This window comes from Mobula hypostoma, chromosome 10 (genome assembly GCF_963921235.1).
Source record: "Mobula hypostoma chromosome 10, sMobHyp1.1, whole genome shotgun sequence".
NCBI lineage: Eukaryota > Metazoa > Chordata > Chondrichthyes > Myliobatiformes > Myliobatidae > Mobula > Mobula hypostoma.
The window spans coordinates 42,841,409-42,906,218 of record NC_086106.1 but is presented as its reverse complement, the minus strand read 5'-3'; the positions used below and the strand labels follow the sequence as shown (position 1 = coordinate 42,906,218).

At 53.2% G+C, this 64,810-nt stretch overlaps 1 protein-coding gene across 4 annotated transcripts; it reads left to right on the top strand.

The window, feature by feature from the left end:
* The first annotated feature begins 9,530 nt into the window (after positions 1–9,530).
* LOC134352870 (von Willebrand factor A domain-containing protein 5A-like) lies at positions 9,531–52,216 on the top strand. Of its 4 annotated transcripts, XM_063060411.1 has the most exons (21): positions 9,533–9,707; positions 13,337–13,386; positions 14,880–15,082; positions 15,735–15,957; positions 17,409–17,575; positions 18,205–18,319; positions 28,531–28,697; positions 28,863–28,951; positions 29,588–29,732; positions 30,744–30,823; positions 31,972–32,086; positions 35,032–35,190; positions 35,788–35,891; positions 37,138–37,349; positions 37,543–37,659; positions 39,409–39,516; positions 43,683–43,739; positions 46,618–46,674; positions 47,427–47,605; positions 49,655–49,781; positions 51,903–52,216. In XM_063060411.1, the coding sequence occupies exons 2-21, from the start codon at positions 13,344–13,346 to the stop codon at positions 51,980–51,982; spliced, it is 2,547 nt and encodes an 848-aa protein (XP_062916481.1). In that variant the 5' UTR covers positions 9,533–9,707; positions 13,337–13,343; the 3' UTR covers positions 51,983–52,216. The 4 variants fall into 4 exon arrangements, with proteins under 4 accessions (XP_062916483.1, XP_062916482.1, XP_062916484.1 ...); XM_063060413.1 differs by lacking the exon at positions 39,409–39,516 and having other exon boundaries at positions 9,531–9,707; XM_063060412.1 differs by lacking the exon at positions 43,683–43,739 and having other exon boundaries at positions 9,532–9,707.
* Positions 52,217–64,810: the final 12,594 nt, after the last annotated feature.

The window sequence follows — 64,810 nt, the reverse complement described above, 5'->3', positions numbered from 1 at the left end:
CAGACACTCACACACACACTCACACACACACACACAGACACTCACACACACACACTCACACACACAGGCACACACACACTCACACACACACTCACACAGACACACACACACAGACACTCACACACACACACTCACACACACAGACACACACACACAGACACACACACCCACACACACACAGACACACTCACACACACACACACACAGAGTCCATGGTTGTTCTGTTGTTGACATTAGTGTTTTACACACACAAACACACACACACACACACGCACACACACAGACACACACACACACACACACACACACACACACTCACACACACACACTCACACACACACACAGGCGGTCGGTCCATGGTTCGCTGTGGGTAACGCTGGTGGTTGGCAGATTCCCGAGCGCTGTTTTCTATTTTAATCCACACCACCATCTGGTGGACACTTCCCGCATTAACTCCCCACTGCCTTCGAATTACCGTCAGTCAGCAACAATTTCCTCTTTCTCGCCAATTGGACCGGAACGTTGATCTTATCACAGCGGATTAACTCTCTCAGTGCCTCTCCCCAGCCACAGCCGGACACTGGGCAGCCTGTCCCTGTGTGAGAGGGGTTAACCTTCTCCCTGCCGCTGTTCCCCTTTACAGCCGGACTCTGAGCACTGACTCTGCTCGATATTCTCATTTCCTAAGACTGAGCTGCCGCAGACACAGGGCAGAGGGGGTTTACTGAGTTATTCCCTGGCAGCGAGGTGTCGTTTTACTGGAAAGAGTTGGCAGATTGGGCTCGTAATCAGTGGGGATTAGGGGAAGAATAGGTGCTGTCATTGAAAAGGTATGGGATCCCGGGGTGGAGGGGAGAGGACATGCTGACACAGGGTGTTGAAAGTTTCCCGACTGGTTGCATCTTGGTGTAATATGGCAATTTGAATGCGCAGGAATGTAAGAAGCTTCGGAGAGTCGTGGTCATAGCCCAGCACCTCCAGGCACGGTCCTCCGCACCATCGGTAGTACCTACAGGAGGCGCCGCCTCAACGAGCCAACACCCATCATCAAAGGTCCCCACCGCCCGGGCCACACCATCATCAGGCAGCAGGTACTGAAGTCAGCAGTCCCAGGCCACCAGGCTCGGGGGCAGCAGCTTCCCTTCAACCGGCACGGTCCCAATCACTCCCACAACAGGCTGACCGCTTTGCAGTGCAGCGCACCTCGCCGCCTTCTCAGAGTTTGCAAAATCGTGTGTAAATTACGGTTAATATGTTTTTCCCGTGAGTGCCGTGTTTCTGTTGCCATCCCGCCTGCGATGCTGCTGTAAGTATGTTTTACATTGAGCTGATGACAATCAACTCCCCACCGGCGGGGTGGGGGTAGAGAGTTCAAAACCAGGGGAGGGCATGGTTATGGGATTGTCCCACACAGGGGCCCTTCGGCCCACAGTCCATGCTGATCCTCTTTCCCCTCATTTAGACCATGTCACCCCTATTGAAGTCCCTGCCTCAGTTATATCGGATCCTATCTCCTCCTCTGACAGCACGTCCCAGATATTAAAACACTTATAGCCCTCAGCTCCCCCTTCAAACTCCTTCCATGACCCTTAAACTTACCCCTCTTGCTTTTGATACACCTCCCTCGGGGAAGGAGACTCTGTCTAGCTGCGCTCTCTCTCTGCCTCTTAGACACTCCTGTCAGGACAACGCTCAGCTTTTGTCACACTGGGGAGAACAGTCCACCCTCTCCAGTCCTCCCCGTAAATAAAGGTCTCCAATTCAAGGAAATTCCTTCATGGTTATGATTTCAGAAAAAAAAAGATAATATAGCCCAAGTGCAAACACGAGGAAATCTGAAGATGCTGAAATTTCAAGCAACACACATCAAAGTTGATAGTGAACGCAGCAGGTCAGGCAGCGTCTCTAGGAAGAGGTACAGTCGCTCGGGGATCGTGTAACTATTTAGCATGTGGGAGTCTCGTTGTCGGAATTAACCAGACAAATCGCTCCACCAACTAAGACTCCCACATGCTAAATAGTTACACGACTCCCGAGCGACTGCACCTCTTCCTAGAGTTGCTGCCTGGCCTGCTGCGTTCACCAGCAACTTTTATGTAAATAGCCTAAGTGACTGCAGCGGCGTGACTGTAGATTGTCCTGGTCAAGCTTGTTCTTACACCGAGCGAACACCAGAGGGCAGCACCGAGCAAACGCCGGGGAGCAGCACCGAGCGAACACAGGGGAGCAGCACCGAGCGAACACCAGAGGGCAGCACCGAGCGAACGCCGGGGAGCAGCACCGAGCGAACACCAGAGGGCAGCACCGAGCGAACGCCGGGGAGCAGCACCGAGCGAACACCAGAGGGCAGCACCGAGCGAACACGGGGAGCAGCACCGAGTGAACACCAGAGGGCAGCACCGAGTGAACACAGGGGAGCAGCACCGAGCGAACACCAGAGGGCAGCACCGAGTGAACACAGGGGAGCAGCACCGAGCGAACACCAGAGGGCAGCACCGAGTGAACACAGGGGAGCAGCACCGAGCGAACACCAGAGGGCAGCACCGAGCGAACGCCGGGGAGCAGCACCGACAGGCGAGGCCAGCCTCCAACCCAGTATGATTCTAAAACACCCAGCAAAGGCCCCCGCTCTCGCCCCTGGGCAGTAACAGAAGGCTGCTGCGTCCAAAGTCCATCTCCCACCCCGCATCCTCACCACAGTCTACAGAGGTCGTATTGAGAGCATCCTGAGCAGCTGTATCACGGCCTGGTTCGGGAATTGTACCATCTCGGATCACAAGACCCTGCAGCAGATAGTGAGGTCAGCTGAGAAGATCATCGGGGTCTCCCTTCCCACCATCACAGACATTTACACCACACGCTGCACCCGTAAAGCAAACAGCATTATGAAGGACCCGATACACCCCTCATACAAACTCTCCTCCCTCCTGCCATCTGGCAAAAGGTAGCGAAGCATTCGGGCTGTCACGACCAGACTGTGCAACAGTTTCTTCCCCCCAAGCCGTCAGACTCCTTAATACCCAGAGTCTAGACTAACATCTACATCATTTACTATTACATTGTAATTCAGACACCCCATCTCTCCCGGAAGTTCCGGGAGTCTCCCACATATTAACAGTGGCTCCCTGATGCCCACAAATTATATACAATATCACAGAAATCAATTTTTTTGAGATTCAGCCCGCAAGTGAGAATGAGAGAGTTGCAAAAAAAGTCAGAGTGGCAGAGTGTTTCAAAAAAAATATATAAAACGTACATCACCCCAGACTACACTGAAGTGTACCCCTGCCTAATAGGGGTCAAAATAATGACAGTGTTGCTCACTGCACTGCTTGCAACAGTGACTTTTCTCTTGCCCATGGTGGGTTAAGACTGTAAAAGACATGTTGAGGTGAGTTTAACAGGTGTCAGTGGTTCATTAGCATAACTAACGTTATTTAAACTAGCTGGCCAGCTGCTAAGGAGCTACTCTACTGCAGACATCCCACCTCTCCTGGAAGTTCCAGGAGTCTCCTGCAAATTGATAGTGCTACCTCCCTGAAATGAGTTTCTGCCAGGTGGGATGTCTGTTGTAATTTGTCCTCTACTGTGCCTATTGTCTTGTTTATTAATAATTGTACTGCCCTACACTGTTTTGTGTAGCTTCCTGTGTAGGCCTGTAGTCTAGTGTAGTTTTTATGTTGGTTTTACATAGTCTAGTGTAGCCTTGTGCTGTCTCACATAGACTAGTGTAGTTTTGTGTTGTTTCATGTAGCACCAGGGTCCTGGAGGAATGTTGTTTCATTTTTACTGTGTACTGTACCAGCAGCTTATGGTCAAAATGACAATAAACTTGACTGGAAGGTGACCCCACGGCCGAGGCCTAGGCCTCACACAACCCAGGCAATGCGGATCCCCCACTGTGAACCAGACATGCAGTATTCTACATTACCAATGTCCAACTGGCTCTTGTAATCCCAGTAAAATCATCCAAGACAATCACTCGCTCCGTTTGTTGGATCACAACACATCAATGGCACACAATACAATCAGCTCCATCGCTATCAAGCAACTCGTGATAACCAGACACTGGGACTGTGATCCGTGTCACTGGACAGGCACTGAAACTAGCAAAAATAGACTTTATTCATGACTAAAATACAAAATGAAGAAACAGCACAAAAATCTTTACATAGGATCTGTTAACACAAAGGAATATAAAGCTGATGACTGTCTGACCCTCTGTTCCCCTAATGAGGACTGGATCAGGGACTTCACCTCTTTCCTCCTGTTGTCAATCTGCTGTTTGATTGTTGACAAGATCTTAGATCACGCTGAGAAGGTGCACCAGAATCGGAGAGATCGGTGACTGAGTGATGCCACCACATCAGAGTCACACTCAACACCAGCAAGGCCAAGGAACTGACCGAGGACTCTGGAAGGAGAAGTCAGCAGAACACACGGCAAGCATCCTCGTGGTGGCCAACTTCGTGTTTCCACGGATCGGCATCTCGGTAGATCTGTGCTGGGCCCAGCTTATGATGGGAACATGAAGGCTGCTTCGTTGGGAGTTTGAGGAGACTTGGTACATCACCAAAGACTTTTACCGTGGAGGGCATCGTCTGATTTGGCTGCTCCAAGGCACAGGACCAAAAGAGGCTGCCTCTGTAGCCAAAAAATAAAAGCTGAAAGCTTCTCCCCCTTCTCTTGACGCGTGTTCTGAAACCCCACCATGAGCTCCATTGGGCTTCCAGTCGGGCCAAAAGCATTGCCCAGTGCTTGCAGATAATCGACAGCTATGGCTATGGGACACTTTCACCTGACAGCTCTCACAACTTCGGCGGCCCGCCCATTCAAACTTTCTACCAATCTCTGTTGCTCTACATCATCAGAGCACGGCCACTCATCCGGCAACTGAGAGGGCCTCTCCGCCCAAGTCTCATACTCCTCCTCCTCTTTAGGGGTGGGTGTTATTCCAGAGAATAAGCAGAGCCTGCCCCACTGGTTCATTGTTCAGGATAATCACACAGCATCCAACAGAATCAATCCTGAACGTAGCCCCCACAAGTGTAACTCATTAAGAGTAATTGTTAAGACCGCGTGGTATTACAGGAATGTTACTAGCGTGGTTAGAGCATTGGCTGTTTGGTAGGAGGCAGTGAGTGGGAATAAAAGGATCCTTTTCTGGTTCTCTGCCAGTGAGTAGTGACATTCTGCGGGGGTTGGCATCCATTTAAAACAGAGATGTGGAAACATTTCTTTGGCCAGAGGGGTAGTGTGGCGGCCAGGTCATTGGGTGTATTTAAGGCAGAGATTGATAGGTCCTCGATTGGCCACAGCATCGAAGGTTACAGGGAGAAGGCCAAGGAGTGGGACTGAGGAGGGGTAACAAACAGATCAGCCACGATTGAATGGTGAAGCAGATTCGATGGACTGAATGGCCTAATTCTGCTCCTACGTCTTACTGTCTTGTGGTCTTAAATGTAGCTTCTGGTCAGAATTACATATTCTGGCAACGAGAGCTGTATCCTGTTTTTGTTGATGAAAATACACACTTGGAGACTGTTGTGTAAATTTTTGACGCCTGTTATTCCTCTTCCTCCTTCTGTCCTAGGTAGCATTAATCTAAGTGTGTTCGAGTGTGCATAGTGTGTTCTAAAACTTGTCATTTCAGTTCTTATTTTTCTTCATAATATTTCCCAATCGGTTTCAGATTAAAGTACGATGCCAAAAGAATACATTAATATGGGCTATAATGAAAGCGTTTGTTGCCTTTGTTTGGAAGATTTTGTTAAGCCTTGAAGGGACTCAGCAGGCCAGGCATCTCCGTTGGAAAAGAGGAGACAGCTGGTGCTTCAGGCCGAGACTCTTCTTCAGACGCTGGTTGTTCGCCCTGTCGGTGTGGTGCTTTATTGATTCCATTATGGTTATTGGATTTATTGAGTATGACCGTAAGAAAATGAATCTCAGGGTTAGAGTCCAGGAGAGTACAGCACAGATACAGGCCCTTTGGCCCATCTAGTCCATGCTGAAACCACTCAAGCTGCCGACTCCCATTGACGTGTACCATAGTCCTCCATACCTCTACCATCCATGTACCTCTCCAAACTTCGCTTAAGTGTTAAAATTGAGCTCGCGTGCACCACTTGTGCTGGCAGCTCTTTCCACACTCTCACAACCCTCTGAGTGAAGGAGTTTCCGCTCAGGTTCACCCTAAACTTTTCACCTTTCACCCTTAACCCATGACCCTCTAGTTGTAGTCTCACCCAACCTCAGTGATAAAAGCCTGCTTGCATTTACCCTATCTATACCCTTCATAATATAGTATACCTCTATCAAATCTCCCCTCAATCTTCTACTTTCCAAGGAATAAAGTCCAAACCTATTCAATCTTTCCTTATAACTCAGGTCCTCCAGACCCGGCAACATCCTTGTAAATTTTCTGTGTACTCTTTCAACCTTGTTTACATCTTTTCTGTAGGTAGGTGACCAAAACTGTACACAATGCTCCAAATTAGGCCTAACCAATGACTTACACGACTTCCACATAACATCCCAACTCCAGTACACAGTACTTTGATTTATGAAAGCCAATGTGCTAAAAGCTTCCTTTACAACCCATTCTACCAGACACCACTTCCAACAAATCATGGACCTGTATTCCCAGATCTCTTTGTTCTACCACAGTCCCGAGTGCCCTTCTGCTTCACTGTGTAAGGCCTACCCTAGTTGGTCCTATCGAAGTGCAACACCTTGCAGTTTTCTGCATTAAATCCCATCTGCCATTTTTCCAGCTGATGCAGATTACTGATTGTGAATGATCAGCCATGATCACAGTGAATGACAGTGCTGGCTCGAAGGGCCGAATGGTCTACTCCTGCACCTATTGTCTATTGTCTATTATCTCTCTGCAAGCTATGATAGCCTTCCTTGCTGTCCACTACACCCCCAATCTTGGTGTCATCCACAAATTTACTGATCCAGTTAACTACATTATCATCCAGAACACCGATAGAGATGACAAACAACAATGGGCCCAGCACTGGTCCCTGCAGCACACCACTGGTCACAGGCCTCCAGTCAGAGGGGCAAACCTCTACTACCACTCTCTGGCTTCTCCCACAAAGCCAATGTCTAATCCAATTTACAACCTATGCTGAATGCCGAGCGACTGAACCCTCTTGACCAACCTCACATACGGTACCTTGTCAAATACCTTGCTAAAGTCCATGTAGACAACATCCACTGCTTTGCCTTCATCCGCTGTCCTGGTAACTTGCTCAAAAAACTCTGCAGGACTGGTTAGACATGACTTACCATGTACAACGCCACACCAATGATTCTTAATCAATCCATGTCTACCCAGATACCTACTGTCTAAATCCAGACCCTTAGAATACCTTCCAATGACTTTTCCACAACTGGTGTTAGACTCACCGGGCTGTAATTTTCTGATTAATCCTTAGTGCAGTTCTTAGGGTCTGGGTGAACACCATAACAGGCCCTGAGGATTTATCCACCCTGATTTGCCTCAGAACAGCAAACACTTTCTCCTCTGTAATCTGTACAGGGTCTATAAAGTTGATGGCACTTCTCCTCACTTCTATAGACTCTGTGCCTGTCTCCTGAGTAAATACAGATACAAAAAAATTAGTTAAGATCTCCCCCATCTCTTTTGTCTCCACGCATGGATCATCATTCAGATCTTCCTGGTTTCCTTCTTGTATTTCTTAAACTCCATAAGCCCCTCATTTGTTCCTACCTGCCTATACCTGCTATGAGCTTCCTTTTTTCTTAACCAGGGCCTCAATATCTAACATACAAACTTTGTCCTCTCAAAATTTCACCTCTTGAGGGCCTCCCACTTGCCCAATACTCCTTTGCCAGAAAACAGCCCATCTCAATCCACACTTCCCAGATCAATTCTCGTAACATTAAAATTGGCCCTTTGCCAATTTAGAATTTCAACCATTGAACCAGACCTATCTTTTTTGCATTTTCACTTTGAAACGAATGGCATTGAGATCACAACATACAAAGTGTTCCCCTACACAAACTTCTGTCACCTGCCCTGTCTCATTCCCTAATAGGAGATCTAGTATCACACACTCTCTCATTGGGACTTCTACGTGCTGATGAAGGAAACTTTCCTGAACACTATCCCATCTAGTCCTTTTACAGTGTGGGAGTCCCAGTCAGTATCTGGGGAGTTAAAATCACCTTCTATAACAACCTTATGCTTCCAGCTACAGTCTGCGATCTCGCTGCAAATTTGTTCCTCTAAAATCCGTCGGACTGTTGGGTGGTCTATAGTATAGCCCCATTAACACGGTGACACTTTTCTTATTTCTCATATAAACTCACTAGACAAGTTCTCCCGTCTATCCTGACTGAGCACTGCTGTGATATTTTCCCAGACTAGTAACGCCACCCCTCCCCCTTTAACCCCTCCCGCTCTGTCACCTCTGAAACAATGGAATTCCGGAATACTGAGCTGCCAGTCCTGCCCCTCCTGTAACCAAGTCTCACCAATGGCTACAATATCACAATTCCACGTGTGGGTCTATACCCTGAGCTCAGCTGCCTTTCCCTACGATACTTCTGGCATGAAATATCCACAGCTCAGGACACTAGTCGCACCATGATCCACCTTTTGGTTCCAGACTTTGTCTTTGGTCCTGCCAACATCTGTCTGCAGGAACTGCTCTGGTACTCTGGTTCCTGTGTGCCCCTGCCTTTCAGCAAAGCTGAGTGAAATACCTTTCTCAGGCTTCTCATCTCTCCAGTCTGCCGCTGCTCAAAGCTCCAAAGCTGCCGAGAGTCCCTGTCCTTTCTGCTCAATTGGCAAATCTGAGTGAATTGGTTGTAAACACGGGGGAATCTGCAGATGCCGGAATTTCAAGCAACACACACAAAATGCTGGTGAACGTAGCAGGCCAGACAGCATCTCCAGGAAGAGGTACAGTTGATGTTTCAGGCCGAGACCCTTCGTCAGCACTAACGGAAAAAAGAGCTAGTAAGAGATTTGAAAGTGGGAGGGGGAGGGGGAGATCCAAAATGACAGGAGAAGACGGGAGGGGGAGGGATGGAGCCAAGAGCTGGACAGGTGATTGGCAAAAGGGATACAAGACTGGAGAAGGGGAAGGATCTTGGGACGGGAGGCCTAGGGAGAAAGAAAGGGGGAGGGGAGCCCAGAGGATGGAGAGCGGTCAAGGAGTTATTGTGAGAGGGACAGAGAGAAGAAGAAAAATAAATAAATGAAATGAAATAACCAAATAAGGGATGCGGTAAGAAGGGGGGCATTAACGGAAGTTAGAGAAGTCAATGTTCATGGAGGCTACTTTGATGTGTGTTGCTTGAATTTCCAGCATCTGCATAATTCCTGTTGTTTGCGTTTTTAAATTGCACATTATCTAAGTTTGTGATAATAAACTGGATTCTGAATGTGGGCGGCCATGCGCCGGTTGGGCCGAAGGGCCGACTTCGCTGCTCTGACGCACCCGACAGCAGCCTCCTGCGCACCTGACCCGGGCACACCCGCCGCTGGAAGCAGGAAGTGTCGCGGATTTTTCTGTCCCGGAACTGAGAGACGCCCAGGAATTGAGAGACGCTCCCTGCCGTGACAGCGGGCGTGCGAGTCCACCCAGCGAGAAGGGGCGGACATTTCTAGCGTGAACTGTGCGGACAAACTGCAGAGCCGAGAACAGGAATCGCGCAGCAAAGCACAAGTAAGCATCCGTTAACACACCGAACTCTCTCGCTGTCTGAGACTTCCCAGATCAGTCTCAGATTCCCGGAACAGCGTCATTGCCAGAGTCAGGGGAGATTCCCAGGGTTACGGGGAGAGGGAAACAGTTGGAGGGGAGAGGGGGAAAGTGGGATGGGGGAGGGAGAGGGAGAAAGAGGAGGGGAGGGGAGGAGGGAGGACGAACGGGAGGAAGAGGGGGATTGGGATGGAGAGAGAAGGACAGACGGGAGAGAGAGGCAGAGTGAAGAAGGGGGATGGAGTGAGGGGGAGACAGGGAAAAGGGGGAGAGAGAGGAAAGAAACGTAGAAAATCTACGGCACAATACAGGCCCTTTGGCCCCCAAAGTTGTGCCGAACATGTGCCTACCTTAGAAATTACTCGGCTTACCTATAGCCCTCTACTTTTCTAAGCTCCATGTACCTGTCCAAAAGTCTCTTAAAAGACCCTATCGTATCCGCCTCCTCTACCACTGCCCGCAGCCCATTCCAGGCACTCACCACTCTCTGAGTAAAAAACTTACCCTTGACATCTCCTCTGTACCTACTCCCCAGCACCTTAAAACTACGCCATCTCGTGGCAACCATTTCAGCCCTGGGAAAAAGCCTCTGACTATCCAAACGATCAATGGCTCTCATCATCTTATACACCTCTATCAGGTCACCTCTCATCCTCTGTCGCTCCAAGGAGAAAAGGCCGAGTTCACTCAACCTATTCTCACAAGGCATCCTCCCCAATGCAGGCAACATCCTTGTAAATCTCCTCTGCACCCTTTCTATGGTTTCCACATCCTTCCTGTAGTGAGGCGATCAGAACTGAGCACAGTACTCCAAATGGGGTCTGACCAGGGTCCTATATAGCTGCAACATTACCTCTCGGCTCCTAAATTCAATTCCATGATTGATGAAGGCCAATACACCGTACGCCTTCTTAACCACAGTTGTACAGTTGTTCTACATGGATCTCCCTCAGTGAACAGTGTAATCATCTGATCTGTACTGAAAGTTTGCAGGACAAACTTTTCACAGAGTCTTGGTACATGTGACAATAATAAGCTGGACGTCACCACTTTCAGGGAGCTGAGGACTCAGATCCCGGGGTCCCTCTGTCCAGTACTCCTGTGGTGGAGCCACGGAGACAGGCCGCTCGGCCCAACTGCTCCATGCTGACCGTCAAATCCTCCCTGCTACTCCCTGTCGCCTGTGCTTGGCCCATAACCCTCCTAGTCCTTCCCCGACAAAATTTCTCTTAACGTTTACCACCTCAAACGCTGCCTCCAGTACAAATCCCCGGGAATGAACCTTCCCCCGGAATGTGATCACCTCTCTGCATCCTACCTGAATTGGACTTCCTCCGTGTATCCCACTGGTATCTGCCTGCGAGCCTGTACTGCTGTGGAGAGGTGTGCAGTGCTGAATCTGTGGAATGTGTTGCCACAATGGGCAGTGGAGGCTGTCACTGGGTTTATGAAAGGCAGAGAGTGCTAGGCCCTTGATTAGTTAAGGTCATGAAAGGTCATGGGGAGCCTGGGTATGAGAGTCAAAACAAACCTCTCATGTTCAAATGATGGGGTAGACTAGACTCGATGGGCAGAATGGCCCAAATCTGCTCCTATGCAGAACAGTTGCGGAGAAAGTGCAGTGCAAGATCATAATGAGGTAGCACGTGAGGCCAAGAGTCAAAAGTCTATCTTACCGTACTAGTGGGGTTGAAGCTGTGTTTGAACCTGGTGGTATGTACCCGGCTTTTTATCATCAGCCAGATGGAGAGAATGTCTGGGCTGAGTCCAGTTTGACACCATCTGGGAAGCCTCCAACCTGATGGCATGAATTTCACATTTTCACACCTACGGTGATGAAATGCTTTGAGAGGTTAGCCATGGCTAGAATGACCTACTACCTCAGCAAGGACCTGGACCCACTGCAATTTGCCGAATGCCATAGAAGGTCTACGGCAGACACAATCTCAATGATCACCTGACAATGCAAACACCTTGACTATAGATCTGCGTTTTACACTATCATTCCCACAGTCCTGATCGATAAGCTACAGAACCCGGGCCTCTGTGCCTTCCTCTGCAATTGGATCCTCGACTTCCAAACTGGAAGACCACAATATCTCCTTCTCGCTGACAATCGACACTGGTGCCCCTCAGGGGTGTGTGCTTAGCCCACTGCCCTACTCCCTCTGTACCCATGACTGTGTGGCTGGGCATAGCTCAAGTGCCACCTCTACGTTTGCTGATGATACAACATTGTTGGTAGAATCTCAGGTGGGGACAGGAGGGCGTACAGGAGTGAGATATGCCAACTACTGGAGTGGTGTCGCAGCAACAACCTGGTACTCAACGTCAGTAGGATGAAAGAGCTGATTGTGGATTTCAGGAAAGGTAAGATGAGGGAACACGAACCAATCCTCAGAGGGGGGTCAGAAGTGGAGAGAGCGAGCAGTTTCAAATTCCTGGTGTCAAGCTCTCTGAGGATCTAACCTGGTCCCAACATACTGACGCAGCTATAAAGAAGGCAAATCAGTGGATATATTCCATTAGGAGTTTGAAGAGATTTGGTTTGTCGCCTAAAACACCCGAAAACTTCTATAGGTGTCCCATGGACAGCATTCTGACAGGCTGCATCACTGTCTGGTATGGGGGGGGGATGGCTGGCTACTGTACAGAGCGGACAGAAGCTGCAGGAAGTTGTAAAATTAGTCAGCTCCATCTGGGGTTCAAGCCTCCATATCAAAGATACCTGCAAGGAGCGGTGTCTCAGAAAGGCGGCGTCTATTATTAAGGACCCCCATCACCCAGGTCATGCCCTCTTCTCACTGTTACCATCAGGGAGGAGGTACAGGAGTCTGAAGGCACACACTCAGCGATTCAGGAACAGCTTCCTCCCCTCTGCCATCCGATTCCTAAATGGACATTGACCTCCTGAACACTACTTCATATATGTGTATATATATAATTTCTGTTTTGCACTATTTTAAGTCTATTTAATAATTTAATATACATATATACTTAGTATAATTGATTTATTTATTTGTTCTATATTATTGAACTGCTGCTGCTAAGTTACAAATTTCACGACACATGCCGGTGATAATAAACCTGATTCTGATTCATGAAAACTTGTGTGGATGTCCGTGTGCCTACACAAACTTACTGTACGTACCCAAATCAAAAGCTGTGGATGAACCAGAAGGTTCATCTGCTGAGGGCTGGATCTGGCATTCAAGTCTGGTGACCCAGGTCTGTACAAGGAAAGCAGGAATGACTTTTGTGGGATATTTGACTTGTATAAGCTATAAATGACAATAGTATACGTAGAAAAGATTTCCACCCATAGTAGTAGATGCAGAAAAGATTTACACCCACATATATTGTGGTCCCTCTTGCCCTGATGCTCCCCATAAATGGAGATTCCTCACATTCTCCACGCATCAGCAGGGGTGGTGCATGGTTTGAGATTCATGCTGGGGCAGGCTCAGATCGAAATGGCATTGTCTGCTGGGGGGGGGTGGGGTGCTGTGGCCGGTGGGTTGGGATTGATGTAGGGGGGGGGTCTGTGAAATCATGGGCCACACACAACACTCATACCTTTCTTTGCATTTCAGCCGCACAATGGTAAGACACTGCGGACTCGTAACAGCTAAGAACACCCCAGGTGAGCAGTCAGCCACGTTTAACACAGTTCCCTTTGACTAGGAGGGCATTGGCCATTGAGTCCATGTTGGGTTCACACAATCCCATTCCCTGACTGGATTCAGGAATGGGAATGGGAGAGGTCCATTTGGATTGTGCACAGTGGAGTGAATAGGAATGGGAGAGGTCCATTTGGATTGTGTACAGTGGAGTGAATGGGAATGGTTGGGGTCTATTGGAATTGTGTACAGAGGAGTGAATGGGAATGGTTGGGGTCTATTGGGATTGTGTATGGTGAGAGTAAATGGGAAGGGGTGGGGTCTGTTGGGATTGTGTATGGTGGGAGTGAATGGGAAGGGGTGGGGTCTGTTGGGAGTGAACGGGGAGGGTGATCCATTGGGACTGTATATGGTGGGAGTGAATGGGAAGGGATGGGGTCCATTGGGATTGTGTTTAGTGGGAGTGAATGGGAAGGGGTACAGTACATTGGGATTGTGTTTAGTGGGAGTGAATGGGAAGGGGTGGGTCTGTTGGGAGTGAATGGGAAGGGATGATCCATTGGGATTGTATATAGGCATCCATTAGTCTCATGAGACCATGGATTTGCGTCTTGGAAGGTTTCCAGGGTGCAGGACTGGGCAAGGTTGTATGGAAGACCGGCAGTTGCCCATGCTGCAAGTTTCCCCTCTCCACAACACTGATGTTGTCCAAGGGAAGGACACTAGGACCCATACAGCTTGGCACCGGTGTCATCACAGAGCAATGTGTGGTTAAGTGCCTTGCTCAAGGACACAACACGCTGCCTCAGCCAAGGCTCGAACTAGCGACCTTCAGATCACTACACCAGTGCCTAAACCACTTGGCCATGTGCCAACAACAGGGATAGTGTATGGTGGGAGTGAATGGGAAGGGATGGGGTCCATTGGGATTGTGTATGGTGGGAGTGAATGGGAAGGGGTGATCCATTGGGATTGTGTATGGTGGGAGTGAATGGAAAGGGGTGATCCATTGGGATTGTGTATGGTGGGAGTGAATAGGAAGGGATGGGGTCCATTGGGATTGTGTATACTAGGAGTGAACGGGAAGGGGTGATCCATTGGGATTGTGTATGGTGGGAGTGAATGGGAAGGGATGGGGTCCATTGGGATTTTGTATAGTGGGAGTGAATGGGAAGGGGTGATATATTGGGATTGTGTATACTGGGAGTGAATGGGAAGGGATGATCCATTGGGATTGTGTATAGTGGGAGTGAATGGGAAGGGATGGGGTCCATTGGGATTGTGTATAGTGGGAGTGAATGGGAAGGGGTGATCCATTAGGATTGTGTATAGTGGGAGTGAATGGGAAGGGGTGATCCATTGGGATTGTGTATAGTGGGAGTGAATGGGAAGGGATGGGGTCCATTGGGATTGTGTATAGTGGGAGTGAATGGGAAGGGGTGTGTCCATTTTGATTGCCAATGGTGGTTTCTACACCCTACCCCTCACCTTGTTATTCCCCCTCCCTGCGACCCAGTTCCTCTGAAGAAGATCTCGGTGCGAGTGGAGGTGAAGGGGTTTGTGGCTGATGTGTCTGCAGACCTGGAGTACAGGAATGAGGAGGCTTCTCCGCTGGAGGCCCTGTTCACATTCCCCGTGGACAGCGATTCTGCCGTCTACAACTTCCAAGCCACAGTGGACGGGAAGACCATCGTGGCCGAGATAAAGGAACGGGAACAGGTGGGAGTTGGGTGCGTGGGTGGGCAAGGATACTGAGAGCTGTGGGCAGAGATCACATGGGAGGTCAGAGGTTGAGGGTCATGCGGAGGTTGGTGTTGTATCCCTGTACACTGAAGTTGATCCTGTGGATCCAGATTTGGTGGTGGAGGTTTCCAGATATCCATGGGCACCCCGAATGGAAGATCCAGGGTCCTGCATCCAGGAAAGGTCCTGGAGTGGGAATCCCCTCCAGCATCCCCGGACAAGAGAGGGGAGATTTTGGGTTTGAGGTGTGTAGGAGTCAGACTTCCCCGGGGTGGGGATTGCAATTCCAGAGCGGTGATCTCTGGATTGTGCGGTGGGAGCTGATCTTTCGTTGCGGCTAAGAGGGGTGGGGTTCGGAAGTGGAGTGTGTATTTCGATGTGGGGTGGTGACGAGCTGGGGAATCTGTCCCATGTTAAGGTCTTTGAGCCAGAGCTGGGACCTTCGATTTTGTAGTAGTGATTCGGGACCTCAGATGAGATCCTGGGATCTCAGATAAATGTTACCGGACACAGGGATCTTGGGATCTGGGACCAGACTCCACGCTGGGGTGGGAGGAAGGAGGCAGATCTAGTAACCAACCTCCTCCTCTGCTCTCTGCCCCAAACCGCCCGCGCCCCTCTCCTCCAGGCTCGGGACGACTACGACGATGCCATCTCCTCCGGCCAGGAGGCCTTCCTGCTCGAGGAGGACAGCAGTAGCAGTGACATCTTCACCTGCAGGGTGGGCAACCTGCCCCCAGGCTGTGCGGCCACCGTCTCCTTCAGCCTGGCCCAGGAACTGCCCCTCGAGGCTGATGGTGCCATCCGCTTCACCCTGCCCGCTGTCCTAAACCCCCGGTACTGCCCCGCAGGTAAGTTCCTGGTCCCAGAGAGAGGGTCACCCACCCATGCTGCCCTGCTGCAGGACAGGGTGAGACACAGGGTGAGGCTCCCTCCACACCGTCCCGTCACACACTCCCAGAGACAGGGTCAGACACAGGGTGAGACTCCCTCCATACCGTCCCGTCACACACCCCCAGGGACAGGGTCAGACACAGGGTGAGACTCCCTCCACACCGTCCCGTCACACACTCCCAGGGACAGGGTCAGACACAGGGTGAGGCTCCCTCCACACCGTCCCGTCACCCACCCCGAGGGACAGGGTCAGACACAGGGTGAGGCTCCCCCCACACCGTCCCATCACACACTCCCAGGGACAGGGTCAGACACAGGGTGAGGTTCCCTCCACACCGTCCCGTCACACACTCCCAGGGACAGGGTCAGACACAGGGTGAGGTTCCCTCCACACCGTCCCGTCACACACTCCCAGGGACAGGGTCAGACACAGGGTGAGGTTCCCTCCACACCGTCCCGTCACACACTCCCAGGGACAGGGTCAGACACAGGGTGAGGCTCCCTCCACACCGTCCCGTCACACACCCCCAGGGACAGGGTCAGACACAGGGTGAGGCTCCCTCCACACCGTCCCGTCACACACCCCCAGGGACAGGGTCAGACACAGGGCGAGACTCCCTCCACACCGTCCCGTCACACACTCCCAGGGACAGGGTCAGACACAGGGCGAGGCTCCCTCCACACCGTCCCGTCACACACTCCCAGAGACAGGGTCAGACACAGGGTGAGGCCCCATCCACACCATCCCGTCACACACTCCCAGGGACAGGGTCAGACACAGGGCGAGGCTCCCTCCACACCATCCCGTCACACACTCCCAGGGACAGGGTCAGACATAGGGTGAGGCTCCCTCCGCACCGTCCCGTCACACACTCCCAGAGACAGGGTCAGACACAGGGTGAATCTCCCTCCACACCATCCTGAGACACACTCCCAGGGACAGGGTCAGACATAGGGTGAGGCTCCCTCCACACCGTCCCATCACACACTCCCAGGGACAGGGTCAGACACAGGGTGAGGCTCCCTCCACACCGTCCCATCACACACTCCCAGGGACAGGGTCAGACACAGGGTGAGGCTCCCTCCACACCGTACCGTCACACACTCCCAGGGACAGGGTCAGACACAGGGTGAGGCTCCATCCACACCGTCCCGTCACACACACCCAGGGACAGGGTCAGACACAGGGTGAGGCTCCTTCCACACCGTCCCGTCACACACTCCCAGGGACAGGGTCAGACACAGGATGAGGCTCCCTCCACACCGTCCCATCACACACACCCAGGGACAGGGTCAGACACAGGGTGAGGCTCCTTCCACACCGTCCCGTCACACATCTCCAGGAACAGAGTCAGAATCCCCCATGCCGTGCACATGAATCTAACCAAACCACCTCTAATTCCCCCAGGTACCCAGGGTCCCCATATACCCCAGGCCAGTGCCCCTGTGGACAAGCCACTCTACACTTTGGAGCTGGAGGCTCATTTCCACAGCCCACACGGGATCTCCCGGATCCAATCCAATTGCCAAGTGACACCCGTGGAATTCCTCAATCCTGACAAGACGTCAGCCAAGGTAAGGAAGGCTGTTTCACACCAATAACCATCAGTGGGATGGTGGTCTTGTGGAGGGCAATTGTCCCTCAGTCCCACTACCGGGGGGAATATCTGTACACTGACCGGTGTCCCTCAGTCCCTCTCCCCCAGGGGGCTATCTGTACACTGACCGGTGTCCCTCAGTCCCTCTCCTTCAGGGGGATATCTGTACACTGACCAGTGTCCCTCAGTCCCTCTCCCCCAGGGGGATATCTGTACACTGACCGGTGTCCCTCAGTCCCTCTCCTTCAGGGGGATATCTGTACACTGACCGGTGTCCCTCAGTCCCTCTCCCCCGGGGGGATATCTGTACACTGACCGCTGCCCTTCAGTCCCTCTCCCTCGGGGGGATATCTGTACACTGACCGGTGTCCCTCAGTCCCTCTCCCTCGGGGTGATATCTGTACACTGACCAGTGTCCCTCAGTCCCTCTCCCCCAGGGGGATATCTGTACACTGACCGGTGTCCCTCAGACCCCCTCCCTCAGGGGAATATCTGTACACTGACCGGTGTCCCTCAGTCCCTTTCCCTCAGGGGGAATATCTGGTGTCCCTCTTTACTCCTCTTGTGTCCTGCGTTGTGACCCTGTGCTGTGACCCTCATTTCCAGCTCTCCCTGGTGAAGGGTCAGGGCTTCGACAGAGACCTCGAGCTCTTGATGTTCTCCGAGAAGATCGATGAACCGAGCACCATCCTCGAGGCAGGACTGGGTTCTGCTGCTCCAGGTGGGGGCTCGTCTGAGAGGGCGAATGTGTCCCATTCTTGTGGGGAGGGGGTGTTGGATGAGGGTAATATGGGGGTGAGAGGGGAGTGGGAACGTGTGGGATGGGGTTGGAAGGCCGGGAGGGAAGTGAGAGGAGGGCAGGAGTGTTCTGGGATGGACTTTAGCATAGAGGAGGGGGTTTGGGAAGTTGGTCAGATGGGTGTGTAGGGGCGGTGGGATAGGTTGAGGTGGAGGGTGATGTTTTGTGAGTTTGGTCAGGTGGTGATGGGATGGTGCTCTGGGGTGAGGAGGGATTGGGATGGGGTGTGAGATGCAGGGTGGTGAAGGGATGGTGCTCTGATGGGGTGAGGAGGGATTGGGATGGGGTGTGAGATGCAGTGTGGGGATGGGATGGTGCTCTGATGGGGTGCGGAGGGATTGGGATGGGGTGTGAAATGCAGGGTGGTGATGGGATGGTGCTCTGAAGGGGTGAGGAGGGATTGGGATGGGGTGTGAGATGCAGGGTGAGGTTGGGATGGTGCTCTGATGGGGTGAAGAGGGATTGGGATGGTGTGTGAGATGCAGGCTGGGGATGGGATGGTGCTCTGATGGTGTGAGGAGTGATTGGGATGGGGTGTGAGATGCGGGGTGGGGATGAGATGGAGCTCTTATTAGTGAGGAGGGATTGGGATGTGGTCTGAGATGCAGGGTGGTGATGGGATGGTGCTCTGATGGGGTGAGGAGGGATTGGGATGGCGTGTGAGATGCAGGGTTTGGATGAGAGGGTGCTCTGATGGGGTTAGGTGGGATTGGGATGGGGTGTGAGATGTAGGGTGGGTGATAGGATGGTGCTCTGATGGGATTAGGAGGGATTGGGATGGGGTGTGAAATGCAGGGTGGTGATGGGATGGTGCTCTGATGGGGTGAGGAGGGATTGAGATGGGGTGTGAGATGCAGGGTGGTGATGGGTTGGTGCTCTGATGGGGTGAGAAGGGATTGGGATGGGGTGTGAGATGCAGGCTGGGGATGGGATGGTGCTCTCATGGGGTTAGGTGGGATTGGGATGGGGTGTGAGATGCAGGGTGGGGATGGGATGGTGCTCTGATGGGGTGAGGAGGGATTGGGATGGGGTGTGAGATGCAGGGTTCAGATGAGTTGGTGCTCTGATGGGGTTAGGTGGGATTGGGATGGGGTGTGAGATGCAGGGTGGGGATGGGATGGTGCTCTGATGGGGTGAGGAGGGATTGGGATGGGGTGTGAGATGCAGGGTGAGGTTGGGATGGTGCTCTGATGGGGTGAGGAGGGATTGGGATGGGGTGTGAGATGCAGGATGTGTGATGGGATGGTCCTCTGATGGGGTGAAGAGGGATTGGGATGGGGTGTGAGATGCAGTGTGGGGATGGGATGGTGCTCTGATGGGGTGAGGAGGGATTGGGATGGGGTGTGAGATGCAGAGTGGGTGATGGGATGGTGCTCTGAATGGTTGAGAAGGGATTGGGATGGGGTGTGAGATGCAGGGTGGGGATGGGATGGTGCTATGATGGTGTGAGGAGGGATTGGGATGGGGTGTGAGATGCAGGGTGGTGATGGGATGGTGCTCAGATGGGATTAGGAGGAATTGGGATGGGGTGTGAGATGCAGGGTGGGGATGGGATGGTGCTCTGATGGGGTGAGGAGGGATTGGGATGGGGTGTGAGATGCAGGGTTCGGATGAGATGGTGCTCGAGATGGGTTTAGGTGGGATTGGGATGGGGTGTGAGATGTAGGGTGGGTGATGGGATGGTGCTCTGATCGGATTAGGAGGGATTGGGATGGAGTGTGAGATGCAGGGTGGGGATGGGATGGTGCTCTGGTGGGGTGAGGAGGGATTGGGATGGGGCGTGAGATGCAGGGTGGGGATGGGATGGTGCTCTGATGGGCTGAAGACGGATTGGGATGGGGTGTGAGATGCAGGGTGGGGATGGGATGGTGCTCTGATGGGGTGAGGAGGGATTGGGATGGGGTGTGAGATGCAGGGTGGGGATGGGATGGTGCTCTGATGGGGTGAGGATGGATTGGGATGGGGTGTGAGATGCAGGGTGGGGAGGGGATGGTGCTCTGATGGGATGAGGAGGGAATGGGATGGGGTGTGAGATGCAGGGTAATGATGGGATGGTGCTCTGATGGGGTGAGGAGGGATTGGGATGCGGTGTGAGATGAAGGGTGGGGATGGGATGGTGCTCTGATGGGATTAGGAGGGATTGGGGTGGGGTGTGAGATGCAGGGTGGGGATGGGATGGTGCTCTGATGGGGTGAGGAGGGATTGGGATGGGGTGTGAGATGCAGGGTGGGGATGGGATGGTGCTCTGATGGGGTGAGGAGGGATTGGGATGGGGTGTGAGATGCAGGGTGAGGTTGGGATGGTGCTCTGATGGGGTGAGGAGGGATTGGGATGGGGTGTGAGATGCAGGCTGTGTGATGGGATGGTCCTCTGATGGGGTGAAGAGGGATTGGGATGGGGTGTGAGATGCAGTGTGGGGATGGGATGGTGCTCTGATGGGGTGAGGAGGGATTGGGATGGGGTGTGAGATGCAGGGTGGGGATGGGATGGTGCTATGATGGTGTGAGGAGGGATTGGGATGGGGTGTGAGATGCAGGGTGGTGATGGGATGGTGCTCAGATGGGATTAGGAGGAATTGGGATGGGGTGTGAGATGCAGGGTGGGGATGGGATGGTGCTCTGATGGGGTGAGGAGGGATTGGGATGGGGTGTGAGATGCAGGGTTCGGATGAGATGGTGCTCGAGATGGGCTTAGGTGGGATTGGGATGGGGTGTGAGATGTAGGGTGGGTGATGGGATGGTGCTCTGATCGGATTAGGAGGGATTGGGATGGAGTGTGAGATGCAGGGTGGGGATGGGATGGTGCTCTGGTGGGGTGAGGAGGGATTGGGATGGGGCGTGAGATGCAGGGTGGGGATGGGATGGTGCTCTGATGGGCTGAAGACGGGTTGGGATGGGGTGTGAGATGCAGGGTGGGGATGGGATGGTGCTCTGATGGGGTGAGGAGGGATTGGGATGGGGTGTGAGATGCAGGGTGGGGATGGGATGGTGCTCTGATGGGGTGAGGATGGATTGGAATGGGGTGTGAGATGAAGGGTGGGGATGGGATGGTGCTCTGATGGGATTAGGAGGGATTGGGGTGGGGTGTGAGATGCACGGTGGGGATGGGATGGTGCTCTGATGGGGTGAAGACGGATTGGGATGGGGTGTGTGATGCAGGGTGGGGAGGGGATGGTGCTCTGATGGGATGAGGAGGGAATGGGATGGGGTGTGAGATGCAGGGTAATGATGGGATGGTGCTCTGATGGGGTGAGGAGGGATTGGGATGCGGTGTGAGATGAAGGGTGGGGATGGGATGGTGCTCTGATGGGATTAGGAGGGATTGGGGTGGGGTGTGAGATGCAGGGTGGGGATGGGATGGTGCTCTGATGGGGTGAGGAGGGATTGAGATGGGGTGTGAGATGCAGGGTGGGGATGGGATGGTGCTCTGATGGAGTGAGGAGGGATTGGGATGGGGTGTGAGATGTAGGGTGGGGATCGGATGGTGCTCTGATGGGGTGAGGAGGGATTGGGATGGGGTGTGAGATGCAGGGTGGGGATGCGATGGTGCTCTGATGGGATTAGGAGGGATTGGGGTGGGGTGTGAGATGCAGGGTGGGGATGGGATGGTGCTCTGATGGGGTGAGGAGGGATTGGGATGGGGTGTGAGATGCAGAGTGGGGATGGGTTGGTGTTCTGATCGGGTGAGGAGGGATTGGGATGGAGGTGTGAGATGCAGGGTGGGGATGGGATGGTGCTCTGAATGGGTGAGTAGGGATTGGGATGTGTTGTGAGATGCAGGGTGGGAATGGGATCTTGCTCTGATGGGATTAGGAGGGATTGGGATGGGGTGTGAGATGTAGGGTGGGTGATGGGATGGTGCTCTGATCGGATTAGGAGGGATTGGGATGGAGTGTGAGATGCAGGGTGGGGATGGGATGGTGCTCTGGTGGGGTGAGGAGGGATTGGGATGGGGCGTGAGATGCAGGGTGGGGATGGGATGGTGCTCTGATGGGCTGAAGACGGGTTGGGATGGGGTGTGAGATGCAGGGTGGGGATGGGATGGTGCTCTGATGGGGTGAGGAGGGATTGGGATGGGGTGTGAGATGCAGGGTGGGGATGGGATGGTGCTCTGATGGGGTGAGGATGGATTGGAATGGGGTGTGAGATGAAGGGTGGGGATGGGATGGTGCTCTGATGGGATTAGGAGGGATTGGGGTGGGGTGTGAGATGCACGGTGGGGATGGGATGGTGCTCTGATGGGGTGAAGACGGATTGGGATGGGGTGTGTGATGCAGGGTGGGGAGGGGATGGTGCTCTGATGGGATGAGGAGGGAATGGGATGGGGTGTGAGATGCAGGGTAATGATGGGATGGTGCTCTGATGGGGTGAGGAGGGATTGGGATGCGGTGTGAGATGAAGGGTGGGGATGGGATGGTGCTCTGATGGGATTAGGAGGGATTGGGGTGGGGTGTGAGATGCAGGGTGGGGATGGGATGGTGCTCTGATGGGGTGAGGAGGGATTGAGATGGGGTGTGAGATGCAGGGTGGGGCTGGGATGGTGCTCTGATGGAGTGAGGAGGGATTGGGATGGGGTGTGAGATGTAGGGTGGGGATCGGATGGTGCTCTGATGGGGTGAGGAGGGATTGGGATGGGGTGTGAGATGCAGGGTGGGGATGCGATGGTGCTCTGATGGGATTAGGAGGGATTGGGGTGGGGTGTGAGATGCAGGGTGGGGATGGGATGGTGCTCTGATGGGGTGAGGAGGGATTGGGATGGGGTGTGAGATGCAGAGTGGGGATGGGTTGGTGTTCTGATGGGGTGAGGAGGGATTGGGATGGAGGTGTGAGATGCAGGGTGGGGATGGGATGGTGCTCTGAATGGGTGAGTAGGGATTGGGATGTGTTGTGAGATGCAGGGTGGGAATGGGATCTTGCTCTGATGGGATTAGGAGGGATTGGGATGGGGTGTGAGATGCAGGGTGGTGATGGAATGGTGTTGTGACGGGGACGGGAGGGATTGGGATGGGGTGTGAGATGCAGGGTGGGGATGGGATGGTGCTCTGATGGGGTGAGGAGGGATTGAGATGGGGTGTGAGATGCAGGGTGGGGATGGGATGGTGCTCTGATGGAGTGAGGAGGGATTGGGGTGGGGTGTGAGATGCAGGGTGGGGATGGGATGGTGCTCTGATGGGATTAGGAGGGATTGGGGTGGGGTGTGAGATGCAGGGTTGGTGATAGGATGGTGCTCTGATGGGATTAGGAGGGATTGGGATGGAGTGTGAGATGCAGGGTGGGGATGGGATGGTGCTCTGATGGGGCGAGGAGGGATTGGGAAGGGGCGTGAGATGCAGGGTGGGGATGGGATGGTGCTCTGATGGTGTGAGGAGGGATTGGGATGTGGTCTGAGATGCAGGGTGGTGATGAGATGGTGCTCTGATGGGGTTAAGTGGGATTGGGATGGGGTGTGAGATGCAGGGTGGGTGATGGGATGGTGCTCTGAATGGGTGAGAAGGGATTGGGATGGGGTGTGAGATGCAGGGTGGGGATGGGATGGTGCTCTGATGGGGTGAGGAGGGATTGAGATGGGGTGTGAGATGCAGGGTGGTGATGGGTTGGTGCTCTGATGGGGTGAGAAGGGATTGGGATGGGGTGTGAGATGCAGGCTGGGGATGGGATGGTGCTCTCATGGGGTTAGGTGGGATTGGGATGGGGTGTGAGATGCAGGGTGGGGATGGGATGGTGCTCTGATGGGGTGAGGAGGGATTGGGATGGGGTGTGAGATGCAGGGTTCAGATGAGTTGGTGCTCTGATGGGGTTAGGTGGGATTGGGATGGGGTGTGAGATGCAGCGTGGGGATGGGATGGTGCTCTGATGGGGTGAGGAGGGATTGGGATGGGGTGTGAGATGCAGGGTGAGGTTGGGATGGTGCTCAGATGGGGTGAGGAGGGATTGGGATGGGGTGTGAGATGCAGAGTGGGTGATGGGATGGTGCTCTGAATGGTTGAGAAGGGATTGGGATGGGGTGTGAGATGCAGGGTGGGGATGGGATGGTGCTATGATGGTGTGAGGAGGGATTGGGATGGGGTGTGAGATGCAGGGTGGTGATGGGATGGTGCTCAGATGGGATTAGGAGGAATTGGGATGGGGTGTGAGATGCAGGGTGGGGATGGGATGGTGCTCTGATGGGGTGAGGAGGGATTGGGATGGGGTGTGAGATGCAGGGTTCGGATGAGATGGTGCTCGAGATGGGTTTAGGTGGGATTGGGATGGGGTGTGAGATGTAGGGTGGGTGATGGGATGGTGCTCTGATCGGATTAGGAGGGATTGCGATGGAGTGTGAGATGCAGGGTGGGGATGGGATGGTGCTTTGGTGGGGTGAGGAGAGATTGGGATGGGGTGTGAGATGCAGGGTGGGGATGGGATGGTGCTCTGATGGGCTGAAGACGGATTCGGATGGGGTGTGAGATGCAGGGTGGGGATGGGATGGTGCTCTGATGGGATTAGGAGGGATTGGGATGGGGTGTGAGATGCAGGGTAATGATGGGATGGTGCTCTGATGGGGTGAGGAGGGATTGGGATGCGGTGTGAGATGAAGGGTGGGGATGGGATGGTGCTCTGATGGGATTAGGAGGGATTGGGTTGGGGTGTGAGATGCAGGGTGGGGATGGGATGGTGCTCTGATGGGGTGAGGAGGGATTGGGATGGGGTGTGAGATGCAGGGTGGGTGATTGGATGGTGCTCTGATGGGATTAGGAGGGATTGGGGTGGGGTGTGAGATGTAGGGTGGGGATGGGATGGTGTTGTGACGGGGCGGGAGGGATTGGGATGGGGTGTGAGAAGCAGGGTGGGGATGGGATGGTGCTCTGATGGGGTGAGGAGGGATTGAGATGGGGTGTGAGATGCAGGGTGGGGATGGGATGGTGCTCTGATGGGATGAGGAGGGAATGGGATGGGGTGTGAGATGCAGGGTAATGATGGGATGGTGCTCTGATGGGGTGAGGAGGGATTGGGATGCGGTGTGAGATGAAGGGTGGGGATGGGATGGTGCTCTGATGGGATTAGGAGGGATTGGGGTGGGGTGTGAGATGCAGGGTGGGGATGGGATGGTGCTCTGATGGGGTGAGGAGGGATTGGGATGGGGTGTGAGATGCAGGGTGGGTGATTGGATGGTGCTCTGATGGGATTAGGAGGGATTGGGGTGGGGTGTGAGATGTAGGGTGGGGATGGGATGGTGTTGTGACGGGGACGGGAGGGATTGGGATGGGGTGTGAGAAGCAGGGTGGGGATGGGATGGTGCTCTGATGGGGTGAGGAGGGATTGAGATGGGGTGTGAGATGCAGGGTGGGGATGGGATGGTGCTCTGATGGAGTGAGGAGGGATTGGGATGGGGTGTGAGATGTAGGGTGGGGATGGGATGGTGCTCTGATGGGGTGAGGAGGGATTGGGGTGGGGTGTGAGATGCAGGGTGGGGATGGGATGGTGCTCTGATGGGGTGAGGAGGGATTGGGATGGGGTGTGAGATGCAGAGTGGGGATCGGTTGGTGTTCTGATGGGGTGAGGAGGGATTGGGATGGAGGTGTGAGATGCAGGGTGGGGATGGGATGGTGCTCTGAATGGGTGAGTAGGGATTGGCATGTGTTGTGAGATGCAGGGTGGGAATGGGATCGTGCTCTGATGGGATTAGGAGGGATTGGGATGGGGTGTGAGATGCAGGGTGGTGATGGAATGGTGTTGTGACGGCGACGGGAGGGATTGGGATGGGGTTTGAGAAGCAGGGTGGGGATGGGATGGTGCTCTGATGGGGTGAGGAGGGATTGGGATGCGGTGTGAGATGAAGGGTGGGGATGGGATGGTGCTCTGATGGGATTAGGAGGGATTGGGGTGGGGTGTGAGATGCAGGGTGGGGATGGGATGGTGCTCTGATGGGGTGAGGAGGGATTGGGATGGGGTGTGAGATGCAGGGTGGGTGATTGGATGGTGCTCTGATGGGATTAGGAGGGATTGGGGTGGGGTGTGAGATGTAGGGTGGGGATGGGATGGTGTTGTGACGGGGCGGGAGGGATTGGGATGGGGTGTGAGAAGCAGGGTGGGGATGGGATGGTGCTCTGATGGGGTGAGGAGGGATTGAGATGGGGTGTGAGATGCAGGGTGGGGATGGGATGGTGCTCTGATGGGATGAGGAGGGAATGGGATGGGGTGTGAGATGCAGGGTAATGATGGGATGGTGCTCTGATGGGGTGAGGAGGGATTGGGATGCGGTGTGAGATGAAGGGTGGGGATGGGATGGTGCTCTGATGGGATTAGGAGGGATTGGGGTGGGGTGTGAGATGCAGGGTGGGGATGGGATGGTGCTCTGATGGGGTGAGGAGGGATTGGGATGGGGTGTGAGATGCAGGGTGGGTGATTGGATGGTGCTCTGATGGGATTAGGAGGGATTGGGGTGGGGTGTGAGATGTAGGGTGGGGATGGGATGGTGTTGTGACGGGGACGGGAGGGATTGGGATGGGGTGTGAGAAGCAGGGTGGGGATGGGATGGTGCTCTGATGGGGTGAGGAGGGATTGAGATGGGGTGTGAGATGCAGGGTGGGGATGGGATGGTGCTCTGATGGAGTGAGGAGGGATTGGGATGGGGTGTGAGATGTAGGGTGGGGATGGGATGGTGCTCTGATGGGGTGAGGAGGGATTGGGGTGGGGTGTGAGATGCAGGGTGGGGATGGGATGGTGCTCTGATGGGGTGAGGAGGGATTGGGATGGGGTGTGAGATGCAGAGTGGGGATCGGTTGGTGTTCTGATGGGGTGAGGAGGGATTGGGATGGAGGTGTGAGATGCAGGGTGGGGATGGGATGGTGCTCTGAATGGGTGAGTAGGGATTGGCATGTGTTGTGAGATGCAGGGTGGGAATGGGATCGTGCTCTGATGGGATTAGGAGGGATTGGGATGGGGTGTGAGATGCAGGGTGGTGATGGAATGGTGTTGTGACGGCGACGGGAGGGATTGGGATGGGGTTTGAGATGCAGGGTGGGGATGGGATGGTGCTCTGATGGGGTGAGGAGGGATTGAGATGGGGTGTGAGATGCAGGGTGGGGATGGGATGGTGCTCTGATGGAGTGAGGAGGGATTGGGATGGGGTGTGAGATGTAGGGTGGGGATGGGATGGTGCTCTGATGGGGTGAGGAGGGATTGGGATGGGGTGTGAGATGCAGGGTGGGGATGCGATGGTGCTCTGATGGGGTGAGTAGGGATTGGGATGTGTTGTGAGATGCAGTGTGGCGATGGGATGGTGCTCTGATGGGACTAGGAGGGATTGGGATGGGGTGTGAGATGCAGGGTGGTGATTTGATGGGGTTCTGATTGGGACGGGAGGTATTGGGATGGGATGTGAGATGCAGGGTGGGGATGGGATGGTGCTCTGATGGGGTGAGGAGGGATTGTGATGGGGTGTGAGAAGTAGGGTGGTGATGAGATTGTGCTCTGATGGGGTGAGGAGGGATTGGGATGGGGTGTGAGATGTAGGGTGGGGATGGGATGGTGCTCTAATGGTGTGAGTAGTGATTGGGATTGGGTGTGAGATGCAGTGTGGTGATGGGATGGTGCTCAGATGGAATTAGGAGGGATTGGGATGGGGTGTGAGATGCAGGGTGGGGATGGGATGGTGCTCTGATGGGGTGAGGAGGGATTGGGATGAGGTGTGAGATGCAGGGTGGGGATGAGATGGTGCTCTGATGGGGTTAGGTGGGGTTGGGATGGGGTGTGAGATGTAGGGTGGGTGATAGGATGGTGCTCTGATGGGATTAGGAGGGATTGGGACAGGGTGTGAGATGCAGGGTGGGGATGGGATGGTGCTCTGATGTGGTGAGGAGGGATTGGGATGAGGTGTGAGATGCAGGGTGGTGATGGGATGGTGCTCTGATGGGGTGAGTGGGGATTGGGATGGGCTGTGAGATGCAGGGTGGGTGATGGGATGGTGCTCTGATGGGATTAGGAGGGATTGGGATGGGGTGTGAGATGCAGGGTGGGGATGGGAGGTGGGCCGGATGGCTCAACCCGGAAACGGGGGCAGGGGGGTGTCCTGATCTCCTAGATGTCCAGCGTGGAGTGGGTCATTTGCGAAGTGTTCTCGCCCCCTGACAGGCTTCTCTTTCCCTGACACAGGGACCCTGTTGGCCGACCCCACTGTCATGGTGAATCTCTTCCCCCGATTTCCTGAGGATTCCCAGGGCGTGCCGGCAGGCGAGTTCATTTTCCTCATGGATCAGTCGGGCAGTATGGGAACGTCGATGTCCCACGGAAACGCCCGGTCCCGGATCCAGTGCGCCAAGGTAAATCCGGCCCGGGATGCTGAGGGAGCCGGAATGCCGGAATCAGTATCGCGGGCCGATGGGAATCAGTAACGCGGGTCTGTTTTGATTTTCCGGCCGGGATGTGGAGTTGTGGGAATACCCAGGAGAGTCTTCAGGACTCACAAGTTCTGTTCCCCTCCACAGGACACACTGCTCCTGCTCCTCAAGAGCCTTCCCATGGGATGCTTCTTCAACATTTACGGATTTGGGAGCCACTTCACCTCGTTCTTCCCGTAAGTGTGAATTCTGATCTGATGTCCAGGAACCTGAGGGCCAGAATTCCTGGGTAGATCTTGTCCCAGTCTTTTCACAGCTGTTTCAACGATCCATCCCAGCAGCCTGAACCACCTCACCTGCTCTGCGCTCTCGAGCCACGCTGCCCTGTACTCCACCGACAGCACCCACACTACCCTTCCACCCTTGTCCCCCCCACCATCTTCTCTGTCCTATCCCCCTTTCCCTCGCTGTCCCCTACATCTCCCTCCTCCACCTCTCCCTTTACCCCACGAACCCCGTCCCACCACGCTCCCCTCCCCCATGCTGTCTGCCCCCACCACCCGCTCTGTCCCCTCCCCTACATCAACCCCTCAGTGATATGAATTTTGTCACTATCCTGTCGGCTTGTGTCCTGACCTCTGGAATTTCACTCCTTCTGTCTCCCTTCTTCCTCCATACTCTATAAAATCAACTTCCTCCTCCTTTAAGGACATTAGACAGAGGAGGAGGATACTCGGCCCCTCTCTCTCCTGCTGTCCGATCTGTTCTGTCAGCCCCACTTCTCCGCGCTAACCCCTCTGCTCCCTTCCTATGTCTGCCCTGGACGTAGTTGTCATGTTGTCATCGGATTACCTCCCCCTCAACCTGTACAGGAAGAGTGTTGAGTACAATCAGACCTCCATGCAAGAAGCACTGTCTAAACTGAAGGAGATCAATGCGGATATGGGTGGGACAGAGATCCTGCAGCCCCTGTCGGCCATCTACACAACACCCTGCGTGCCAGGACACCCGCGACAGGTAAAATGCATTGTCACCCCTCCCTGTGGGTCTGCCAAGAGAGGGAGAGACAGAAAGGGTGGAAGAGGGAGGGAGGGAGGGACTGAGAGTGTGAGACACGAGGGAATGTGAGAAGTGGCAGATGGGAGAGGAAGTGAGAGTGAGGGAAGGACGATGGCTGAGAGGGAGGGAGAGAACAAGAGAGGGGATGAGAGAGAGGAACGGTGAAGAGAGGATGTGAGTGGAGAACGAGAGAGAGAGAGAAAGGGGGAAGAGAAAGAGTTACGCAATTAGACAAACAGGTATAAGAGGGGCACAGAAATACAGAATCTGAGGGATGAGAAAGAGAGAGTGTGAGAAGAAGGGAATGGAGAGGGGACAGATGAGAGAAATTAAAGGGGGGTAATCAGAGACGGGAAGGAAAAAGAGTGAATGGGGAAGGAGAGAAGGTGGAGTAAGAGTAAGAGAGACAGAAAGGAAGGAATGTGACAGGGGTGTGTGGAGGAAATAATAAGAGGCGGGGGAATGACAGAGAGAGAGAGAGAGAGAGCGAGAAGCAGTGAGTGAGGGTAACACTGTAGGATTGGTGTGCTCACACTGGAGGGACTCAGAGGAGATTCACCAGGACCGTACCAGGGACAGAGCATCTCGGTGATGAGGAGAAAGTTTGGTCTGTCTCCCCAGAGTGAAGGAGGGTACAAGGGGACATGACTGAGGTTTATAAAATTATGAGGTGTATTTCCCCCACATCAGAAGTAGGTAAAACTGGAGGCTGTTGATGTTGGGCAAGGGGTGGGGAAGAGATGTGGAGGGAATCTAAAGAGGACATTCTTCACAGAGAGGAGCAAGGCCCTGGGACAAAGGAGAGATGGCAGTTACTGATGGCATTTACAAAGTGTCCAGACGAGCACTTGTGTTGTGTCTAGGAAGATGTAAACCATATGGATGGGTGCTGTATGGTCAGTATGGATATGATGGGCAGAATGGCCTGGGTTTGTCCAGGATAACCCTGACTCTCTGCCTCTCTCCTAGATCTTTGTGTTCACGGACGGTGAGGTGTTCAACACCAAGCAGGTGCTGGCTGAGGTTCAGAAGAACAGCCCCAGCCACAGGTGAGGGGTGTAGGTGTAAGGTGGGGTTGCTGTCCCTGACACAACCCAGACAGATTCCCTCTACACGTCCTCCAAACCTCCCCTCCAACTTGTCACCGCCTGCCCCTCCAATGAACCTGCCTGCCCCTCAAACTTGTTCCCATCTACCCCCAACTCGTCCCAATCTCACCCTCTCTCTTGTCCCCATCTCACCCTCTCCCACCCCTTGTCCCCAGCTCACCCTCTCCATCATCCCCACCTCACCCTCCCACTCCCCCTCATCCCCACCACACCCTCTTCCTCCCGCTCATCCCTTCTTCCCCCTCTCTCTCCCCGTCCCCTCCTCACCCTCTCCCTCCCCCTTGTCCCCACCTCACCCTCTCCATCCCAGTCCTCCACACCTCACCCACTCCCTCCCCTTCATCCCCAATTCACCCTCTTCCTCCCCCTTGTCCCCACCTCAACTTCCCACTCCCCCCTCCCTACCCCTCATCCCCACCTCACCCTCTCCCTACCCCTCGTCCCCACCTCACCCTCTCCTTCACTCTCGTCCCCACCTCACCTACCCACTCACCCTGGCTCCCTCCTCCATCCCCATGTCACCCTCTCCCACCCCTCCTCCCCACACACCCTCCCACTCTCCCTGTCCCCACCTCCTCCCCACACATTCAGCTATCTTATCCCCCAATCGTCTCCTTGTCCCTCATTCTATGTCAGTCCTCCACTGCTCCTCTTCTCCCCACCCCTTTCTCCTCCGAAGATCCATCTCTTCCACCTTAACTTTTTCTACTGTTCTCACCAACTGCCTCCTCTTATCTTTTCCCAATTTCTTATTCCTCTTCCACCCCCAATCTTCTGCAGGTTCCCTCCCCACTTATATCTTCCATCCTTTCCTTCTCTCCTTTCATTCCCCTGCCCCTCAATTCCATTCCCATTTGGAACGAAATATCACCAGAAGTTTCTTCAGCCCCGCTATGTGGAAAGCAATGTTGGGCAGGAGAAATGGTAGCAGCATGTCCCAGCATGCAATGCGACAGAGAAACCGATCTATTAGATTAGATTATTTTTATTACTCACTCCTCGTTTATTGTCATTTAGAAATGCATGCATTAAGAATTGGTACTGAAAGTAAACCATGGTGGTTCACCGCTTCCCATCCCGTTCTCCAGGTGCTTTTCCTTTGGGATTGGTGAGGGGGCCTCCACAGCGCTGATCAAAGGCATCGCCAAGGCGGCCAACGGGAGTTACGAATTCATCACCGGGGAAGACAGGATGGAGCCCAAGGTACTGAGACAGGGGCAGCGCTGGAATCCCTGACGTGTTGGGGAGGGATGTCTTACGAATCTCATAGAATTTTTTGAGGATGTAACTAGTAGAGTGGATAGGGGAGAACCAGTGGATGTGGTATATTTGGATTTTCAAAAGGCTTTTGACAAGGTCCCACACAGGAAATTAGTGTGCAAACTTAAAGCACATGGTATTGGGGGTAAGGTATTGGTGTGGGTGGAGAATTGGTTAGCAGACAGGAAGCAAAGAGTGGGAATAAACGGGACCTTTTCAGAATGGCAGGTGGTGACTAGTGGGGTACCGCAAGGCTCAGTGCTGGGACCCCAGTTGTTTACAATATATATTAATGACTTGGATGAGGGAATTAAATGCAGCATCTCCAAGTTTGCGGATGACACGAAGCTGGGTGGCAGTGTTAGCAGTGAGGAGGATGCTAAGAGGATGCAGGGTGACTTGGATAGGTTGGGTGAGTGGGCAAACTCATGGCAGATGCAATTTAATGTGGATAAATGTGAAGTTATCCACTTTGGTGGCAAAAATAGGAAAACAGATTATTATCTGAATGGTGGCCGATTAGGAAAAGGGGAGGTGCAACGAGACCTGGGTGTCATTATACACCAGTCATTGAAAGTGGGCATGCAGGTACAGCAGGCGGTGAAAAAGGCGAATGGTATGCTGGCATTTATAGCGAGAGGATTCGAGTACAGGAGCAGGGAGGTACTACTGCAGTTGTACAAGGCCTTGGTGAGACCACACCTGGAGTATTGTGTGCAGTTTTGGTCCCCTAATCTGAGGAAAGACATCTTTGCCATAGAGGGAGTACAAAGAAGGTTCACCAGATTGATTCCTGGGATGGCAGGTCTTTCATATGAAGAAAGACTGGATGAACTGGGCTTGTACTCGTTGGAATTTAGAAGATTGAGGGGGGATCTGATTGAAACGTATAAGATCCTAAAGGGATTGGACAAGCTAGATGCGGGAAGATTGTTCCCGATGTTGGGGAGGTCCAGAACGAGGGGTCACAGTTTGAGGATAGAGGGGAAGCCTTTTAGGACCGAGATTAGGAAAAACTTCTTCACACAGAGAGTGGTGAATCTGTGGAATTCTCTGCCACAGGAAACAGTTGAGGCCAGTTCATTGGCTATATTTAAGAGGGAGTTAGATATGGCCCTTGTGGCTACAGGGGTCAGGGGGTATGGAGGGAAGGCTGGGGTGGGGTTCTGAGTTGGATGATCAGCCATGATCATAATAAATGGTGGTGCAGGCTTGAAGGGCCGAATGGCCTACTCCTGCACCTATTTTCTATGTTTCTATGTTTCTATGACTCTAGTGAGGGGGTGGGGAGGATGGGCATTCGGGTGTGGGGGAACCTTGTGGGGTTCATCTCCAGAATTGTACAGGAAACACCAGCGGCACAGAGGCAGAGTAGCGAGCCAGTGTCTCTTAGTGCCCGATCTCAGAGTCCTGGGTTCAATCCCAGCTGCCACCACTGAGTGTGAGTGTGAGAGAAAGATAGGGACAGTGAGAAAATGTGTCTGTGTGAGAGAAAGAGTGTGTGTCAGGGAGAGCTTGTGCATGTAAGTGTGAAAGAGAGAGTGTTAGGAGTGTCAGAGAGGATTGTGTGTGTGTGTGTGTGAGAGAGAGAGAGAGAGAGAGAGAGACTGTATCAGGGAGAGATTGTGTGTGTGAGAGAGAGAGAGAGAGCGTGTCAGAGAACAAGAGACTGTGTGTGTGTCAGAGAGAGAGTGTGTGTTAGAGAGCGAGTGACTGTGTGTGTGTCGGAGAGCGAGTGACTTTGTGTGTGTGTGTGTGTGTGTGTGTGTGTGTGTGTGTGTGAGAGTGTGTGTGTCAGAGAGTGAGTGTGTGTTAGAGAGAGAGTGACTGTGTGTGTCGGAGAGCGAGTGACTATGTGTGTGTCAGGGAGCGAGTGACTGTGTGTGTGTGTGTGTGTCAGAGAGTGACTGTGTGTGTCAGGGAGCGAGTGACTGTGTGTGTGTGTGTGTGTGTGTCAGAGAGTGACTGTGTGTTAGAGAGAGAGTGACTGTGTGTCAGGGAGCGAGTGACTGTGTGTGTGTCTGTGTGACAGAGTGACTGTGTGTGTCAGAGAGTGAGTGTGTGTGTCAGAGAGTGACTGTGTGTTAGAGAGAGAGTGACTGTGTGTGTCAGGGAGCGAGTGACTGTGTGTGTGTCTGTGTGACAGAGTGACTGTGTGTTAGAGAGAGAGTGACTGTGTGTCAGGGAGCGAGTGACTGTGTGTGTCAGAGAGTGAGTGTGTGTGTCAGAGAGTGACTGTGTGTTAGAGAGAGAGTGACTGTGTGTGTCAGGGAGCGAGTGACTGTGTGTGTGTCGGAGAGCGGGTGACTGTGTGTGTGGGGTCTGCACGCTCCAGCTGTCACCCCATGGGATCCCCCACCCCCGAGGCTCTGGTTCCCTCCCACATCCAAGAAATATCTGGGTCTCTCTCCAGGAGACGTGCATGTCACTGGGTTAGTGGGCTGTTGTGAATTGACCCTCCGATGAGGGAATGTGTTGGTGGCTGGTGGGTGGTGGGGGAGGGATTTTTCAGTCAATCAGTGGTGTAAATGGAGGTCAGTACAGATTCAATGGGCTGATGGCCGATCTCTCTCGGGGGAGAGGGTGGGAGAGATCTTGGCGATGGGGTGATCCTGGAGCCAGGCAGGGCCAGGTCTGAAGGAGGAGTCCCTGTGAGGGTGGGAGAGAGATGTCCAAATCTAGTGGAGGAGGAATGAGGAAACCCGGACAGGGCAGGACTCTGGGACGAATATTAGGAGACAAGCCCCATGAGCTGGACCCTGGCCGTGGGTGCAGTCTGAGAGAGAATGATGGGACGATGAGGGGAATCTTTGTCTGGGGCCTGAGGGGGCCACTGAGATTGGATGGAGGCTTTGGAAAGGGCTGTGTTGACCTCTCTGTCCCGACAGGTTCTCCGGACCCTGAAGTACGCCCTGCAACCCAGCGGGACCGGGCTGAGCCTCAGCTGGGACCTGCCCCCAGGGGTGGAGGCCGTACTGCTGTCACCCCTCCCCAGCGCGCTCTTCAACCAGCAGAAAACCATCGTCTACGCCCAGCTGAAGGGGCAGGTGAGGGAACCAGGGCTACTGGGGTGGGCACCGAGGCAAAAACAGGATCTCTTCCCCTCTGGAATATTTTGTTGCAAGGGGAGTTTCTCCATCTGCAGTCCCTGCTGAAAGGAAGCATCTCCCAGTCAGGGACCCCTGATAAAGAGGGTGTCTCTCTCAACGTGGAGACCTGTTGAAGATGGGGTCTATTTTTGTCCAGTACCCCTGAGCTAGGCAGGGCCAGGGTTGAAGGAGGAGGGGTCTCTCTCAACATGGAGACCTGTTGAAGAAGGGGGTTTCTCTGTCCCGGACCCAGTTGAAGGGGAAGCCTCTCTGTCAGGATCCGCTGTTAAAAGGGGAGTCTCCCTCTCCTTTAAGAAGCCCTGTTAAAGGGGGAACTCTCTCCTTCGGGGTCCCCTATTGTCGGAAATATCACTCTCCATCAGAGATCCCTGTTAAAGAGTGAGATCCCTCTCCATTGGGTCCCCTGTTTTTCCAATCGGGGACCCCTCTCTGTTTGGGACCCCTGTTACAGGGGTGGGAGGTTCAGCTGGCCAATGAACTGCACGCTGTTGGCTACTGACCCTGATATCCCTGACTGTTTTTCCTCTTTCACAGGTGGACTCCACACTGGGGTGTGGAGTGATGCTGAAATATTCACTGGGGGAGCAGCAGATACAGGTTGTGAGCAGGTTCAGTTTGAAACCAGTCGAGTGCGGGAGGTAACTGTCCCCTAAACCCACCAACACGGCACCCTCCCCAGCAGTATGAAGAGCCTGGCTCCAGGGATGGTATACCCCATCATACCCGTCCCTGTCCCCAATGAACGATCACCACAGCACCCCCCGCCCCTCAACTCCCTCTCCCTCCTACCTCCAGAATTGTCAAGCGATCCGTCCCCCATCTCCAGGGTCCAGTGAGAACCGAGGATTCCTGATGGGTCCATCCCCAGTGACAGGAATCCCCCTGACACAACATTCCCAAACACAGCACAATTCCCTCTCACGCGCACAGACACAGACACACACACACACACACACACACACACACACACACACACACACACATGCACACACACACATAGACACACACACACACAGACACTGAAACACACACAGACACATACACACTGAAACACGCACAGACACACACACACACACTGAAACACACACAGACACACACACACACACACACTGAAACACACACAGACACATACACACTGAAACACGCACACACACATACACACTGAAACACGCACACACACACGCACACACACTGAAACACACACACACACACACACACACGCACACACTGAAACACACACACATACACACACACTGAAACACACACAGACACACCCCAATCCCCCCCTCACACACATTCCCCCACAAACACACAGACCCACACACAAACCCAGACACACAGACCCAGATCCACTCACACAGAGACACACACACAGACTGGTGGATCTCAGCAGGCCAGGCAGCTCTGCATTGCATGTGTTCACCTGTGGACTGATTGTTCTTGCCAATAACACCCAGGCACCATCAATCTTCACCATTCCCCCATCTTTCCCTCCCCCTCCCACCTCCCCTTCTCCTCCTCTGCCCTCCCTTCCCCAATACTACCCTCCCTGACACTGCCCCGACCTTCCCCGAAATCGCCCATTCTGAAACGCCCCCCACTCCGACATTTTCTCTTGTTTCCCCTCGACACTTCCCCCCTGACGCCCCCTCTGACATGATCTCTCTGATGTCTGCTGCCCCTCCCATCTCCGTCTCACCGCTTCCTCTGCCCCTCCCTGACACTCACCTTCCCTCTTGCCCTGCCCTCTCTCACACCCCATTCCCCTGACCCTCCGCTCCAACCCCTTGTCCCACACTGCCCCACTCCCACCTTCCTCTCAACTTTCATCCCCTTTCCTCCTCCCCGTTCACCCTGCCCCCTATTGCCCCTCCCTCTCTGCAGCTCCTCTGTCCACCGTCTGGCAGCCAAGGCTCTGCTGGGATCTCTGGAACTCGGGCCGGACCGCGACACGGAGCAGGTGAAGAGGCGTCTGGTTGAGATCAGTACCCAGGCCAACGTGGTCTGTTCGCAGACGGCCTTCATCGCCATCAACAAGGAGCTCGGCCAGGCCGTGCAGGGACCCCTTATCCGCAGGGACGTCCCCCTCTTTGTAGGTGGGTGCTGCTATTTGCCCTGGAAAACACGCCTCTATCCAAACCCCCTCTCTCCCCTCTCCCACTCCATCTCTCCTTCTGCCCCTTCTCTTCCCTTTTCCCCTCCCCTCTCCCCCCTCCATCACCACTGTCTCACTGTCTCTCTCTCTCTCTGGTGAGAGATCTCATTGTATTTTCTCTCTCTGTCCTTCAGGCACATGTCTGTTTCAGATGCCGGCGGTGCAGTCGATGCCAATGATGCAGTCGATGCCAATGATGCAGTCGATGCCAATGATGCAGTCGATGCCAATGGTATTTCAGTCAGAAACAGGTGAATTGATCATGGGGAACAAGGACATGGCAGACCGATTGAATAACTACTTTGGTTCTGTCTTCACTAAGGAGGACATAAATAATCTTCTGGAAATAGTAGGGGACTGAGGGTCCAGTGAGATGGAGGAACTGAGGGAAATGCATGTTAGTAGGGAGGTGGTGTTGGGTAAATTGAAGGGATTAAAGGCAGATAAATCCCCAGGGCCAGATGGTCTGCATCCCAGAGTGCTTAAGGAAGTAGCCCAAGAAATAGTGGATGCATTAGTGATAATTTTTCAGAACTCTTTAGATTCTGGATTAGTTCCTGAGGATTGGAGGGTGGCTAATGTAACCTCGCTTTTTAAAAAAGGAGGGAGAGAGAAACCAGGGAATTATAGACTGGTTAGCCTAACATCGGTGGTGGGGAAAATGTTAGAGTCAGTTATCAAAGATGTGATAACAACACATTTGGAAAGCAGTGAAATCATCAGACAAAGACAGCATGGATTTGTGAAAGGAAAATCATGTCTGAAGAATCTCATAGAATTTTTTGAGGATGTAACAAATAGAGTGGATAGGGGAGAACCAGTGGATGTGGTATATTTGGATTTTCAAAAAGCTTTTGACAAGTCCCACACGGGAGATTAGTGTGCAAACTTAAAGCACACGGTATTGGGGGTAAGGTATTGATGTGGATAGAGAATTGGTTGGCAGACAGGAAGCAAAGAATGGGAATAAACGGGACCTTTTCAGAATGGCAGGCAGTGACTAGTGGGGTACCGCAAGGCTCAGTGCTGGGACCCCAGTTATTCACAATATATATTAATGACTTAGACGAGGGAATTAAATGCAGCATCTCCAAGTTTGCGGATGACACGAAGCTGGGCAACAGTGTTAGCTGTGAGGAGGATGCAGGGTGACTTGGATAGGTTAAGTGAGTGGGCAAATTCATGGCAGATGCAATTTAATGTGGATAAATGTGAGGTTATCCACTTTGGTGGCAAGAACAGGAAAACAGATTATTACCTGAATGGTGGCCGATTAGGAAAAGGGGAGGTGCAACGAGACCTGGGTGTCATTGTACACCAGTCATTGAAAGTGGGCATGCAGGTACAGCAGGCAGTGAAATGCTGGCATTTATAGCAAGAGGATTCGAGTACAGGAGCAGGGAGGTACTACTGCAGTCGTACAAGGCCTTGGTGAGACCACAGCTGGAGTATTGTGTGCAGTTTTGATCCCCTAATCTGAGGAAAGACATTCTTGCCACAGAGGGAGTACAAAGAATGTTCACCAGATTGATTCCTTGGATGGCAGGACTTTCATATGATGAAAGACTAGATCGACTAGACTTATACTTCCTGGAATTTAGAAGATTGAGGGGGGATCTGATTGAAACGTATAAAATTCTAAAGGGATTGGACAGGCTAGATGCAGGAAAATTGTTCCCGATGTTGGGAAAGTCCAGAACGAGGGGTCACAGTTTGAGGATAAAGGGGAAGCCTTTTAGGACCGAGATGAGGAAAAACTTCTTCACACAGAGAGTGGTGAATCTGTGGAATTCTCTGCCACGGGAAACAGTTGAGGCCAGTTCATTGGCTGTATTTAAGAGGGAGTTAGATATGGGCCCTGTGGCTAAAGGGATCGGGGGGTATGGAGAGGAGGCAGATACAGGGTTCTGAGTTGGATGATCAGCCATGATCATTCTGAATGGTGGTGCAGGCTCGAAGGGCCAAGTGGCCTACTCCTACACCTATTTTCTATGTTTCAGTGCCAAGGATACAGTTGAAAGCATCAAAGAGCTCAGTGATGCCGCGAGCGATGGCCGTCAATTTTGCCCAGGTCCACAGACTATCCCCGTCAGCCTCCTCGAATGCAGGTGGGTGACCCAGCCTCCTCAGCACTCTCGCTGCCTCTCACCCCCTTCCACCCACTCTCTCTCACTCACCACCTGCCTCCCTCCCTCTCATATCTCCTCCCCCTCTCTAACGGCTCCCTCTCGCTCTCCCAGACTCTGCTGCCTCCCTCTGTCACTCTGAACCTTCTCCCCTCTCTCTCCCGTTCATATCACTCCACTCCCCCCTCTCTACTAAGGACGGCAACCTCTGGCTTGCTGCCTGTGCCACGTGCCAGTGAGGGTACAAATAGGATGATTCTGCAGATGGTTGAGGAATTGGTGCTGGGGGCACGGTTTCAGGTTTCTGCATCATTGGGATCTCCTCTGGAGCTGATACTGCACAAAATGGGTCGGTGCACCTGAACCCAAGGGGCAACAATATCCTTGCGGGCAAGTTTGCCAAAGCTGTTGGGGAAGGTTTAAACTAATTTAGCAGGGCTATGGGAACCAGAATAACAGGACAGACGATGGGCCAGTTGCTGGACTGTAGATACAACATGTAGTGAGACTGTGAGGAATGACAGAGAGATGATGGGGCAAAATTTTAGTCCACACATTCACCACTCTCTGCGTAAAAAAACTTATCCCTGACATCTCCTCTGTACCTACTTCCAAGGACCTTAAAACTGTGCCCCCTCGTGCTAGCCATTTCAGCCCTGGGAAAAAGCCTCTGACTATCCACACGATCAATGCCTCAAGATGTAGAATCATTGTAGGCAGAGGTAAGAAACTGCAAGGACAAATAGACCCTGATGGAAGTTATATGCAGGCCTGCAATCAGTAGACAAGATGTGAGTACAAATGATCATGGGAGACAGAAAAGGCATGTCAAAAGGACAATGCTATGATAGTTATGTGACGTTTCAATATGCAGGTAGATCGGGAAAATCAGGTTGGTGCTAATTTTGGATCCCAAGAGAGAGATTTTGTAGAATGTCTATGAGATGGCTTTTTAGAGTGGCTTGGTTTTGAGCCCAAGGACATATAAGATTTCTGGATTCTGGATTGGATGATGTGTAATGAACCTGATTTGATTAGGGAGCTGAAGGGCAAGGAACCTTTAGGAGTCAGTGATCATAACATGATAGAATTCACCCTGTAGTCTGAAAGGGAGCAGCTAAAGTCAGTGTATCAGTATTACAGTTGAATAAAGGGAATTGCAGAGAGATGTGAGAGGAGCTGGCCAAACTTAATTGGAAGGGAACACTAGCAGGGCTGATGGCAGAACTGCAATTTCTGGAGTTTCTGGGAGCAATTTGAAAGATGCAGGATTGATACATCCCAAAGAAGAAGTAGTATTCTAACGGGAGGATGACAGAACCGTGCCGGCAAGCGAAGTCAAAGACAGCATCAAAGCAAAGTATTATAGTTGGGAGCTTAACATCTAAGGACATACAGTACGTATAATATAGCACTGCCCCCACAGACAGACACACACACACTCAGACACAAACGCACACACATATTCAGATACACAGACACACTCGCAGACACTCAGACACACATAGACACACACACACACACACACACACACACACACACACACAAACATATATCCAGATACACAGACACAAAACACACACTCACAGGCAGACATGGACACAGATGCAGACACACTCACCGACAGACACGTACAGAGACACAGACACACAGACTCAGTCACAAACTCCCACACACTCATGCACACACTCAGATTCACATGCAGACACACACACACTCAATCATAGACAGATACACACAGCCACACACACAAACACATAACTGCAGACGCACGCCGACACATGCGCAGACATACACGCTCACAATCAGACATGCTCACACTCAGACACGCTTGTGCTCAGACGCACACAGACACACACTCACAGATACACATTCACCCAGACACACACACAGACACTCGGATACAAACAGACACACTCACTCGGATACAAACACACACATCAGAGACACATTCACAAACACACTGACAGGCAGACACTCACTCAGACACACACAAGTACACAGACACACATGCTCAGATGTGCACTCAGGTGTTACACACCTACACACACGCAGACACACACACTCAAACTCACACCCACCCAGACACTGAGACACACTCTGGGACACACAACCAGACACTGAGACACACGCATCTGGGTCACACACTGTGGTGTCACATGCAGACACACACTCACACTTAGACACAGACTCACAGACAAATGAAGACTTGTGGACACATGCCGACACACACGGATGCACTCACAAGTACACAGACACACACACACAAGAACACAGACGCAGACATATTCAGACACACATCCACACACAGATACATACATACACACACACACACACACACACACACACACACACATTCAGACACAGACTCACAGACACGGACACAGACACACACACACATGCAGACTCACACACACCCAGACACTGAGACACACACACTCACACGCAGACACAGACTCGAAGACAAATGAAGACTTGTGGACACACACACACACAAGCACACATGCAGACACACAGCAACACACAGACACACTCACAAGTACACAGACGCAGACATATTCAGACAAACAGCCACACACAGATACAGACATACACACACACACACACACACACACACGTACACACAGAAACTGGCAAGTGAAGTCAAAGACAGCATAAAAGCAAATTATTATAGTTGTGAGCTTAACATCCAAGGGTACTCCCCCCATAGAAACACACACACACACACACACACACTCTCTCTCACTCAGATACACAGACACACTTGCAAACATGCACACACATGCAGACATGTAGACACACATATTCAGACACAAACACAAAGAAACACTCTGATACTAGGACGCACACACTCAGACGCGCACCCGCAGACACACACACTCAGACGCGCACGCTCAAATACACACACACAGACACATATTTAGACGCACATGGACACACACACTCCGAGACAGAGGCACAGACACATACGGACGCACTAGAACACACACACACACACACACACCTCTCCACCATCCCATTTCCTCTTTCCCCTCCCCCTTCCCCCCCTCCTTCTGCACTCCAGTCCCACTCCCCCTCGTCTGCACTATCCCCCTGCCCCTCCCCCTGCACCTTCTGCCCCTCCCTCTCCCTCCTTCCCCCCTTCTCTCCCCTCCCCCTCCTCTCTCCCCCTTCCCCTACACCCTCACCTCTCCACCCACACCACTGTCCCCATCTCCCACCCCTTCCCCTACACCACCCCTACGCCTCCCCCACCCTCTACCCCCTCACACCTTGTCCTTCCCCTACCCCTACTCGGACGAGACCAGCGGAAGGTCCAACGGTCAAGAAGGCGGTCTCTGCAAGCGTCTTGGAACGTGTAGAGCAGGACAAGACACAGAAGATGTCCTGGTCATCCACTGCGCCTAGTCCCATCTCCAGCCATCTCGACTCTGTCTTACCACTGGATCCAGATGGGAATTGGGAAGAGAGAGTGAGGCTGACGCTGCGCAACTCTCCCTCACTTAAATCCAAATCACGCGCGAGTCTCGACACCATCTGGTGTCAAGGTCCTCACCGACGCCGACGATGGACGAACAACAACAACCCCTACTCTCTCCCCTCCCCTCAACCCATGAACGCCTCCCCCCACCTCTCCCTACACCCTCCCCAACCCTTCCCCCTCCCCTTCCCGCTCCCCCAACCCCTTCCCTCCCCCACACCTCTCCCTACACCCTCCCCATCCCTTCCCCTCCCCTTTCCTACACCCTCCCCAACCCTTCCCACTCCCCCCTCCCCTCCCCCCTCCCCCACCCCTCCCCCTCACCTCTCCCTACACCCTCCCCATCCCTTCCCCCTCCCCTTCCCACTCCCCCAACCCCTTCCCTCCCCCACACCTCTCCCTACACCCTCCCCATCTCTTCCCCCTCCCCTCTCCTACACCCTCCCCAACCCTTCCCACTCCCCCCTCCCCTTCCCACCCCACTCCCCACTCCCCCTTCCCTCTCCTCATCCCCTCTGCCTTCCCACTACTCCTTCTCCCCTATTCCCTCTCCGCTACTCCTTTACCCCCTTTCCCCTCCCTTCTCCCCCTTTCCCTCACACCTCCCCCAACCCCGTCCCCAGCACCTCGTCATGTCTGGGGTAATGACTCTCTTTCTTGTCCACAGAGGCACTTTATGATTCCTCGATGGAAGATTGCTCAGACGAGTCCGTCTGTATGCCCCGTAAGTGGAAAGCTCTGTGTGTGTCTTCTGACCAACCATATTGCCCCTCCCCTCTCTAGTATCCACATGACTCTCGGTGTGCAGTGCTCCAACTAAATGGTGCAGGATACAGTCGCAAAGGTAACATACGTGCACAATCACAATCACGCACACTCTCTCTCACACACACACTCACTACGGACACACACACACACACACACACGCAACATGACACAGACCACACACACACACACTCACTACGGACACACACACACACACACACACTCACTACGGACACACACACACACACACACACACACACACACTACGGACACACACACACACACACACACACACACACTCACTACGGACACAGACACACACACACACACACACACACACACACACGCAAACATGACACAGACCACACACACACACACTCACTACGGACACACACACACACACACTCACTACGGACACAGACACACACACACACACACTACGGACACACACACACACACACACACACACACACACACACACGCAAACATGACACAGACCACACACACACACACACACTCACTACGGACACACACACACACACACACACACACACAGAAACACACACACACACACACACACACACACTCACTACGGACACATACACACACACACGCAAACATGACACAGACCCCACACACACACACACACACACACACACACACTCACTACGGACACACACACACACACACACACAGAAACACACACACACACACACTCACTACGGACACACACACACACACACACACACACACACACACAGAAACACACACACACACACACACACTCACTACGGACACATACACACACACACACACACACACACACAGAAACACACACACACACACACACACTCACTACGGACACATACACACACACACACACGCAAACATGACACAGACCCCACACACACACACACACACACACACACACTCACTACGGACACACACACACACACACACACAGAAACACACACACACACACACTCACTACGGACACACACACACACACACACACACACACACACACACACAGAAACACACACACACACACACACACACACACACTCACTACGGACACATACACACACACACACACGCAAACATGACACAGACCCCACACACACACACACACACACACACACTCACTACGGACACACACACACACACATACACACACACACACACACACACACACACACACACACACACAGAAACACACACACACACACACGCACACATACAGACACATGGGCAGACATGGACACAAACACAGACACACTCACAGACAGACAGACACATATGGAGACACAAATACACAGAGAGAGACACACACACACTCATTCACAAACTCAGACACACAGGCACACACACACATTCAGATACACACAGACACTCTCAGACAGACACACGCACATACACAGTCAGTCACACACACTCTGAGACACTCGAACAAACACACTGACATGCAGACACTCACTCAGACACACTCAGTTGCAAACTCAGACACACACTGATGCAGACTCGCAGACATACGCTCAGACACACACACACATAAACTCATACATATACACAGACATGCAGATACACATTCATACCCACAATCTGACTCACTCAGACACACACACACACATTCAGATACACGGACACACTCGCAAACATGCACACACATGCAGACATGTAGGCACACATATTCAGACACAAACACAAAGGAACACTCAGACACTGGGATGCACACACTCAGACGCGCACACTCAAATACACGCACACACCTCTCCACCATACCCCCTTCCCCCTCCTCCTTCTGCACTCCAGTCTCACTCCCCCCTCTGCACTATCCCCCTTCTCCTTCCCCCTTCTTTCCCCTCCCCCTCCTCTCTCCCCCTTCCCCTACACCCTCACCTCTCCACCCACACCACTGTTCCCATCTCCCACCCCTACCCCTCCCCCACCCTCTACCCCCTCACACCTCATTCTTCCCCTACTCCTACTCGGACGAGACCAGCGGAAGGTCCAACGGTCAAGAAGGCGGTCTCTGCAAGCGTCGTGGAACGTGTAGAGCAGGACAAGACACAGAAGACGTCCTGGTCATCCACTGCGCCTAGTCCCATCTCCAGCCGTCTAGCCTCTGTCTTGCCACTGGATCCAGATGGGAATTGGGAAGAGAGAGTGAGGCTGACGCTGTGCAACTCTTCCTCACTTAAATCCAAATCACACGCTAGTCTCGACACCATCTGGTGTCAAGGTCCTCATCGACGCCGACGATGGACGAACAACAACAACCCCTACTCTCTCCCCTCCCCTCAACCCATGAACGCCTCCCCTCCCCCTCACCTCTCCCTACACCCTCCCCAACCCTTCCCCCTCCCCTTCCCGCTCCCCCAACCCCTTCCCTCCCCTACACCCTCCCCAACCCTTCCCACTCCCCCTCCCCTCTTCCCAGTCCCCTTCCCTCCCCCCTCCCCACTCCCCCTGCCCTCTCCCCCTTCCCTCTCCCACCCACTCCCCACTCCCCCTTCCCCCTCTCCCCTTCCCTCCCCCCTCCCCACTCCCCCTCCCATCTCCCCACTCCCCCTTCCCCCTCTCCACTCTCCCTTCCCCCTCCCCACTCCCCCTCCCATCTCCCCACTCCCCTTCCCTCTCCCCTTCCAATCCCACTCCCCTCTCCCCTTCCCTCGCTCCTCCCCACTACCCCTTCTCCCTTATCCCCTCTCTCCTACTCCTTTACCCCCTTTCCCTTCCCTTCATTCCCCTTCTCCCCCTTTCCCTCACACCTCCCCCTAACCCCGTCCCCAGCATCTCTTCGTATCTGAGTTAATGCCTCTCTTTCTTGTCCACAGAGGCACTTTATGATTCCTCGATGGAAGATTGCCCAGACGAGTCCGTCTGTATGCCCCGTAAGTGGAAAGCTCTGTGTGTGTCTTCTAACCAACCGTATTGCCCCCCCCCCCCCAGTATCCACGGGACTCTCGGTGTGCAGTGCTCCAACTAAACGGTGCAGGATACAGTCGCAAAGGTAACATACATGCACAATCACAATCACGCACACTCACACACAAACACGCACACACAGACACGCAAACATGACGTAGACCACAGACACACACAGTCAAAAACACACACACACACACACACAGCCATAGAGACAAAAACACAGACAAACACACACACTCACAGACAGACATACAGACACACGGGCAGACATGGACACAAACACAGACACACTCACAGACACATACAGAGACACAAATGCACAAAGAGACACACACACACTCATTCACAAACTCAGACACACAGGCACACACACACATTCAGGTACACACAGACACTCTCAGACACAGACACACACACACATTGAGAAACACACAGACACTCTCAGACACAGACACACACACGCACACACATTCAGATACACACACACACTCTGAGACACACGAACAAACACACTGACATGCAGACACTCACACACAGACATACATAAACTCATACATATACACAGACATGCAGATACACATAGACAGAATAGAGTATCAAGTGAATCAGCTACAGAGAACTGCAGAGCGCGTGAAAGATCATAACGAGTTCAACCCGGGCCAGTGAGCTGAGCGGAGACACCCTTTCACTGACCTCTCTCCTTCCTTTGCTGAAGCATTTGAACGTCTGTGCGGCCGTGTCACCAACACCGTGACTCCCCCTGCCCCAGAGGAGTCTCCGGTGCTGAAGCTGATCGCGCTGCAGAACGCTGACGGGTCGTGGGCCCCGGACCCCAGCCTGGAGTCACTGCTGGGCCTGAAGCCCGGCCAGGTCAGAGGAGGCCTGCCCCTGAAGGTGAGCTCCAGTGTTGGGGGGTGGTACCCTGATTGCTCAGCGCGCTGGGGAGACCACAATGGGAGCGAGGCAGACAGCGATAGTCTCCTCATTGTGTCAGCAACAGTCCAGGGAAGGTTCACTGGACTGGTCCCTGGACCTGCTGGGTTATCCTAGGAGGAGAGGTCAGACAACTGGGATTGCGTCTGTGTGGGAGAGGAAGAGGGGACGGGATTGCAACCTGTCCCGACCTGGGGGTGGGGTCCCAAAGCGGGGTGTGTGGGGGTGGCTGATGGATTTACAGCCAGGGTTCACCATAAGGGGGAGGCCCATTTAAAATCGAGATGGGGTGGGGGGTGGTTTCTACTCTCGGAACCTCTCCCTGGTAAGGTAGAGGGAGCCGAATCTGGGACTGTGTGATCGAGGGAGAGAGAGCCTGTACAAGTGAGGGAGGGTGAAAGCTCAAAGGGAGGGTGGGCAGCAAAATGGGGTGGGGGCCAGAGGGACAGACCAATCTTCCTGCTCTATTGTTTGTTAAGAGCAGCAAGGACCTGGTCCGCAGAATGGCGGTGAAGGGGGGATGGGTTCTCTCCTTCTTCCCCTCCTGGCCACATACTCAGGACATTTCCCAGCCAGCTGATCCCCATCAGCAGCTGGACAAGGCCAACAGCCGACCCAGAGGTGGGGCGGGGAGATTATGGGCTGAAGACACACAACTGAAACCAGCACAATGCAGCAATCATTTGGGCCGAATGGCCTGATTCTGTGCTGTGCTCGACTCTGAGTAGGGTGTGGGGTCAGTGAGTGGGGTTTGTTGGTAGAACCCTGTCCCTGGGAGTGTGTGACGGGACGGTGTGGAGGGAGCCTCACCCTGTGTCTGACCCTGTCCCTGGGAGTGTGTGACGGGACGGTGTGGAGGGAGCCTCACCCTGTATCTGACCCTGTCCCTGAGATTGTGTGACGGGACGGTGCGGGGGGAGCCTCAGCCTGTGTCTGACCCTGTCCCTGGGAGTGTGTGACGGACGATCCGGAGGGAGCCTCACCCTGTCCCTGGGAGTGTGTGACAGGACGGTGTGGAGGGAGCCTCACCCTGTATCTGACCCTGTCCCTGAGATTGTGTGATGGACGATCCGTAGGGAGCCTCACCCTGTGTCTGACTCTGTCCCTGGGAGTGTGTGACGGGACGGTGTGGAGGGAGCCACACCCTGTGTCTGACCCTGTCCCTGGGAGTGTGTGGGGGGAGCCTCACCCAGTGTCTGACCCTGTCCCTGGGAGTGTGTGATGGGACGGTGTGGGGGGAGCCTCACCCTGTATCTGACCCTGTCCCTGGGAGTGTGTGACGGGACGGTGTGGGGGGAGCCTCACCCTGTATCTGACCCTGTCCCTGGGAGTGTGTGACGGGACGGTGTGGGGGGAGCCTCACCCTGTGTCTGACTCTGTCCCTGGGAGTGTGTGACGGGACGGTGTGGAGGGAGCCTCACCCTGTGACTGACCCTGTCCCTGGGAGTGTGTGACGGATGGTGTGGAGGGAGCCTCACCCTGTGACTGACCCTGTCCCTGGGAGTGTGTGACGGGACGGTGTGGGGGGAGCCTCACCCTGTGTCTGACCCTGTCCCTGGGAGTGTGTGACGGGGCGGTGTGGAGGGAGTCTCACCCTGTGTCTGGCCCTGTCCCTGGGAGTGTGTGACGGGACGGTGTGGAGGGAGTCTCACTGTGTCTGAGCCTGTCCCTGGGAGTGTGTGACGGGACGGTGTGGGGGGAGCCTCACCCTGTGTCTGACCCTGTCCCTGGGAGTGTTGAATCATTCATTGACTGCCACAGTTGGCCATTGAGCCCAAGTCTTTGACTATATTTAAAACGGACATTGACAGGTTTTTGATTAGTAAGGGTGTAAAGGTTACATGGAGAAGGCTAAAGATTGGGTTTGAGGGGGGAAATAAATCAGTCATGATTGAGTGTCCGAGCAGTCTCATTGGCCTGGATGGGCTCATTCTGTTCCTGTGTCTTATGGTCTTACGGGTCTGTGACCAGCTCCTGCTCAGTGCCTGTCCCCTGTTCTCCCACTTTCAGGATATGGACCTCACTCTGTGGAGCACCATCTTGGCCGTGATCTGGCTGAACGCCTTTGCTGCCGACTCCAAGGACGAGTGGGATCTGCTGGTGAAGAAGGCCCTGTCCTGGGTCAAGGCCCGAGCAGGTTAGGGCAGAGGGTGATGGCCGGAGTGCAAGTTAAACAGCTCAGGGGTTCGGGCGGATCTGTGCAGGGAGAAGGGTGGGCGATGTTCCGGGTGGAGACTCTGTGTCGGGGATGAGAGTGGAGAAAGGTAGAGGCTGGTAGTGAAAGGAGAGGGGCAGGGGTGAGGCAGGATAGGGTAGGTTGAGGGATGGAACCAGGGTGGGAGGGGGTGATGGTGCTGTCATTCTCAATGGAGAACCTCTCCCTGGTTAGGTGGTGGGAGAGAGGAAAGGAACTCGAGGGGAGCGAGTGGATCCCGGAGATGGACATGGAGGATTGTGAGAGCTGTGAGACCCATGTTCACGTGCTGGGGCATTTTTGTGATCAAGATGGAGGGGTTCAGACAGTGTGAATGCATGCAGGTTTGTTCACCTTTGACTGGGTGAGAGTGGAACTCGAGGTGATAGGTTTCGGGTGAAAGGTGAATCTGAGGGGATCTTCACTCAAAGGGTGGAACGAGATGCCAGTGGAAGTGGTGGATGTGGGTTCATTAATAACAGGGAACACGAAAGCACAATACCGTCCCTTCAGCACACGATGTTGTGCCCAGCTTTGTAGATCATTTACAGGTCGGGACAGAGAAATGGCAGATGCAGTTTAATTCGAGTGTCAGAGAGGTCAAACATAGGGGGCAGGTGCACTGTTAGTGGCAGGGCCGAAACAACAGCATCGATGTAGGGAGGGATACTGGGCTCCCAGTTCACAGCTCACCGACAGTGACCAGGCAGATAGAGAGGGTAGGAAGGAATGCTTGCTTTCATCGTTCAGGGGGTAGAGTGGAAGAGTCAGGATGTCGTGTTGCTCCTATATGAAGATTTGGTGAGGCCACACTTGGAATATTGTGTGCAGATCTGGTCACACAGATGACAGAAAGGATCGACAGGCTTCGGAGAGGGTGCAGAAGAGATTCACCGGGATGCTGCCCAGTTGAGAGGGGATGTGCTACAAGGAAAGGTTGGACAGGCTTGGGTTGTTTCCCCTGAAGGCTGCGGGGACACCTGATAAAGTTTAAAAAGCTCCGGGTGGAACAGGTCAGATAGACGGTACTTTCTTCACCCAGAGTAGACATTTTTTTTGGCGCAGATTGGTGATATCGGCTCAGGGGGATATCTGTACACTGACCAGTGTCCCTCAGACCCCCTCCCTCAGGGGGATATCCGTACGCTGACCGGTGTCCCTCAGACCCCCTCCCTCAGGGGGATATCCGTACACTGACCGGTGTCCCTCAGATCCCCTCCCTCAGGGGGATATCCGTACACTGACCGGTGTCCCTCAGTCCCTCTCCCTCGGGGGGATATCCGTACACTGACCGGTGTCCCTCAGTCCCTCTCCCTCGGGGGGATATCTGTACACTGACCGGTGTCCCTCAGTCCCTCTCCCTCGGGGGGATATCTGTACACTGACCGGTGTCCCTCAGGCCCCCTCCCTCGGGGGGATATCCGTACACTGACCGGTGTCCCTCAGTCCCTCTCCCTCGGGGGGATATCCGTACACTGACCGGTGTCCCTCAGTCCCTCTCCCTCGGGGGGATATCCGTACACTAACCGGTGTCCCTCAGACCCCCTCCCTCGGGGGAATATCCGTACACTGACTGGTGTCCCTCAGACCCCCTCCCTCGGGGAGATATCCGTACACTGACCGGTGTCCCTCAGTCCCTCTCCCTCGGGGGGATATCCGTACACTGACCGGTGTCCCTCAGTCCCTCTCCCTCGGGGGGATATCTGTACACTGACCGGTGTCCCTCAGACCCCCTCCCTCAGGGGGATATCTGTATGCTGACTGGTGTCCCTCAGACCCCCTCCCTCAGGGGGATATCTGTCCACTGACTGGTGTCCCTCAGTCCCTCTCCCTTGGGGGGATATCTGTACACTGGCCGGTGTCCCTCAGACCCCCTCCCTCAAGGGGATATCTGTACACTGACCGGTGTCCCTCAGTCCCTCTCCCTTGGGGGGATATCTGTACACTGACTGGTGTCCCTCAGTCCCGTCCTTTTCCCTGTTCCATCGCATCACACTGACCTCCCTGCCCTGGACTAACAGTTATTTTAACTCTTGCCCCCTCTCCCACCACCCCCTCCCCCAGGTGCGGACCTCGTGGAGTGTGTGAAAGCAGGAAACCGGCTTTTGAAAACCTCTGTTCTACCTGAGACACTCGGACTGTGAGGGAATTCTTGATGAATCTGTGTATCCGACACGCGGTTGTCTCTGCCTGTGTCCCTGCCACTGTGAGCTGTCACCTCAGCGGCCGCCTTCTCTGAACTGTAGCTTGCTCAAAGCCAAAGTAATTTTACTGTTCTCCGTATTCTACCTGGAGATTTGCTTTCTGCAGCATTTGCAGGATAGTTAACAAATTCACTAGAATTTATGAAAAATTATACATAAACAATGTGTAAAAGAGCCAATGTTTCTATGTTTCTATCCACACTGGTTCAGGAGCCTGATGGTTGAGGGGTGATAACTGTTCCTGATCCTGGTGGTGTAGGTGTAGAACTGGGTCAGGGTTGGGGTGAGTGAAGTTGTCCACACTGGTTCAGGAGCCTGATGGTTGAGGGGTGATAACTGTTCCTGATCCTGGTGGTGTAGGTGTAGAACTGGGTCAGGGTTGGGGTGAGTGAAGTTATCCACACTGGTTCAGGAGACTGATGGTTGAGGGGTGATAACTGTTCCTGAACCTGGTGGTGAGGGACCTGTGGCTCACGTACTTCCTGCCTGATGGAAGTAGTGGGAAGAGACCACGACCTGGATGATGGGGGCACTTGCTGAATGATGCTGCTTCCTTGTGCCAGCGCTCCTTGTCGATGTGCTCAATGGTGGGGAGGGCTTTGCCTGTGACGGGCTGGGCTGTTTGCTCCACTTTATGTGGACTCTCCAGTCCTGGGCATTGGTGTTTCCATGCCACGAGCAATGTCTGTAAAAGGATTTGCCGATGTGCTGAATCGATGCAAACTTCTCAGAAAGCAGAGGTGTTCCTGTGACGTGGATGGCGACCCTCGGTCCCCCTGCACCTCAGACACCTTGTGTTAACAACTGCGGCAGGCAATGCCACATGTGACCCTCTGTCCCAAATAAATCCGAGTGCCCCTCACTGTGACCACGTACCACACAGAAATGAGTGGCTCGATCCATCCAGTCTGTGCTGTCTCACAAAGCAAACCCATTTCCCTTGTAACCTCTTCTGTTGTACCCACTCCCCCCAGATTCTATCCCTCACTCACACAGCAGGGTGGGGACAACTCACAGCATTAAACCACCAGCTCTCAAATCTGCCTGTCGGTCACTCTCTTTCTCTCACTCACAGTGGCAGAGGTGGGGATCAAAGTCACATTTCTAGAGCTGTCAGGCAGTGCCTCTAACCACAGGAACACCACCACAAGTTCGGCTGTCTGACACCACTGGCTGAATGGAGAAGGTGGTTGAGCTGTATCGAGTACAGGCACATCAGACCACTGTGGTCATAGTACAGACACCGGCCATCCGCCCTCTTCGGATAATCCCGTTCAGTAACACCCCAACCCCGTGGGAGTGTGTGACAGGACGGTGTGGAGGAAGTCTCACCCTGTGTCTGACCCTGTCCCTGGGAGTGTGTGACGGAACGGTGTGGAGGGAGCCTCACCCTGTGTCTGACCCTGTCCCTGGGGGTGTGTGACGGGACGGTGTGAAGGGAGCCTCACCCTGTCTCTGACCCTGTCCCTGGGAGTGTGTGACGGGACGGTGTGGAGGGAGCCTCACCCTGTGTCTGACCCTGTCCCTGGGAGTGTGTGACGGAACGGTGTGGAGGGAGTCTCACCCTGTCCCTGGGAGTGAGTGACGGGACGGCGGGGTGAGATTCTCTGTGTCTGACCCTGTCCCTGGGAGTGTGTGACGGGACGGCGGGGAGAGATTCTTTGTGTCTGACCCTGTCCCTGGGAGTGTGTGACGGACGGTGTGGAGGGAGCCTCACCCTGTCCCTGGGAGTGTGTGACGGGACGGCGAGGAGAGATTCTCAGTGTCTGACCCTGTTCCTGGGAGTGTGTGACGGGACAGTGTGGAGGGAGCCTCACCCTGTCCCTGGGAGTGTGTGACGGGACGGTGTGAAGGGAGCCTCACCCTGTGTCTGACCCTGTCCCTGGGAGTGTGTGACGGGACGGCGGGGAGAGATTCTCAGTGTCTGACCCTGCCCCTGGGAGTGTGTGACGGGACAGTGTGGAGGGAGCCTCACTCTGTCCCTTTTTTTTTACAAAATTCTTTATTACAAATGTCGGTGCTATACAATATTTACAAACCCAGTGACTAACATATTTACTACACTACAAACAGACAATACATCTTAAACCAATATATTGCCATCCTCATCAATGATGGCATTTACACCCCGCGGAGCCCAACGGTCCCGGAACACCTCTACGGTCGCCGTGGACTGTGCGTATTCCTTTTCAATGTTCACCCGGGCAGGAACATACCCCCTAAACATAGCCAGGCAGTCCGCCCGGGGAGAACCTCCTGCCACCCTTTTCCAGGAGCCACGGATGGCAATTTTCGCCAGCCCCAGGAGCAAGTTGACAAGGACATCCTCATCCCTCTGTGCCCCCCTCCTTACTGGATGACCATATATAAATAGGGTGGGACTGAAATGCAACCAGAAGGCGAGAAGCAGCCCACGCAAAAACGCGAAAAGGGGCTGCAGCCTCACACACTCCACGTACATGTGGTACACGGTCTCCTCCAGCCCGCAGAAGTGACACGCGGCTGGGAGATCCGTGTACAGACTAAAGAACTTATTGCAGGGCACCGCTTTATGCAGCACCCTCCAGCCGAGATCCCCAAGGTGCATGGGGAGGACTCCCTTGTAAAGGGACTTCCATTGGGGACCCCCCTCACCTCCAGGTGGAAAGACCGACCGCCATGGCGTGTCGGGACGGTGGACAAAGGCTAGGAAGTGGAGGGTGTGGAGCAGCAGCCCATAAAGGTACCTCCTGCCTGCATCCCTGAATGGGATTGTGGGTGTCGATGAAAAGACGGCTCAAGTTGTGTGGATTCGTCTCTCGGGTAAGGCTGCGGGGCCTGGGCCCGACGAGCAGCTCAGCTTGAGTCGATCCACACACCTGAGCAGCACCGACATCCGCTGAGGCAGGGCAAGGGTCGGCCAGGACCCCGCCCTCTGCCAGAGGAGGGGATTCCCGGCCTGAGGCAACCATGTTCCAGACTCTCAGTAGGTCCTGATAGAAGCCGGGCAGCCTCTGCAAAGCAGCACGGCTGACGCCTGCCGGTGGTAGCTGCATATCTTCGTGAAGGCAGCAGCCCCTCCGGAGGAAGAAAGTCGCCAACACGTGCCACCTGGGAGGGCGCTCGGCGTACAGGAATCTCTGCAGAGTCCTGAGGCGGAGAGCCGCCAGTCGTGTGCGTACACACACCAGCGACTGTCCGCCCTCTCCTACTGGGAGACTCAGAACCGCTGCAGAGACCCAGTGTTTCCTGTTTCCCCAGAAGAAGTCCACCAGCTTCCTCTGCATTCTCGCAACAAAAGGGGCAGGGGGGGCCAAGGTGACCATCCGGTACCACAACATGGAGGCCACCAGTGTGTGATGGGACAGTGTGGAGGGAGCCTCACTCTGTCCCTGGGAGTGTGTGACGGGACGGTGTGAAGGGAGCCTCACCCCGTGTCTGACCCTGTCCCTGGGAGTGTGTGACGGGACGGCGGGGAGAGATTCTCAGTGTCTGACCCTGTCCCCGGGAGTGTGTGATGGGACAGTGTGGAGGGAGCCTCACTCTGTCCCTGGGAGTGTGTGACGGGACAGTGTGGAGGGAGCCTCACTCTGTCCCTGGGAGTGTGTGACGGGACGGCGAGGAGAGATTCTCAGTGTCTGAGCCTGTCCCCGGGAGTGTGTGATGGGACGTTGCGGAGGGAGCTTCACCCTGTGTCTGACCCTGTCCCTGGGAGTGTGTGACGGGACAGTGTGGAGGGAGCTCCACACTGGAGGGACACCCCCGGGTGTGCCTGTAACCGGCGGCAGACTGCATTGAGCTGCTGTGTGTAATCCACACTGCATTGCCGACACGACATCCCTGGGCACTTTGATCCGGCTCACACTGTGGACGGTGTGAGGCTCCGCTCAGAGGAAGGAGGGGGTGTCTCGCAGCCGCTCTCCGTGCGTCAGATCCCAGGACACGTCAGACGTCCAGTGACTGGGACGTGGTTCCCGCGGGGGCAGCCTCCGGATTAGCGATGCTGCTATATTTATCGACTTCCACAGCTGTGCTGACGGAACGGGCGAGAAAACAAGGCCCATCTGTAATGGAAGTTGCTGGGACGCGGGTAAGGCTGCGGTTTAACCTTGTGAGAAGGTCCGGCAGTGGCAAGCCCGTGGTTCACCTGCTCTGGGGTATCAGGAGGTGGAGGTGGAGGAAGGGGTGTGGGAGCGGGGTTATCGTCAGTGGGGATACAGTCAGTGACACAGGGTGCTGGGGGAGAGGGGTCACTGAGGGACGGTGTGAGGGAGCTGGGTTAACGTCAGTGGGGATACAGTCAGTGACACAGGGCGCTGGGGGAGAGGGGTCACGGAGGGACGGTGTGAGGGAGCTGGGTTATTATCAGTGGGGATACAGTCAGTGACACAGGGCGCTGGGGGAGAGGGGTCACTGAGTGATGGTGTTAGGGAGCTGGGAGAGGGGTTATTATCAATGGGGGACCTAGGGCACTAGGACAGGTGGATTGCTGAGGGACAATGAGAGGGAATGGGGTTAATGTCAGTGGGGAAACTGCTGTGACAGGGTTGGAGGAAGGGGATTGCCAAGATCGGTTCATTGAGCAATATAACAGATAAAGGCCCTTCAGCCCACCAATTCCATGCTGACCCAGATCATCCCAATTTCAGCCCGTATCCTCAAAGCCCTGCCCTCTACGAATCTGTCCAAGTGCTGTTTAATTATATCTTTGTACCTGCCTCAACCACTTCTTCTGGTAGACTGATCACCCTCTGCTTGTCCAAGTTCCATCGGGTCCTTTTTAAAGCATTCTCCTGTCCATAAAGACCATAAGACATAGGAGCAGAATTTGGCCATTTGATGCCCTGATCGTTCCGGAAACGGATCAACTTCTGCTTTAAATACACGCCTGGGCTTGGCCTCCACCACAGTTTGTGGCAGAGCATCCCACAGATTCACTCCTCTCTGGCTGAAAAAAGTCCCCCTTCCCTCTGTTCTGAAAGACAGACCCTCAATTTTGAGGCTGTTCCCTCGGGTTCTGGATACCCCTACCATAGGAAACAGACTCTCCATATCCACCCTATCCAGTCCTTTCATCATCCGGTACGTGTCAATGATATCCTCCCCACCTCCACCCACCCCGCAATCTTCTAAACTCCAGTGAGTACGGGCCCAAAGCTGCCAAACGCCCCTCGTATGTTAACCCCTTCATTCCCGGAATCATCCTCGCGCACCTCCTCTGGACTCTCTCCACCTAAGTCTCTGCCCGCTAGCTTTGGACTCCCTGCCTGTTACTGCCCACCTTATCCGCACCCCCTTAGAATTTTAAGCTTTTCTATAAGGTCGTCCCTCATTCTACGTTCTGAGGAATAAAGACCGATCCGTCAGGCCCTCTCGTCCTGGCAACAGTCTCCTCAATGTTTTCTGTACTCTTTCTAGTTTAATCACATCTCTCCCAGACACGGTGACCAAAACTGTACCAAATTCTCCAAGTGCACCCTGACCAACAACTACAACCATCCCAGCTCCTCTATTCAGTGCCCTGATTTTTAAATTTGTTTTTGTACTACTTATTTAATTTAACCATTTATTGTAATTCACCATTCTGTTTCTACACTACCATTGTACCGCCGCTGAAAGTTAACAGCTTTCACGACTCGTGGCAGTGGTATTAAACCTGATTCCAATGAAGGCTGGCGTGCTGAATGCCTTCACCACCCTGGTTACCTGTGACAAGTTCCAGTTTCTTTTGCCATTCAAACGTGGATATATATACTACCAAACGGAACCGCATTCCTCTGGGCCAAAGTGCACAATGCGGTGTATATAACTCACACACATCACATAAGGTAACATGACCAGAAATAAATTAACTAATAGCAAGGTGCATTTACGACACAAGTGAAACAGTAAACCGTATAACGCTACTGGGGCTGCGTATGTGATGAGACCTGAATGGTGGCAGGGAGTTCAGTCAACCTGTGTAGCAGCTTTCAGTGTCCTATGGACTCGGACCCCAAGATCCTTCTGATCCTCCACACTGCCAAGTGTCTTACCATTAATGCTATATTCTACCATCATATTTGACCTACCAAAATGAACCACCTCACACTTATCTGTGTTGAACTCCATCTGCCACTTCTCAGCCCAGTTTTGCATCCTATCAATGTTCCGGTGTAACCTCTGACAGCCCTCCACACCATCTACAACACCCCAACCTTTGTGTCATCAGTAAATTTACTAACCCATCCCTCCACTTCCTCATCCAGGTCATTTATAAAAATCACAAGGAGTCGGGGTCCCAGAACAGATCCCTGAGGCACACCACTGGTCACTGGCCTCCATGCAGAATATGACCTGTCTACAACCAGTCTTTGGCTTCTGTGGCCAAGCCAGTTCTGGACCCACAAAGTAATGTCCCCTTGGATCCCAGTCTCCTTACTTTGCTGGTGACTCCTGGTGTTCTGCAGGGGTTGGTGTTGGGAGCACTTCTTTTTAGTTTTATGTCAAAGATTTGGGTGATGGAATTGATGGCTTTGTGGACAAGTTTGTGAGTGATACAAAGACAGGTGGAGAGGCAGGTAGTGTTGAGGAAGACATGATAGAGGTGTACAAGATATCAAGAGGAATAGATAAGAGTAGATAGCCAGCACCTCTTCCCCAGGGCACCACTGCTCAATACAAGAGGACATGGCTTTAAGGTAAGGGGTGGGAAGTTCAAGGGGGATATTACAGGAAGGTTCTTTACTCAGAGAGTGTTTGGTGCATGGAATGCACTGCCTGAGTCAGTGGTGGAGGCAGATACACTCATGAAATTTCAGAGACTACTAGGCAGGTATATGGAGGAATTTAAGGTGGGGGGTTATATGGGAGGAAGGGTTTGAGGGTCGGCACAACATTGTGGGCCGAAGGGCCTGTACTGTGCTGTACTATTCTATGTTCTAAAGGCACTTGCCAGTCCTTCTACAGGATTCTCTAAGGTAAACGCAGGTTGATTTGATTGGTGAGGAAGGGAACTGCAGTCTTGTCATTCATTTCGACAGCACTACAATATAAAAACACGGATGGAATGTTAAGGCTTTATTAGGTGCTGGTGAGGCCTCACTTGGAGTATTGCGAACAGTTCCGAGTCCCTGATCTAAAAAAGGATGCGCTGACATTGGAGAGGGATTGGAAGAGGTTCACAAGAATGATTCCGGGAATGAAAGGGTTATTTTATGTGGTGGAAATGGTTAAATCTGGTGTATGCTGGGATACTTGACCACTCTGGAGCAGCTGGACTTCAGGCTGCCGATGCGAGTCGAGAACAACCTTGGATGATTAGCGCAGCGCCAGGAATTAAAATGGACAGCATATTAAACCCCTGGAACCAGGAGGGAGGATGCGTCCGGGGGTAAGTTATGAGTCCTGATGACAGGAAAACAGAGATTCGCTCTCAGAAGTAAATCATGAGCCCTGATAACAGGGAACAAAGAGGACTGTTAGACTCGCGCTGAGAGGTAATTGACGTGTCTTTTAAACGATTGATCATGTACTGACCGTGGGATGCTTAACAAAGTTATGTGAAGTTGTTTGTCTTGCAGTATAAATATGTCTATGTATAACCTAAAAATCAGAGTTCTGGTGGCGGTGGAGACTCTCCACGGTATCATGATCATAAACTCTTAAAACGAATGAAAATAAGGGACTGATTTAGCTGAAGAGGTGGGGTGGGGAAGTGGCGTCCTCATTAAAATAAGGGCCTGCCCGAGTTGAGGGGGGTGGGGAGATTTCCAGGTTCGTAGATGGAGATTCAGTGAGCGCTCATCGTGTACATAGTGCGTATAAAGAGACTTTGTGATTTTTAACTGAAATTAAAATCCTAAACAGGAAAAATGGGAACTGCCGGCAGTCGGTCACCCCCCAGCGCGGATCCTGCCAGTAAACCGAAGAGGTCCGGAGGTAAAACGAGGGCTTTCAATAATCAGCTGCAGGTAGGAAAAAAGACCGCCAAAACTACTGATCAGGTAAAACGGCACCGCCAGCAGTTAGGAGACCCCCTGGTTCCGCCTGGACCCCGGCCGATACGGTAATTACAGAGACCGGGGATGATGGTTATGCGGTAACGTTCAGTAGTGATTTGTATGAGCGGTCACGTGGGGATCGGCCGTATACGGGAAGTTTTCATTTGAGCCTAATCCAACACTGGGAGGACGCCACCCGAAATGGGGACGGCGACCCCAATTGGGATGTTGATTACATGTTAAAATGTTTTAAACGATGGAAGGAGGTGGCTAAAAGACGCCAACTTCCAAAGGAACAGGAGAGTAAGCAGCCTGAAACAGAGAAGGCTGGGGCTGAAACGAAAGCTGCCCCCGGGACCTTATCCCCGACCCCCCGTACCGGCCAGTGCCCCATCGGCACCCAATAGTGAAAACAGCCGATTTAATGATGACGGCCGCACTGGGACGACCGGCTCCCCCTCCATACAACTCCCCTGTGTCAGAGGTTCAGGCACCGGCGCGAAGGACCTCCACCCTGGCCAGTCCACGGTCGATCGCCTGCTTCAGGGACCACGCAGACGTTGCTAAGTATACTCGGCGGTGTCGACCACTAGGGGTTGCTTAAGTTAGCCCTACCTGTTAGTGGCCGTCGCCTCCGGGAGCCCTACTCGACCCAAAGGAACGTATGGAGCCAGTCAGCTCGTCCAGGGTCAGAGGCTGATCCAGACTCTCCCGCTTGCCGTCGTCTAAGACCTGCGTGATAGACGACTGGAAGTTGCAGGAAGTGTGGCCTTTTCGTCGTACAAACCGGCATAGAAGGACGTGCAGATCCTCAATATGTCCGGCTGCGAGGACGCGTCTGAGCCGTCCTCTTCCTTAAGGCTGTGGATCACAGAGCTCCCCCTGTGCACCTTCTGGAAGAAGAGGCGTCAGCACGCCTCGTCCTGCTCCACGGTTTGGACCCTTGATCGGAAGATGATCTTGGAGGATTCGGCGGCGAAGTATCGGGCTTATCGGCCCTTCACTTCTCGCAAATCTTCTCTGACATCCACCACAGCCCCTTGGACTGCAGAAGGAGAAGTTGCTGGAACGGAGTTCCCTCTGCTCCCGCCTTGCTTTCTGGAAATCCTTGCGAATGAAGAATTTCTTCATGTTCTCCTTGGTGGCTCCCCACCAGAGAACCGAGGAATCAAAGAAGGCTTTCAAGGTTCTCCAACCGGTGTACTCCTTGTCGAGTTCCCTAATATTCTCTCTGGTCGGCAGCTTACCGTTCAGCTTCCGGCCTTCCTAAGTGACAGGTGGCTCGCAGAAGACAGTGGTCAGAGAGGAACAGCGGCTTGACGTCGGTGGACCTGAGCGTGAGGGACTCTGAGAGGAAGGGGAAGTCGAGCCGGGAGTGGGCTGAGCCGTCCGATCGTGTCCAGGTGGCTTTGTGACTGTGTTCCACCTGTGGGGGTGCCAAAGGCGTCTCGCAGCTGGGCTGTCTTCACCGTTCCCATCAGGAGTCTGGGGGTACCGTCCAGCCGCATCAATGGCGCAGTTGATGTCTCCGGCTGGGCCGTCAGCAGCAGCGGGGCGAGCCGTGAGCCCTCCCCACAGTCGCAGGTTCCGTTTCACCTTGGCAGTGCAGTCAGCTCCAGCCAGTTGTTCCCGCACGCCTCGGCCCCTCTGAACCAGATCCCCAACACCTTCAACCCCTCACGGTGACGGGGACAGTGGATCCGTCAGCCCTCTTATGCCTTGATCAGAGCTCCCGATCACAGTCCCGCCACTGGCAGGTTTTGATTTGTTTCTCGCCTGGCCTGGGTGTCCGTTCTGACACGCGATGGCCGGGCCGAAGAAGAGAACCTGAACAGTGATCACGAAGAACGGAGGGAGCCAAGCCTCAGGAAATGAAGCGGTAGGAGACAATGAATCACCATCTGCCGGCAGTCCAGCAGCGGAGCGCCTGTCCGAACGTGCGAGCGCTTCCGCTTCCACGGCGCTTTTTCTCCAAAAATACTTCATTCAGAAATATTACAAAATAAAGTTATTTACTTAAAAAACATTCGTTGACTCTGAGTCCTTATTCAATAAATAGTTATTTACAATAAAATTGTGCGTTGACTCTCAGTCCATATTCAAATGAAAGATGTTTACAATAAATCGTTCGTTTACTCTCAAACCTTAGTCAAGAATTATGATTATTTACAATAAAATTATTAACAATAAAAACAGGCGTTGGGTCTAATTCCTTTCCCAAAGTTACAATTCCAGCCACTCCTGGGGCACCATGTTGATTCATCTACCCACACCGCTGATGAGGGTTAGTCTCCTCCCCACCAGACCCCTCCCACTCCCATTCCCGCGGGTGACGAACCTTAAACTGTTCTCCTTCCCCACCGGGCCTTCGCGGTGGCCGCACCAGCTTGAGTGCATCCCTCAGCACGTACTCCTGCAGGCGAGAGTGAGCCAGTCGGCAGCGTTCAGTCACCGACATCTCCATGTGCTGGCAGACCACCAAGTTTCTGGCGGACCAAAGCGCGTCTTTCACCGAATTGATGATCTGTCAGCAGCACCGGATGTTTGTCTCCGTGTGTGCCCCCGGGAACAGCCCGTAGATGACGGTGTCCTCGGTAACGCAGCCGCTGGTCATGAATCTTAACACTGTCCCTTCCATTCTCCTCCACGCCTTCTTTGCGAACCCACAGCGAACCCCCGACTCCCCCCCATTACAGTCCTCCCGGGGGCAGAGCGGTGCGGAGACGCCGTTCCGGCCGTACAGGAGCGATGTGACTGGGACGGCCCCTCTCACCGCCAGCCAGGCGAGATCTTTGTGCCTGTTGCTGAGGTCTGGCGATGAGGCATTTTGCCAGATGAACTGGACGGTCTGCTCAGGGAACCATGTGTCCATAGAAAAATTACAGCACAGAAACAGGCCTTTTGGCCCTTCTTGGCTGTGCCAAACCATTTTTCTGCCTAGTCCCACCGACCTGCACCTGGACCATATCCCTCCATACACCTGTCATCCATGTACCTGTCCAAATCAAATCAAATCTGCCTGGTTTATATGATCCCTTTTGGGAAAATATCAGGTTAACCTAGTGCCTCTACACAACTTGTCTGAGATTAACAACAAGTGAAGGGGAGGTATAGGATGCAAGGCAGAGAATTCCAACTCCTCTTGCACTGCATAGGTAATGCAAAGCACATTGACATCAAATCTATACTTTTAAAAGAAATCTGTCCCAGCAAAACGAAATAAAAATAACACAATTTAATTATCTGTAACCTCTAGTTACGTACATGAAGCTGCAACAAACAGAATACATCAGAGAAGAAAACAAACATGCATTAAACATAAACACAAAAGAGCAGATGAATACTCACATTAAAAACCTGCAGCTGAGATGGGTACAAAATAAAGGAACAGACAAAAAGTTATAGACTATATTGATCAATTTAAGTTAATACATAGTCTAGAAATAATTACATTTCAATTATTAAATTATCAAACCAAGCAGAACAAAAATTTACATTTTGAACTCAAACCAAAACACTGACATCAATCTGACCAAATTGCAAAGGCTGAAATAAATGCATCACTACTATTAGACTGCATTTAGCTCAGGCTTCATAAAGCTTGAACTAAACGCTTGCAAAAAATGTTTCATAGAACTTAAAGGAAACGAATATCATAAGAAATTATTACTGAGAAGTTATTAATTTTTAATTTGTAGAAACAAATCCCTATGAAAAGCAAGAGCAGCGTGCGCTATGCAGATGTCTGGTTATAATTTCTGAAGGGAGAACAAAGGAAGTGCTACTTTAAAGGTGGTAACTTATTAAGACACTTTGCAAGTTACTCCTCCTTTGAGTCAGACTATATTTTTATACAGGAAGAACAAGCAAAGTTGGAATTTTTGCAGTAGATGTACCTGGATTTTCAGGAGGCCTCGACAAGGAGTCACACATGAGGCTGCTTAGCAAGATAAGAACCCATGGAATTATAGGAGAGTTACTAGCGTGGGTGGAGCATTGGCTGATCGGCAGAAAACAGAGAGTGGGAATAAAGGGATTCTGTTCTAGCTGGCTGCTGGTTACCAGTGGAGTTCCACAGGGGTCGGCGTTGGGACCACTGCTTTTTATGATGTATGTCAATGATTTGGACAATAGGATTAATGGATTTGTGGCTAAATTTGCTAATGATACAAAGATAGGTGGAGGAGCGGGTAGTGTTGAGGAAACAGAGAGCCCGCAGAGAGACTTAGATATTTTAGGGGAATGGGCAAATGAAATACAATGCTGGAAAGTGTATGGTCATGCACTTTGGTGGAAGAAATAAATGGGCAAACTATTATTTAGATGAGGAGAGAATTCAAAAATGCAGAGATACAAAGGGACTTGGGACTCCTTGTGCAGGATACCCTAAAGGTTAACCTCCAGGCTGAGTTGGTGGTGAAGAAGGCAAATGCAATGTTGGTATTCATTTCTGGAGGTATAGAATATAAGAGCAAGGATGCGACTGAGGCTCTATAAGGCACTCATGAGACCACACTTGTGAGTATTGTGTGGAGTTTTAGGCTCCTTATTTTAGAAAGGATATACTGACATTGGAGAAGGTTCAGAGAAGATTGACGAGAATGATTCCAGGAATGAAAGGGTTACCGTATGAAGAACATCTGGCAGCTCTTGGGCTGTATTCCCTGGAGTTCAGGAGAATGAGGGGGGATCTCATAGAAACATTCCAAATGGTAAAAGGCCTGAACAGATTAGATATGGCAAAGTTATTTCCCATTGTAGGGGAGTCTAGGACAGGAGGACATAACTTCAGGATTGAAGGACATCC

Excerpts from the sequence above, each read along its gene's own strand:
- LOC134352870 (XM_063060411.1), top strand. The coding sequence starts at position 13,344 with ATGGTAAGACACTGCGGACTCGTAACAGCTAAGAACACCCCAG. Across the intron at positions 37,350-37,542 it reads GGACGTCCCCCTCTTTGTAG|GCACATGTCTGTTTCAGATG; the intron begins GTGGGTGCTGCT and ends TCTGTCCTTCAG. Across the intron at positions 47,606-49,654 it reads GAGGAGGCCTGCCCCTGAAG|GATATGGACCTCACTCTGTG; the intron begins GTGAGCTCCAGT and ends TCCCACTTTCAG.